This window comes from Hemicordylus capensis, chromosome 1 (assembly GCF_027244095.1).
Source record: "Hemicordylus capensis ecotype Gifberg chromosome 1, rHemCap1.1.pri, whole genome shotgun sequence".
Taxonomy (NCBI): domain Eukaryota; kingdom Metazoa; phylum Chordata; class Lepidosauria; order Squamata; family Cordylidae; genus Hemicordylus; species Hemicordylus capensis.
Window position 1 is genome coordinate 458187159 of NC_069657.1, and position 65518 is coordinate 458252676.

Genomic DNA, 65518 nt, shown 5'->3' on the forward strand with positions numbered 1-65518 from the left:
ACTCCTCATTTGAGAGACGTTTCCCCTTCTGGAATTCAAAGTGTCCATGCTAGACCTCCTTGGCGGTTCTCTCCGGGCATGTATGCCGGCTTTGCTCACATGATGGTCACTGTTCTCTAAGGGGCCATGACACTGACACCTCGCACCAGGTCCTGTCCTGGGCACGAGCAGGATTACGTCCAAGGTCGCCTTCTCTCTGGCTGATCAGGGAGGCAGAGCTCCCTTCTGCATCCAGTGCTTCAGCAGCAGCAAGAAGAGAAAGGGTCCTCCACGCTGCCTGGCCCTGAGCCAAAAGGCTTCAGGGAAGAGCTGCGCTTGAGGTGCCATCTGAAGGAAGCGGGAGCCCGGAGCAGTGGCCCCCGGGCCGGTCTGGGCTGCTCTGCCTTGTCTCCGTGGGCTGGTGGGCAAGTGGGCACACCTTTTAGCAGGGGGCAGTGGCTTGGGGACCTTCTCCAGCTCTAGAGAGCCAGCGTGGTGTAGTGGCTAGAGTGCTGGACTAGGACCGGGGAGACCCGAGTTCAAATCCTCATTTAGCTATAAAACTAGCTGGGTGACTCTGGGCCAGTCACTTCTCTCTTAGCCTAACCTACTTCACAAGGTTGTTGTGAAAGAGAAACTTAAGTATGTAGTACACCACTCTGGGCTCCTTGAAGGAAGAGCGGGATATAAATGTAATTGATGATGATGATGATGATGATGATGATGATGATGATGATGATGGAGGGGGAGGAGGCCAGAGGAGGCAGCAGTGCCACCTGCAGCAGGCCGAGTGAAGTGCTACCCAGGAAGAGGCCCTGATGAGCTGGAACCAAAGGGAGGCTGCACTGAGAAGGCCCTGCAGCAGCTTCCAGCTGGCTCTGTAGTTGAACTGGTCTAAAAATGCTGCCTGCCTGTGCTCAGCAAAAGCACTAGGGATGTTGTTGCATATTCAGCCAAGCAGCAGGGGGGAATCTGTTTCTCTGCAAATTGTTGTCCCCACCATGCCTGCCTGGCACATGGCACAACAATCAGCAAGGAAAACTGCAATTGTTTAAGGACATCAGACTCCACATGGCATTTCCAAAGCAAAATGGTATAAAAAGTTCAGAGGAGAGCAACCAGACAGGAGACTAGCCCTTCAAGCTCCTTGCTCACGCAATGTGGCAGGTCCTCATACCCTCGGAGGCAAAAGGAGCCTGTTCTTTTGCCCCATTTCTAAACGTTGATGTGTAGTTCATGAATCCCTGCTAGAAAATGGGGGTGGGGGGCTAACTCGGGGTGGCCGAGCCCCTTCCGCTTGCCATGCAGGAGGCTCCAGGCTTCATCCCTGGCAGCAACACCACTGCAAAGGGGCGGGGAAGGGCCTGGGGAGCTGCTGTTGCTGCTGCCAGTCAGAGAAGACAGCACTGAGCTAGATGGGCTAGGGCTCTGCAGGCAGCCTCGTGTCCTGTTTCCCTACACTTCAGCCTGAGGAGGAGGTCACCCCCCTGCTTCCATGGGGACCCCAAGCTCTCTTTCTCTCTGGCATCCCTAGCAGACGTTTCTTAGATCCCTCAGCATCCCCCTTCTTAGTAGACTTGGGACCCTCCTGAAAGGTGCCCGGAGGCGGCTTGTGGCGATAACTCAGAAGGCCAGCAGGCGGCCGCAGTGCAGTCAGCACCCCCTGCCCCCCAAGCGCACACAGCCTAGACCTCCAGGACGACAGACCCCCTCCCCCCTTCGTGGTTCTCAACGGGAGGAAAAGGGGGCGGGGGGGACAGAATTCAGTTCACAAAGAGAACGGCATCTGCACATGGGCGCACGCACACACGCCCTCCAAGTGAACAGGCTGCCTCCAAACAGGAGCAATTCTTTTCATTCCCTCCACAGGAGAGTTTTCCTGGTCTGCTCTGTTAATTACACGGAAGACCTGCATGGTGGAGTGTGTCCCAGGCTAAGTAGCAAGCGCCATTAATGCCATCTGGAGTGGTGCATCGGTGCCATTTTGATATTTCAGCTCCCAAATGTCTTTAGCGGTCCCGGGAGTTGTCATAAGTGGCCAGTCATCAGGAGCCTGGGGGTGGGGTCGGGGGATGAAGGAATTAGTCGGGGGGGGGGGCTGCTGCCTGCAAACTGCACGAGAGGTCCCCAGACAGCCATGGGGTTGCCACAGGAAGCCCAAATGGGTGCAGAATTCAGCATCCTGGCAGTCAGCACTTTTGAAACAAACGGGACTGGATCATGTCTATTTGGACCATCAAGTGGCTTGGAGGGGGGATGAGTCAATTCAGGGAGGCAGAGGCAGAGGCAGCAGCCGCCTCTCAATGGCCATTTGCCAGGATGGCTACTGGGAGGACCTGTGCTCTGAGGCCGTGGGGCTGCTCTTGTGGGCCCCTGGGCTTCCCTGCCAGAGGCACTTCTGTGGCATCTTCATCTTGCAGCCTCTGGTGGATCTGGGCATTCAGGTGCGCACTGAGGACCAGAGGGGCTGGCCACGGAGAGGAAGGCCCATTTGTGAACACAGACTGGAGGGCCCGGTGGCGGTGGGGAGGGGGCTGTGGGGCTTCTGGGGCAGAAACTGACAGGCTCTGGGTGGCTGAACCAGGAGGGAGGAAAGCAACAGCCTGTCTTAAGGGACCCAGGGGGGGCCATCCAAGGAGGTCTACTGCCTCTGCTTCCCAAGCAGCTGAGGTTGCTCCTCTCTCTTCCTGCCCCGCCTGAGAGCCACAGAGCTCTACCTGATGGATGGCCAGCCTTCAGGCAACACAGATCTTGGGTGGTGCGGGAGAGAGAGAGAGAGGCGCAACCTCAGCTGCTAGGAAAGGTGCCCCCCCCATTAGGTGGACAGGCCATGACTCAGCTCCCCACCACGGATGCCATCCCAGCTCCATAGGAAGCATCCCAGGAGGGCATTGAGGGAAACATGAATCAGTGGCCCTGGGGTGGGTGGGGCACAGCTCAGGCCTGGAAGGAGGCTCAGAGGGGGGCGGGCACCTGGCAGAGGCCGGTCCAGGAGCAGCGGGAAACTCCCAGAGTTTGCCAGCAAGGAGTCCCACGGAACGCATCCCCGGCGAAGGAAGCTGAAGGCCCCACAAGAGGAGCCGAGTGGGGCTGCCATGAATCAGGGTTTGCCGTGGAAACGGGTGACTCAGAGCCTCTCTTGCTGGACCGACTGCAGCGCTCTCTGGACTTCCTCTGGGAACAGGTGAGAAGCCCACCCACTGCTCCGTGGCCTGCTGCTGCCGCCTGGCCTTGGGAAAGCCGCCTCCGGGGACTCGGAACTTGGAGACTGAGCCTGCCCCCCTCCCCGTGGCCATGGTGCGGGTGGCATCGCGATGCGGCAGCTGCACAGACAGGCGACCCAGGGGAACACCCCTGTCAGGCCACACCCCTTCAGCCGCTCCCCCCGCCCCCCCCGCATTTGGGGGGCTGCTGTGAGAGGCCACGTGCGCAGCCAAGAGCCGAGCGTGTGTCTGCTGCTGCTGCTGCTGCCCAGCAGGAGAACGAGCAGCCCCGCAGCGCAGGCCGGCCGCTTCCGGAGAGCACAATGGCCCCCCGAGGGGGCGGCACAGTCTTCGGGAGGCCGGCTTTGTCCGGGCACAATGCAGGCGCCTCCTGCAGGCTGGACGCACGTCAGCTGCCCTCGGCCCTTCTCCCAAGAGGGCGTGACTCGGCCTCCGGGCCCCCTTGCAACGCGGCGCCTGCACCGGTGCGGCAGCATCCACCAGCCGGGCAGGGGCGGCCGGCCCCTGGGCTGTGGAAGGCGGAGAGGACCCCGCAGCAGCGGCGGCGGCAGGCCGAGGAGGGGCCGGCGGCTGCCCCGTGCGGCCCAAGCAGAGAGACAGCGGGCCAAGGCGCTTCCCAGGGCTCTTTATTCCCCCGCCCCGCACACAGCACAGCACAACTTGCGGGCAGGCAGGACCCGCCTCGCTCACAGTGACGTACGTTGCTCACCGGCAGCGCCGCGAGGAGGTGGGGCAGGAGCAGCAGCGGGGAGGGAAGGCACCCGGGCCTCTGCCAAGCACAGGGGGTGCAGCGGGCGGGGGGCGGACGAGGCGAACAGGCAACAAGGCCGCTGCAGGGCCCTCTCCGGGAGCAGCCGGAGCCGGGCAGAGAGGCTGCTGCTGCGGGGATGGCTCAGCGTCAGTTCCAGGCGTCCATCCGGGCTGTGGGGCAGAGGAGAGGCCCCTCAAGGCAGGCCTTTCTCCCCACCGGCGGCAGCAGCAGCTGCAGGAACTCAGAAGTCTTCGTCCCAGCCAGAGAACTCCTCCTCTGGCAGCTGCCCCGAAACAGAGAACCTCTTGAAGTTGGCATAGGGCTGGCCCTGGAGAAGGAGGAGGAGATCCGGCAAGCGGTGCCTCATCTTTGAGCTCCCTGCATCCTACGGGGCAGGTGCCTGTCTGTGCGAGGGGGAAACGCTGCCCAGAGAGGCCCCACCCACCGCCCTGCTGCCCCCATACCTGCTTGAGCAGCATGACAGTGGGGGCCTCAATCTGGCGCAGTGACAGCTTCTTCCAGGAGAGGGAGCCGAACCACCTGGGGGGCCAAAGCAAGCTGTGAACAGGGAGCAGCAGCCGGCCCCAACCACACAGTCCAAGTGGGCCAGACCGGCCCCAGCCCCTTCACCAGCCCTGCCCTGCTGCTGCTGCTGCTGCACCCACAGACAACCAGGAGCCAGCTGCCTTTCCGTTCTGTGTGGGGCTGCGGGTGGCCTGGGTGCCTAGCTGCTGCCAGGGCTTTGGGCCCACAAGCACGAGAGCAGCAGCAGTGGTGGCGGTGGTGTTGAAGAAGGCATCAAAAGAGCAGCCCCAAGGCACCCTGCACTTGTGGGGAGGACCAGTGCCAATGGCAAGGGGTCCCCACTAGCCTTAAAAAGGACTAGCCCATTCATTGGGGGGGGGAGGAGGCTTAGCCACGGCTATTGGCCAGGACGCCTGCACCTAGAGCAGCCTGTGAGCGGCAGGGCCTTCTCTGCAGCAGCCCCAGAGTGGCAAGAGCCCCTGCTGCAGGGGGGCCTGTGCTGCCTGGGCCCTGCTGGCCTTCCAAAAGCAGGCAGGCCCTCTGGGGGTCCAGCTGCCCTCTAGCCACTGCCTGCCGCCTCCCCTGCCCAACATGGTCTGGCTCCTTCTGCTGAGTCATGGTCTGGCTTCCTTGCTGCCTTCTCCTTTCTAGTTCCAGCTTGGGAAATGGCTGTGATATATTTATGAATGGCAGTGCATTAATGTTAATAGCATTACTCATTCCCATTTGTGCCCCACACTTCCATGGATGTGGGTTGCCCTACTTTATCCTCGAAACAACCTTGCGAGGTAGGGTGCTTGACCTCCCCAGCCCAAGTCCAGCCCGGTCACCATTCAGCCAAGCCACCTACAACTGGCAGCCTTTCCGCAGGCCTGTCATCCTGCCGGGAGGGCGCTGGCGGCTGGCGCCCCCCTCTGGCAGCAGCAGCAGCAGCAGCCTCCCTGCAGGGGCCGTACCTGTGCTTGCGGATGCCCCGGATCCCGCTGCTTGTGCTGCCCAGTCGCTGCCCTGGCCGGCGCCTGCCGTGGGGGGAGGAGAAGAGGGTGGGGTTTCTTCGCTGCAGGCAGGAGATTCTTGGAGCAGGGCAGGGCAGCCAGAGGCCCCCGCTTCTGGGGGTCCGGGCCGGGGGCAACGGGAGGCCGAGTCAGCCCATCCCACTGAGTTCAATGGGGCTTCCTCCCAGGTCAGCGGGTCTAGACTTGCAGCCGGGGAGCTGTGCCTCTCCCCACACTCCTCACCAAGCTTGCAAGCAGCACCAGGAGAGAGGCGGGGGCTGCTGCCCCCCCTTCCAAAGCCCCCGAAGGTCCCCTGCAGTAGCAGCTCCTCCTCATGGACAGGGCGGGGAGGGGGGCAGCAGCACCGCCTCTCTCTCTCTCTGCTGCCCTGCCTGAGAGCTGCGCTGCCTGCAGGCTGGCTATTCGTCAGGTAGAGCTTTGTGGCTAATGGTCAGCCTGCAGGCAGCACAGCTCTCGGGCGGGGCAGCAGAGAGAGGGGAGGCACCTGAGCGGCTTCCTTTGCTCCCCCCCCGCCTCCTTAGGAAAAGCCACTACTGATCTCCTATGGGAGGGGGCTGGCCCCCACCAGGGTCGTGGGGCAAGGCAGCACTGGGTGCCTGCCTCCCCTGAGGCCCCACAGCACCTGGGGGCCCCCTGCACCCCCCCGCAAGGCCAGGCCCATCCATGTAGGATGCAAAGGAGAGGACCCACTTGCAGAGTTTGGTCACCAGCGAGCAGGCTGCCTCGCTCAGAAAGACGGGGAAGGAGAAGATGCCATCCATGATCTTGCTGTAGATCTTCTGGGGCTCAGCACTGTGGAACGGGGGTCTGGAGAGGGGGCAGCAGCAGGGAACACAGAGGAGGAGGAGGAGGGGCGGAGTGTTGCCATGGGGCAGGCAGCGGCAGACACACCCACCCCTCCCAGACCACTCAGCCCTCCCCTGCTCTGCCTTCCTGGGGATACAGTCCCTGGGGGGGGCACCCAGCCCCCCTGTGCTGCTCTCCATCGGCCCCTCCCCTTGTGGCTGCCTGCACCCACCCCTCCCCTTCTCCAGGAGGAGGGGGAGGACCCAGAGGCGCCTTTCCGGGGGTGTGTGTGTGATGGGTTCTCCAGCCCCCTTGCTCTGGGGAAGGGCACACAGCAGTCTGGGGCAGGACCCCTCTGCCCATCCTCAGCCAGGAGCGGCTTGTCTTAATGAGCGGGGGGGGGCACCAAAGGAGATGCCGCTGCCTCTGCTTCCCGGTGGTCACTCCCCCCCCCCCCGCCCTGGTGTCCATGCGAGCCAAAGTGGGCTCCTCTGGCTCCAGCCCGGCCGGAGAGCCATGCTGCCTGCAGGCAGCCATCCACCAGGCAGAGCTGCAGTGAACCGTGCTGCCTGCAGCGCTACCTGACAAATGCTCAGCCTGCAAGCAGCACAGCTCTTGGACAGGCCTGGAGGGAGAGGAACCACCGGAGCTGCCTCCTCAGGTGCCCCCCCCAGCTCATTCGCACGAGGGGGGCTGCCCACCCCGTGGCCATTCGGGGGGGAGGGGTCTCACCGCCCAACGAGCATCTCAAAGATGAGCACCCCGAGGGTCCAGAAGTCCACCGAGTAGTCATGGCCTTCATGGCGCAGAATCTCAGGGGCCAGGTACTCGGGGGTCCCGCAGAAGGAGTAGGTCTTCTCCCCACGGCCCAGTGCCTTGGCAAACCCAAAGTCCACCTGCAAATAAAGAGGCCCCTGGAGTGGGGGGGAGTTCCTCTCCTGAGCCGCCCCCCCCCCCGCCCTCCACCCCACTGATGTGATGCCAGACATGGGGGCCCTGGCCGAGAGATGGGGTGGGGGGCATTCAGGCCACCTTGGAGGCTGTTGCATTGACCACCCCGAGGGGCAGGAAGTGGGACTCCCCTCCCTTCCCTCCTGCAAGGCTTTACAGGAACCAGCACTCGGGTCCCGGCCCTGTTTGGGGTGTGGTGGGGCATTTGAATCCTGAAGAGCCCCTCTGAGCATGTCCAGAGTGCTCCTCCCTGACAAAGGAGGACCCAGACCAGCCCAGTCTGAGGGTGGGGCCAGGGAGGGGCTCCAAGCCAGACCACGTGCTTCAAAGCCAGCCCGGGCCCCTCAGAAAGAGACCTCGGGAAGGAAGCCCCCCCCCACCCACCGGCTTCCCCTCCAGTACCAGCTTGACGTAGCCCTTGGTGTCCAGCATCAGGTTCTCGGGCTTCAGGTCCCGGTAGACGATGCCCTGCGCGTGCAGGTAGTCCAGGGCCTCGACCACGCAAGCCGAGCAGAAGACCGCCACCGGCTCCGAGAAGCAGCGCCTGGGGGCAAAACAGGGGCCGTGGGCAAGCCACACCCCCACCCCGGGCCCAAGACCCCCGCCCCGCCCCGCCCCCTGTGATGGAGAGAGACGCAGCCCGGAGGGGGACCTTCCTCCCCCGCTGCCCACAATCAAAACTGCCGCCAGCTCCAGGGTGAGTGGGGGGAGCCTTGAGGACCGGCAGGCGTAGAGGCTGCGGGGGAGAGCAGCTGGCCGTCTCCAGCCCCAGCACAGCAGCCCTCCAGGGGTTACTGGCAGCAGCCCTTTGGGGACGGGCAACCGTCTTCTTCCTCTGTGAAAGCTGCTTGGCAAACTTTTGTTTGAAAGTGGCAGTAGTGGAAGGCGGTGGGTTCTGCCCCCGGGGGCGTGGCATGTGACGCCGGGGGCGGGGTTTCTGTGGCCAGGAGGAGGAGGGGCCGATGCCCGGAGCTCTCCCCCAGGGGCCAGCCCCCCCCCCGCCCCTCCCAGCGGTCCGTACACCTCACGCAGCTTGGCCCACAGCTCGCCTCCTTGGCAGAACTCCAGGAGCAGATAGACGTAGCGGCTGTCCCGGAAGGTTCCAAAGAGCCTGGAGGGGGTGGAGGGGGTGGCATGGGCCAGGGCACCGGGAGGGGGACACAGCCCACCCAGCCACAGCTGCCCATGCACTTGGGTGCCCACGAAGTGCTGGCCCAGGGTGGCTCTCGGGGGAACAGGCGGGACCAGCCTCTGCAGCTGCTGCCAGCTGACCGGGACTCTCCTTTCCCAGGAAGGACGCGGACGGCCCTCCTCCTCCGTCTTCCTCAGCAGCATGGACGACGCCCCCCCCCCGCCCCAGATCTCCCCCCAGGACTCTGGCTAAGCCACCTCCCAGCCCCACCGCTGCCCAGGATGGCAGGAGCCTTTTGGGTGGCAGCAGCCCAGTGGGCGCTCCAGCCTGCAGGTGCTGCCTCCTCCCCCCCCTTCTCCCTTTGCCCCACCCCGCGGGAGGGAGGGAGGGGGGCGGGCCCACCTGACGATGAAGGGGGAGCGGCTTCGCTGCAGCACCTCCTTCTCCATCAGCACGTGCTCCTGCTGGCGCTTCTGCACCACGTGGTCTTTCCTCAGCCGCTTGAGGGCAAAGAGGTGGGCCTGGCCCTCCTCCGCATATCGGACCTGTTGGAGGTGGCACAGAGAGGCTCCCAGCCAGCCAGCCAGGGCCAGGAGGGCCTGCAAGCTCAGCCAGCCCCCACCCTATGTGGGGCACAGCTTTGGGAGGGCGGAAGGAGCAGGGGGATGTCACTCTGGGCAGGCAGTGGCAGAGCCCAGCGGGGAGAAGGACTCTCTGGCTGGCCAAGAGGGGAGACCCACGGACAGCCAAGGGCCTGGCTTCACCCGAGCACTGCTGCTTAACCCCCTGGGCAAAATGCCCCCACAGCTGGCACAGCCCAGAGGGCCCAGGGCCGAAGCTGGGAGGGAGGGGGCCTGTGTTCGCTGCTCTGCCTGGCGCTCCCCCCCCAAGAGAGGGAGATAATGCAGGAAATAGAAAGGGGCAGCGCTGGGGGGCGGGCTGGGTTCTTTGAGCCCCTCTGCTCAGTCATCGTGACACCCCCGTCCCCTGCCCAGGCCCACCTCCTGTTGCCCAAAGGGGCCGGCCAGACGGGGCCAGCAGCATTCCTGGCGGTGGCGGTGTTGGGGGGGGGACTTTGGCTTTGGCTGTGTTTTGGCCCCAGAGGCAGAGACAAGTGGGCGGGAGGGGGGCCAAGGGGAGGCGAGGAGCCGCAGCCCCACCACGGCCCCCTTGGGGCTCCCCTCCCCACTCCTTACCAGCTCCACAGTGCCGAAGCCACCGGTGCCCAGAACCACCGGCCGGCCCTGCTGCTCCCCGTCCTCGTAGCAAACCGGCAGGAGATCCTGCAGGCAGAGCGGGCCCAGAGGCCGGTCCAGGGAGGAGCCACTGCAGGGAGCAAGCGGGAGAGAGGAGGGTGAGCCGCCCCCCCCCCGGGCCAGCGGGATCTGGGGCTGGGCCTGCCTGCACCCACGCCTGGCCACCGGGTCAGGAGGAACTGCCAGCCCCCGCCCAGGCCCGCCCCCCAGAGCCAGAAGGGATGCCCACTGAGCCGGAGCCCTACCCCCTTCCCCCCCCAGCACAACTGCCCCACTGCCGGCCCCACCCCTTTGGCGAGCAGGGTCTCTCGAGGCTCAGGAGGGCAGCCCTCCAGGTTTCCAGGGGCCGGCCAGTGCTTCACTCCCCACCAGCGACCAGGCCAAGGGGTGCCTCCACCCCAGCCAGAAGAGCAGGCCCGGCCCCCACCACCCCACCCACCGTGCCGGGCCCACGGAAGCCGCCAGAGGGAAATGCCCACTGCTGCTCCTCTGCATCCCTGGACTCGTGCAGAGGCACACATGGCGCACGAGATGCCTCCGCCTCTGCATCCTTGTCAGCGGCGTCTCAGCCCACAAGCCGAGAACAATATCAGACACGAACCATTTGCATTAAGCCGCCTCAGAACAAACAAGAGGCCCTGAAGCAGGCAGCAGAGCAACTGCCGGGCTCGGGAAGTCTCCGCCCCCCCGCGCGCCCCCCCCAGCACTGCTTGGAGCTCCCTGGCCTTCTGGGAGGCCTCCCAGTCCGAGGGTCCCAAGGGAGAAGACCTTCACTGCAAGCCGCGGGGGGCAGGCTTCAGAAAGCAGAGGCCGTGCTGCAGGGGGGCTTGGGGGGCAAGCGGGCAGAGGGCAGGGCCTAACCCTAACCCTCCCCTCGGCCCTGCTCAGCACCGCTGCTCAGCCTGCAGCCTTTGCCACAGACAAGCTGCTGCCACCCACCGGGCACGACACGGAGCATCACCCACAGCGCCCTGGAGCTGAGCGGAAGGCAGGCCCCGATCCTCCAGCGGGAGGCGAGGGATTCCCAGAGCACCCAGAGCCAAGCATCGGCCACTAGCGGGGCTGACTCTGGTGGCCCAGCCAAGCGGGGGAGGCAGGCCTCAGCACCCCAGCCAGCACCCAAACATCCATCACCAGCCGGGCAGAGGGCAGGGCCTCTGGCTGCTGCTCCCACCCACTCCCTTCCTCTGCCGACAACGGGCTGCCAGGACCACAGCCAGGAAGCCCAATGGAGCCCCACCCCACCCCACTGCCCCCCCACAGGAACAAGGAGGATGCTCAGCACTGACCGTCTGGGCCCAGAGAGGGGAGGGGGCTCTTGCACGGCCACTTCCCTGCAGGGGGGGAAAGGAGGAAGAAGAAGGCGGCATCAACACAACCCCGCTTCCCGGCCCCTCCTCGGGCTCTCGGCTGGGCCAGGACCAAGCAGGACCCCCCCCCCCCCGCCGCCTCGCTCCCCCTGCTTGCCTTAGCCCAGTTTGCCCCTCACTAAGAAGTGCTGGACCAGCGGCATCTGGCGGGCCAAGCCGGATGCAGGACTAGACGGGCCTTCTTGGGCCTGACCCAGACTCTTTCCGCACCCCCCTCCCAGAGGGGCCGGGCAGGGAGGGTGCAGGCGCTGTCCTCTGGGGTGCTGTGCAGCCACTGTGCCCCCCAGGCCCGAGGCAAAGCACACGGAGGGCAGGAGTGCGAAATGCCCCCGAGTGTGTCACTCGTGGCCGGCCCTGGCGTGGTGCCTTTCAGCATCCACCGAAGGACCCAGAGCCAGCCGGCCCAGGATTCCACGAGAGCCCGGCAGGAGGAAAGGGGCCCGGGCACACCCTTGGCCTGGCAGGGGAAAGGAAGCCCCCCCAGCCCAGCCCCCCTTGCTGGCTCTTCAGCCCCACAGGAGTCAAGCAGAGGCACCTGCCAGCTAAGACCTGGGAAAGCGGTGCAGTGGGGGGGGGGCGGAGAGAGAAGTCCAGGGAGGCTGACCAGGGCAGCAGCCCCATTTCTGCTCAAGTTCAGGAGGGGGGAAATCCTGGCTCCTTCCCTCTCTAGAGGGAGCTCCGTGGCCAGAGCGGCAGGAGAGTGGGGCAAAGCAGGCTGACGCGCAGGTCCCGTCAGCAGCAGGGTCAGGGGTCAAGGGTGGGCCAAAGGTGGGAGAAGCACCTCCCACCCTGAGGGCTCACTGAAGTGGGGCAGGGGCCGGGCTCCGTCCATGCAGAACCCAAAGGCCAGGGGGGTGGTTCTGCCGGGCCTGTGGCCCAGCTTCGGGCGGGGGGAGGGAGGGAGGGGCAGGACTGGTGCTCGCCTGTTGGGCTGCTCCTGCCCCAATGATCGCAGTGCAAAGCCGCCCCCCCCACACACCCGCCTTCAGACACCCTTGCAACTACTTACGGCTCACGGGCACACATTGGGCTCAGCTCCTGGAAGTCTCTGCAGGGGGAGAGAAGCCGGGAGCTGGCCTGGACCCCAAGACCCCATCCCTCCGTCTCATCCCACCCCTCTGGGAGACGGAAGCCCCACCAGGCGGGCCAAAGCTGTAGCTGGCTTTGGGGTCCAGAGTTATCTGGGCCCTTTTGACCCCTCCGGATTCCTGCGCGGGGTGGGGGCCGCTCTCCCGGACCGGCAGGGCAGGGCCCCTTGTGCTGCTTCCCAGAGACCTGTTTGCGCAGAGAGCGGCTGCCCCCCCCCCCCGTGCACCTCCCCCCACCGCTGCCAGCGGAGGGAGCAAAGCCGCCTCTCCAGCCCTGGCTCCAGCAAACCACCCTGGCTCAAGCAGGGCCACCTTGGAGACCAGCAAGCATGCAGGGACCGGGCCCAGGAAGGAAGAGACAGAAGGGAAGACGCAGTAAATGGGGTGGGGATGCAATGGAAGCACAGCTGGAGGCTGAGGAGGCCCTTCCACAGAGAGCCCAGACGAGTGCGGGGGGGCCATTCCTGGCGCTCCCGCCACGCTCCTCCGCTTCACGCACGTGAGCTTTGCCAGGAGATGCCACCAGCTGGCCCTTGGGCCACTCCTGGCCTTTGGGCCCCCCAGGGCCCCATGCCTTCCCCTCTGTCTCCAGCTGAGTATACCCCTTCAGGCGGCCCAGGAAGTGGGCACAAGTCTTCTGCCGGTCTTTCAGGGCCCCCAAGACTCCCCCCCTCCCCGAGTGGTGCTGCCACCGACCGGGCAGTCCTCCTAACTGCCTATGCGGTAGCACCGGGCTTGGTGGGGGTCAAGCGACTGGTGGGGTGCTGGGCCCCCTGCGCTTGAGGGCCTTTGACTCTCTGGAGCGGCCACGTCTGCAAGAGTCCTGGCAGCCCCCCCAGGCAGCCCACAGCTCAGAGGACGGATCGTTCCCAGGCACTGCCCGAGGTCCTGGCTCAGCTGCTGCACACGTGGGGGGGGGGGGCACGGGTAGCCCCGCCACTCTCGGGCTCTGCCTTGCCCCTCTGCTTCGCCACCCGGAAGAGGGCACCCCCTTGCATGACTTACTCCTTGCTTACTGCGATGCAGGTGACCTCATCCTGCGCCCTGCAGCTGGCCGTCCGGCGGATGTTGCTGCCCATGCGGAGAGGCAGAAAGAGGGACCGAGAAGAGGAAGGAGGGAGGGTCATCTCGGGTGTGGCTCCCACGGCCGGGCCAGGCCTGCCCTCCCGGCCCCCGTTCGGCGGGCAGAAAGGGCCTTACCGGATGAGGGCCAGCTCGCCAAAGTGGTCCCCGGCCTTCAGCACACGGATGTGTTCTTCCTGCCCTGCCACGGTCCTGGTCACCTCCACCTGCGGAGGTTGCAGGAGTCAGAGCCCGGAACCAGCAGCAGCAGGAGGGGAGAGGCTGGGAGCCCCACCCCAGGTGGTGATCAACCCCACCCCCCAGCCAGGAGACCCCTAACCGGGCGCCGATTGTGATGTGGCCGGCTGGGTGCACTCCTGCCCTCTGCTGCAGCAAGTGGGGGGCACAGAGGCCCTCTGCAGTGCTCACGGGCACCCCGCCCCCCCCCACGGCAGAAGGGCAAGCGGCATGATCTTGGGGCTGCATTTGGAGGGCAGGGCACTTGTGCCCCAAGGCGCCTGTAAGAAGGGGGGAGGCTGGCGGCTGCTTTGCTCACACGCTAAAGGTCTCCCTGGTCAATTCCTGGCTGCATCGCCGGCAACAAAAGGGGGTCAGGTCAGGTGCAGGGAAGGGAGAGACAGGCCTTCTCTGTCTGGGGCCTTCGAGAGCTGCTGCCAGACAGAGCAGACCATTCTGGGCTAGAGACCAATCAGGGTCTGACTCAGCCTAAGGCAGCTTCATACGATCAGGGGAGGGAGGGAGGCTCTGGGGCAAAGAGGCCCCAATGGGTGGAGAATCTCTGAGCATGCCAGACCACTTCCTGCACCCAGATTGTGGGGGTGGGGAGGCAGGATGGTGGTGAGAAAAGAAGGGGAGCAGGGCCTAAGCCTTCCGGGCCACCAGAGGCCAGACATGTCCCATGGGCTGGGTGCCCTGGCCTGACCCATGGGAAGCACTCCACAATGAGGGAGAAAGCTCTGCCCGTTCTCAAAGGCACTCTCCTCTTCGTGTGTGGGCTGAGCAGTGGGGCAGGGAGCCAGCTGGGATTCACCTGTCCACTGAGGATGAAGAAAAAGGTCCTGCCCTCGTCGCCTTCTTGGATGATTTGCTCATTGTGGGTGAATGTGCGCTGCAGACAGACAGAAGGAGGCTCAAAGGCATGAATTAGTGAGTGGGGGTGGGGTTTTTTTCCGTATCCACGCCACCCGCCCTGGAAGGGAAACGCCACCTTCTTCCACAGAGGACCTTCGCCACACCCTCTGCACAGCCCCACCTCTCGAGACAGCTCAGTGCCAGAGCAGGGGGGGCAGAAGGGGGCTCTACTCAGGGTTACCTCCTCAGCGGAGTCCAGCAGTTGAGACAGGGCAGCATCCGACAGGCCTTGCAGAGGCTTCACCCTGAGGCAGAAACGGAGAAAGGGAGAGGAGCCCCAGAGCCCTCCGCCACAGAAGTACTGGGCCCACTCCTGATGATGGATGCACAACACACTCCTCCTCATGTGCTCAGTCGGGGTACTCCCTGCAGTGCTCCCCCTGACTGCCAGCTCCAGGGCTCCAGGCCCCGCTGGGCCCCATGGGCCTCTGCCTAGCAGCTCTTCCTCCCCTTGTCAGTCCCACCCCATTCTCTGTTTCCTTCCCAAAAGCACAAAGGGGGGAGGCATGGAGGGAGGCAAGCAGGCAGGGTCGCATTTGGCCACAGAGCCCTCCCCAAATGGCGTCCCCCAAGCTGGAGGCTCAGGAGGGGACACCAGAAGCCCTCCTGAGAGAGAAGCGGTGTCCGGACTCTCCTGAGAAGGAAGAGTCCTCTATCTCCCCCCGCCCCGCTTGACTCACCCTCGCAGGCCGGCCAGCACCTCTGCGCGCTGCTGCTTGGCATTCTCGGTGATGATGGTGCGATAGGTCTGCCGGCCAATGGCCCACAGCTGCACAGGGGTGAGCGCTGGGGAAATGGGGGGGGGGCTGGAGTTAACTGGACTGGGCCCCAGGAGCTCCTCCTTGCCATGCAGCTCTGCACCCTTCAGCAGTGAGCCGCGACCAAGTGGGAGACACTTTGGGGCTGGGATCAGGCGTGTCCCAGCCTGCTGGGGGTCGCCAACGGAGGAGGCAGCTCAGGAGGCTCCTCGCTCTTCTGCCCCAAGACCAGCCAGGCTGCCTGCAGCCAGGCTGGCCAGTCATCAGGTCGAGCTCTGAGCTCCCACTCCGACTGAGAGCCAGGCTGCTTGCAGGCTGCGGGTCCACACAGCTCCCCCCCCCATGCATGGCCAGCCCTGGGGCAGCGGGGCTCCCTGGGCAGGGCGGGAGAGAGAGGAGCCACCCTCCCACCCATCCTCGACTGCCTCCTTGGGCAGCCTCCTGGTTCCTCAGCTGCAAAGAAGGGGCTGCCGGGGAGGGGGGGGAGCCTGGCAGCCTCTCGAGCTCCAGGATGCTGGGAGGAGGCAGCTTCCAAGACGCGCCTCTCCGCAAGCACAACTGTCACATTTCAGGGACACCAATGTGTACGAGGGTGTCTCCGACAGCAACAGCAATCTTCCGCATCCAACGTGGGCAGCTCTTGTGCCATTAACTTGATGAAACAGCCCCGTGCCTCTTGATTGACGCGCTCGCCATTTCAGAAGCTGCTAATGTGAGAGGATTTCAGAGCACACTAAATGGAGCGCCAAAGTTTCACGGCAGCACTAAAGCAAGGATGGAACAGCACCTTTGGGGGGTGGGGTGGGGAGTAAGAAGCGCCCCAGCATCAGGCGCGCATTCGGAGCACAGCAGCCACTGGCTGGATGCATTGGGAGGAAACAGAGGAGGCAGAAAGCACACCAGTCAGAGGATGCCACTGTACCATCGCCATAGCAACAGAAGCAGGGATGCCCCAACCCCAACAACCCGACTGACTTGCAAAGGAAGGACCGCCCCGCCCCCCCGCCCCAGTGCTGGGATTCGGGGAAAGGAGTACTGGGTTGCCTGCCTGCCTCCCCAGGGCACCTGAAGGTCTCCCACCCTCCCGGCCGGAGTCCAGCAAGAGAGAGAAACCGTGTCTTGGTGTCCCGTGTGGGCAGCGGGCTCCGAGCCGCTGGCACGCAGGACGCTGCTTCTGGCCAGCTCACCCGGCAGGCACTGCCTTAGAGGCCCCCTGGCCGGAGCAGGGCCTTGCTTTCCCTCGTTGGGCTCTTCGCCTCATTGTTTCAGGCAAGGAGGCATATTCCCGAGCCATTAAATGAGTTATGAGTAGCTACCATCACACGATTGCTCATCATTCCAGAGGGGCAGCGCTGCTCTCTCCTGCAGCACAACAGCTAAGAGGTTGGAAGCATGTGGGGTGGGGTGGGGGGGTGGGCAGGGCAGAAAACTCTCAAGGCGCCCAGCACGAGCACTCGGGGCTGAACTTCTGGCAATGCCATCTTTTAAAAACCCTCATTTCCTTAAGCACACACAACCCTTGAAGGCGAGTCCAGCTGCCACTCGCTGCCCTGGCTCCCCAGTCCCAGTTATGGACTCCCCGGAGGAGGAGGGACTGGAGCGAGGAGAGACTGGCGTGGCGCCTACGGAGGAGGAGCAGGAGCAGGAGCAGGAGCAGGAGCAGGAATGGGCCAGTTGCCCGGAGCGGAGCTGCCAGCCTGCAGGGGGCGCACAAGAGCAGGGGGCGGCTTGCCCAGAGAGCAGCCTGCCTATGAAGGGCTGGGGAGGTGGGCGGGGCGAATGCCAGGCGGGCCCGGGGCGGGGACGACTGACGCGCCCTCCCTCCTCCTTACCGGCGACGGTCGCGGTGCGCTGGCAGTTGTACAGCACCGCCAGCTCCCCGAAGACGTCCCCCGGCAGCAGCGTGCGGAGTTGGCGCCCTTTCTGCGTCACGCTGAGCTCCCCGCCTGCAAGACGACCGGGGGGGGGGTGGAGGGAGAAGAAGCACCAGGAGAGGGGGGGCTGAGAAACGCAGCGTCGCGCGCGCGGCCAGGCCGTCTGGCGACCCTCCCTGGCCGCCGACGTGGAGTGGGGAGAGCAACAGCCAGGGGACCCCCCCCCCCCGCCGCGCCCGGCTGCCCAGAGAGGGCTCTCCGGTCGGGCAAAGGGAGGTCCGGCTTCGCTCTGCCTAAGCGACAGGCGCTGCTGCTGCTGCTGCTCCCGCCACCGGAGCGTGGGCCCTTTGCTTTCTTCTCGGGCGGCGGCGGCGGCGGCCTGACCTCTGGGGCAGGCAGCCGGGGTGAGGGGCCAGCAGCAGCAGCAGCAACTCTGGAGCTTGGAGCGGAGAGACCCGGCAGGCCCGCGCGGCCGGGGCCCCGTCGGGGCTGACCAGTGGGAGAGCCTCGCCCGCGCGCCTGGTGGCTTCGGCAGGGCACTGGGCAGCAAGCCAGGCCCGCCGCCCCCGGGCCCTGAGCCTGGAGCCGCCGCTCTCTCGGGGCTGCCGCGCACTGACTGGGCCGGAAAGGAGGCGGTGGCGAAGATTGGCCTCCCCGCGCGGGCGGCTAATTCTTCTCGGAGGTTGAGGCGGGCACCGCTGTGGGGGCCGGGCGAGGCCAGGCAGGGAAGAGCTCGCTTGCCCCGGAGCACCACTGGGCCCATTCCTGGCCCCAGCAGCCTGGGGAGGGCTAGGGCCTTCCTCGCCCAGTGCTGCTGCAGGCCTCTCCTCCTCCCGGCCCTGGCCCAGCCAGCCCTCTCGGAAAGCCGTCGCTCAGAGTCAGTATTGCCACATCGTGTGGCCATGAATTCCGCAGGCGAGTGGAGTGTCCTCCTGAGGAAGAGCCAGGCAGCTGCGCGGCGGCTCTTAAAAGCTCCCGGCACAGCTGAGGTGTAGGAGACGCCGCCTGCCCTCCTCCGAGACCTCCTCCGTCCTCCTGGGCAGGGGCTTCCCTGGCCGCCCACCTGCTCCCGAGCCGTACGCTGCTCCCGGCGCAGGTGGATGCTGGGAGGAGCTGCCTCTAGGGCGGCCGGAGAGCAGTCCAGTCCGAGTCACAGGGCAGGGAGGGACGCAGGGCTGTCGGCCGGAGCAAGTCAGCCAGTGCGGGCCCCCTTCCAGTTAATTCTAATGGGGTTCAGAAGAGCGGGCGGGGGTCGCTCTCCTTGCCATGCCCTCAGGACAGTCCTAGCGCCTCCCAAGTAGGAAGGAAAGGGACTCTGTACATGCCCAGTGGCCTCCTCGCCTACTATCCTATGCCACACATGGCCCTCCCTGAAACAAGCCCCTCCCCCACCTTGAGAGCAGCCAGAGACCCTGCTTGAGGAAGGTGACAGCTAGTGGGCTGAGCGGGCCCCACCTCCCAGAGCTGAGGATGGTCCTAAGGAGCCAAAAGGAGACGTCGTGGGTGGCTCCTCTCTGCCCCGCCCTGCCCCTGAGCCGCACTGTCTGCAGGCTGGCCATGCGTCAGGTAGAGCTGTGCGGTAACCCAGCAGCTCTGCCTGATGCACACGACCAGCCTGTAGGCAGCCCGACTCTCCTTAAGGCTGGGTGGGATAAGAGAAGCCACTTACTCCGCTGCTGCCGCCGCCGGGAAACAGAGGCAGCTGCGCCTCCTTCGTAGCCCACCCCCCTTGTTAGGATGAGGGGCAATCCAGGGAGGGGCGGGGAGACTGCTGGGCGGGGCTTCCGGCTGACACCCTGCCCCGGTCTCTGCTGCCGCCATCCTCTTCAGCCGGGCTGCCCACGGCCTTCGCCCACCCGGCCCTCTCACCAGCCACGATGTACATGGTGTGCCCCTCGTCCCCCTCGGCCACGACGACGTCGCCCGGCTGGCGCTGCTCCGGGGTGAAGCTCTCCACGAGAGGCTGGCTCTGCCCATCGCCCAGGCACCGCAGGAACTTGTTGCGCTTCACCGCCTCCAGGATGAAGTTGGTGTCTCTGGGGGAGGCAGGGAAGGGGCCGGGGGTGTCCCAGCAGCCCCCGACCGTCCTTAGGGCCCGCGCCTTGAACCCCCACTGACGTGAACTGGACGGGCCTGGCACTGGCTGATTCGCCCCAGGCCCTGCGCCCCGCCAGGCTCTCCCAGGACAGCCCTGCCAGCCACTAACAGGTCGCGGCCTCACTGCAGCCCTGGCGAGCCGAGCGCTACAGCCGCAGACGCCGCCACCGGATGATTACCTGGCGGACTTGGGGACACAGGGCGCCTGCCAGTCTCCATCGGTCATCAGGGGCTCAGGGACAATGGCCTGCCCCCGACTGCCCCTCCTGGCTCCCTCCACAGGGGAGTGGTCCGGAGTCCCATCTACAGTGCGAGAGAGAGAGGGGGGGATGGGCTGGAGAGGCTTCGACGGGCACCCGCAGCATCCCACCCGCCCCGCGCCTGATTCCCCGCTCAGCCCAGCGGCAGCACAGCTCTCTGGGATTTCAGGCAGAGAAAGCCTGAAACCCTGGAGATGCTGCCAGCCAGGGACTGAACCTGGGCTCCGCTGCTGCCACTCCGCTGGAGCTCCACTAACAGGAACAGGAGGAATATTTATATGCCGCTTTTCAACCCAAGTTCCCAAAGCGGTTTACATAGATACAAATAAATAAGAGGGCTCACGATCTAAAAAAGAAACAAGACAGACACCAGCAACAGCCACTGGAGGGACGCTGTGCTGGGGCTGGCTAAAGCCAGCTACTCGCCCCCTGCTCAATCAAGAGGATCGCCACTTCAAAGGGTGCCTCTTTGCTCAGTTAGCCGCCTATCCCCGCCCAGCAGGTCCTCCGAGAAGGGCCGATGGCCGCTGCTGTCCGAAGGGCAACCTCAGTCTGGCCGCGTCCTGCCCGCAACAAGACTCCCAGGCAGGGCGAAAGTGGTCTTGTCACGGAGACTGGAGATACGGGCCCTGCCCACCCTCTCTCTCCCCTACCCCACCGGAGTTCTGCCCAGGGCGGCTCCGGGAGGAAACCTGTTGAACTGCTGCTGAGCACCAGGCGCTTGTCCTGGGTGGTGGTTCTGAAACAGAGCGGGCGGCGGGGAGAGGTGTGCGAGGGCCGGAGGAGCAGGCCACTTTGCAGCAGGGAGAGCCCCAAAGTCTCTGCCCAGACTAGCAACTGACAAGCTGGATAATTAGCCAGCTGACGTCTGGGCAGGGACAAGGAGACGAGGCTGGCCTGTCAGCGGGCAAGACGGACGGGAGCCACAGGACACAACAGCCCGCCGGGAAGGCGTCCTGCGCAAGCCCCCGTCCGAGGAAGTACCCACATCTCCCGTCCCCTGTGTATGTGTGTGGGGGGGGGCTAGCGCCGGAGAACTTCGTAGTGGATTGTGTGCTTCCTCCACCCCTCGCCATGTGGATGAAAGCGGGAGCCCCGCGCCGGATCCGCTGCAGCGAGCGTGAGAGAGGCGCGGCGGCGCCCGGGGGCCCGGTGCCCCTTCTGGCCGCCGCCTCGCCCGGGGCGCTCCGCTCCTCCCCGTCCCTCCTTCCCCAGCAGCCGGGCAGTGCGAGAGGCTCCGGCCGAGGCAGCCCCTTCCTGGAGCAGGAGGACCCCCGCTGCTGCGCCAGCCAGGAGGGGGCTCTTCCTCACCTGGCGGCGGGGGCAGCGCCACGCTCTCCAGAAACTCCTTCTCCTCCTGCAGGCGCAGCTCGCGCAGCCGAAGGTCCATGGCCGCCTCCGAGGCGCCGCAACTCGCGAGTCAGCAGCGGGCAGCGGCGGCGGGGAGTTCTCCTCGAAGAGGCTGCACGCGGGGATGGGGGCGGGGAGAGAGAGACCATCACGGGGCGCGTCCTCCTCCTCCTCCTCCTTCTCCGTCCCCAGCCCGCGCAAGGAGCGAAGCCAGCCGGGTGGCCGGTCGACGCCAGGCACAGCAGGCCCCGGAGAGCCCGCCGGGCATGCTGGGGCCAGGCAGGAGGAGGGCGAGCGAGCGGCCCCCCGCCGGCCACAGCCTGGGGTGGCCGAGGGAGCCGCCGGCGGTGGAGCGCAGCAGCCCCCGCCCCCAGACGCCGCCCGTCCCAGAGCAGCTGATTCTGAGGAGGGCTCCCCGCACCCCACCCCACCCCACCCCCGCCTCACCTGGAGCGCGCTCGGAAGTGCCGCCCAGTGGAGGGAGCGCCGGTGCCACCACTCCGCTCTGGCTGCTGCCGATCCAGCTGCCGAGGGAGGGGCCGCTGCCGCCACCAGTGCGTGAGTCACCCCGGCTCCTGGGGGAGGGTGGGCAGGTGGGCGTGCCAGCATCCCCGCAGAAGCTCGGGCACGACGGCGGCTGGGCGCTCCCCGATGCCCTCGTTGCTCCCGCACCAACCAGGATGCCAACCTGTTGCTAGGCAACCAGCCGCTTCCAGCCTCTCCGTCACTCACCGGCTTTCCCAGAGCAGGCATCAGCGGAGGGGGGCGGGGCAGGCGTGCCTTTCTCCGGGGATAAAGGGGGGGGGCTCTGGGGGCGCCTTCCCGAGCAGGCATCATGCATGCCCAGCTCTGGAGACAGACCCAGCCCTGCGGGAGGGAGCGGGGAGGGGGCGGGGGGCGGAGGTGAGGCTGAAGAAGCCGAAGGCACTAAGCCAGGCCCGGGTCCTGCGACTCCGATCGCCCTAGAAACGGGCGAGTGCGCCGCGTGGAGTGGAGGAGGAACCGGCGGCGGAGAGGCCACGGCGGGCAGGCGCTCCGGCGGAGAAAGGAGGGCAGCCGCTGCCCCCCACCTTGCATACATCTGCATATGTGGCAGACGGCGCGTCCTCTGGCAGCAGCTGCAACCCACAGCCAGGGAGGGGGCCCACATCATCACATGACGCCACACGCGGGTGCCCCCCCCACCTCTCCCAGAGCGAGGAGCTATTCTGAGCCAGCCACTCCCAACCCCCAGGGCTCGGGGGCAAATGAACGCAAAGCATGTTGCGAGGGCGAAAAACCAGCGGGTCTCTGAGCGTGTACAGAGGGCTTCCTTCACCACTGAGCAACCACAGCAGCTACTAGGAATTGGCTGGGTGGGGTGGGGGACAAGAGGGTCCCGGCCCCTCCCACAAGAACCCGAGCATGGCCTGTTGGGGCGGGCCGAGCGGGGCCTCCGTCTGGCCAGGTGCCTGCCCTGCAATAGGAATAGGGCTGTCCTTCGGGCGTGGCAAGCAGGGCGACCGCCCCAGGCCCCCCCCCCTTTTTAACCCCCATGAGAATTAACTGGGAGGGGGCCTGCACCGGCCAGGGCTCTCTGCCTGGCTCCTCTGCCGGGACAGTGGCCCGCCTGGGGGTCCTCCTCCCCGCTCCTCAGCAGCACCCTCTACAAGTGCCGCTTCGGCCAAAGCCTCCTCGCGCCAAGTGCTTGCGAGGCTGCGGCTACCGCCTCTTCTCGGCCCTGCCCCTTGGAAGGCCCGCGTGGGCAGCCGTCGGCCTGTTGGGCTCGCACCAGGAAGAGCCAGTTCGAATCCCCACCCCGCGCACTTGGGGGCCATTTGGGCCAGTCCCTGCTCCCCGCCCCCCACCTGCCTCTCAAGGTGGTTGTGGGCAGGCCAGGTGTCTCACGGACGCTGTCCTGGGCTCCTTGGAGGAAGGGGGGGGTTCGAGTGGGGTCGGCTCAACTGCGCTCTCTTCGACGGCTGGGAAGGTCTGCCCACCACCCCGTCGTCACTCCCACCGAGGGTGGGGGCCGTGGCGTGGGCATCATCTGCAGCCTGAAGGTGCAGCGAGCCTGGCCGGGGACCTCGAGAAAGGGCGGGGGAGCCCACGAGAAAAGGCCCCTGCAGCAGCAGCTGCTGCTGCCCGGAACTTGGCGGCGGAGAAGGAGCAGGGGCGCTGCCGCCGCCCTGAAGCAGCAGGCCTGAGGCGGTGGCCGAAAGGCACTCGGCAGCAGAAGCTCGAAGGAAGGTCCTGGTGTGTTGGCGCTCTGTCCCAGGCTCTAGAGAAACGTCGCAGGCTGCCGGCCTGCTTTCCAGCGAGAGGGAACGCGCGCGGACGGACCCTCGCTCCTCGGAGAGGGACAGCTGCCAAGACGCACGTGGAGGGAGAGCGGGGCGGAGACTGCGCGCCCCCTGGCGGGAGTTTTGGATCCCCGTCAGCAGGCAGCCCCTCTGGCAAACGCGAGGCTTTTCCTAGTCCCGACTCCCGAGGAGGACGAGGAGGAAGCCAGGCCAGGCCGGAGGGTGGCTTCTTCTCTCCCTGCCCGGTGAGCTGCTGCACACCAGCCTGGATCCGGCACTGCCCCCCACCACGCCCCTCCGTCTGCATGCCTGCCCTTTCCCTAAGCAGCTGCCTGCCCGCCCGCCCGCCCGCCCGCCGCGTGGCCAAACCTCCTTCCGCTGCCCCTCGTGGGCTTCCATCTCCGCTCAGGGCGCCTGGAGTGTCCCCTGCCCCGGCCGGCCAGCCAGCCGCACCCTGCCCAGCCGCAGTTACACATTAATCTGGGCGCTGCTGGCGCTGCTGCTGCTGCTGCTGCTTCCGAGGCCTCTTACTGGAGCTGGGGCACCTGGAGGCTTCTCCCGGCCTGCTGCCCCCGCTCCAGTAAGAGGCCTCGGAGTTGCCTGCTGCTCCTTCCCCCGCGGGCAGCAAGGAGGGGAGCTGGCAGTTTGGGAGCAGCCCCCCACCCCACCCCCCAAGCGCCACAGCCTGCAAGAGCTCGCAGGCCCCTTCTCCCTCCACAGGTGCAAGTCATGGGACCTGCCAGGTGCTGCCGCCATGCAGGGACACCTTCGCCTCCTGTTCCAAAGTCCTGGGATGGCAGAGATCAAGTGAAGAAGAACCAGTTTCTTCTGGACCCAAGGGGGGGGCAGAGGTGCATTGAGGCAAATTTGGAGCCTAAACCTAAGAACCTTTGGAGGTCCCCCGCCCCCTTTCCAGTCCTGCTGTCACCACCACAAGATAAGCTGCAATGGAAACATAGGAAACATAGGAAACTGCCATTTACTGAGTCGGACCATTAGTCTATCTAGCTCAGTATTGTCTTCACAGACTGGCAGTAGCTTCTCCAGGGTTGCAGGCAGGAATCTCTCTCAGCCCAGGGGAGGGAATTTGAAACCTTCTGCTCTTCTCAGAGCGGCTCCATCCCCTGAGGGGAATATCTTGCAGTGCTCACACATCAAGTCTCCCATTCATATGCAACCTGGGCAGACCCCGCTTAGCTATGGGGACAAGTCATGCTTGCTACCACAAGACCAGCTCTCTTCTCCTGACCAGCTCTCCTCTCCTATGCTCAGGGAAAGCGGAAAACCATTTTTTAAAGAAGGCATTCTGAAGAAGATACTTAGGACATAAGAACAGCCCTGCTGAATCAGGCCCAGGGAGGCCCATCTAGTCCAGCATCCTGTTTCCCTCAGTGGCCCACCAGATGCTGCTGGAAGCCTGCAGGCAGGAGTTGAGGGCATGCCCTCTGTCTTGCAGTTTTGATTGATTTGATTAAGTGCTGTCAAGTTGGTCGACTCCTAGTGACCACATAGATAGATTCTCTCCAGGATGATCTGTCTTCCACTTGGCCTTTAAGGTCTCTCAGTGGTGCCTTCATTGCTGTCATCATTGAGTCCATCCACATTGCTGCTGATCGTCCTCCTCTTCTCTTTCCTTCAACTTCTCCCAGCGTTATGGACTTCTCCAGGGAGCTGGATCTCCACATAAAGTGTTCCAAGTATGATAGTTTGAGCCTCATCATTTGTGCCTTAAGTTAACATTCTGGATTGATTTGTTCTATGATCCATTTGTTTGTTTTCATGGCTGCCCATGGTATCCTCAAAAGTCTTTTCCAGCACCAAAGTTCAAAAGCGTCAATAGTTTTTCTATCTTGCTTCTGCAAAGTCCAGCTTTCATATCCATAGAATGTCACAGGGAAAACCATTGTCCGACCAATTCTAATCTTTGTAGGTATAGACACGTCTCGGCATCTAAATATCCTTTCCAAGGCTTTCATTGCAACCCTACCAAGTGCTAGTCTCCTGCTGTTGCTCCCCTGCAACTGAGAGGCATCCTGCCTCTGAGCCTGGAGGTGGCTTGTAGCCCCCCAACTAGTAGCCGTCAATAGACCTCTCCTCCATGAAGTTATCCAAACCCCTCTTAAAGCCATCCAGGTTGTTGTCACCACATCTTGTGGCAGATAATTCCACAAGTTGATTATGCGCTGTGTGCAAAAGTACTTCCATTGGTTGGTCCTAAATTCACGTACAGCAGAGTTATCCCAGGTGGTGAGGAGTATAATTTCTGCTCCTTCTGCCTCAGATCAGCTCCTGGAGATATTCTGCTGTGACGCCTTTAGTGAGTTCTTTGTTGATAAAATATCCTGTATTCGGGCCGACTTGGACGCCACTATTTCTGCAGGGTCTGTAAGGGAGGTATCCAGCAATCCCTCTTGCAGTGTTAGGTTGGATCAGTTTCAATCTGTGACTCCTGATGATGTGGACAAGCTGCTTGGAGCGGTACGGCCTACCACTTGTTCTCTGGATCCGTGCCCAACCTGGCTGCTTCAATCTAGTGGAGAGATTGTTGGAGATGGCCTAGTTAATATCATAAATGCATCGCTGAGGGAGGGTAGGGTGCCTCCATGTTTGAAGGAGGCAATAGTTAGACCTCTCCTTCTTAAGAAGCCTTCCCTGGATCCCTCAGCGATGGATAGTTATAGGCCAATCTCCAATCTCCCCTGGCTGGGCAAGGTAATTGAGAGGGTGGTGGCTAACCAGCTCCAGGCAGTTTTGGAGGAAACTGATTATCTAGACCCATTTCAAACTGGCTTTAGAACAGGCTATGGGGTTGAGACAGCCTTGGTCGGCCTGATGAATGACCTTTACCGGGGAATCGACAGAGGGAGTGTGACTCTGTTGGTCCTCTTGGATCTCTCAGCAGCGTTCGATACCATCGACCATGGTATCCTTCTGGGTCGCCTGGGGGATTTGGGAATAGGAGGCACTGCTCTGCAGTGGTTCCGCTCCTATCTCTCGGGTAGATTTCAGACAGTGGAGCTTGGTGACAGTCTCTCCTCAAAGCAGGAGCTGTTATATGGAGTCCCTCAGGGCTCCATTCTGTCACCAATGCTTTTCAATATCTACATGAAACTGCTGGGTGAGGTCATCAGGAGATTTGGTGTTGGGTGTTATCAGTATGCTGATGACACCAAAATCTACTTCTCCCTTTCTTCTTCAGGAAATGGCACTCATTCTCTAAATGCCTGCCTATAGGCAGTAATGGTCTGGATGAGGGATAACAAATTGAAGCTGAATCCAAGCAAGACAGAGGTGCTCATTGTGGGGGGGGCTCAGAATCTGAGGGGTGAGAGAGATCTTCCTGTGCTGGATGGGGTTACACTCCCCCAGAAGGAGCAGGTGCGCAGCTTGGGAGTACTCCTGGACCCAGGTCTCACCCTGGTTTCTCAGGTGGAGGCCATGGCCGGGAGTGCTTTCTATCAGCTTCGGCTGATTCGACAGCTGTGCCCATTCCTTGAGGAGGATGACCTCACAACAGTGGTGCACCAGCTGGTAACCTCCTGGCTTGACTATTGCAATGCGCTCTGTGTGGGGCTGCCTTTGTACATGGTTCAGAAACTTCAATTAGTTCAGAATGTGGCAGCCAGATTGGTCTCTGGGGTAACCCAGAGAGACCATATTATGCCTGTTCTGAAACAATTGCACTGGCTGCCGATATGTTTCCGGGAGAAATACAAAGTGCTGGTTATTACCTTTGAAGCCCTGAACGGCTTAGGCCCGAGTTACCTTAGAGAGCGCCTTCTTCTGCAGGATCCCCAATGCACGTTAAGGTCATCTGAGGAGATTCGTCTCCAGTTACCACCAGCTCGTCTGGTGGTGACACAGAGGCAGGCCTTCTCTGTAGCTGCTCTGGGGCTGTGGAATGCGCTCCCCGCAGAAATCTGCAATTTGAATTCTCTATTAGACTTCAGGAGAACCCTTAAAACGTATTTGTTTGGCCTGGCTTTCCAGGGTTTTAAAATCGGTTTTAATATTCTAACCCAATTTGGGGGCTTTTAATCACTGTGATTTTTTAATTGTTGTTTTAAAATGTTTTTAAATTGTTAATTGTTGTTATATTGTTTTTAATTTGTTTTAGCTCTTTATTGTTTTAGTGGTTTATTTTAATTGTAAACCACCCTGAGCCATTTTGGAAGGGTGGTATATAAATCAATCAATCAATCAATCAAACAAACAAACAAATTTCCTGGCAATCAATTTCATGGGATGACCCCTAGTTCTAATGTTATGTGAGAGGGAGAAGAAGTGGCGTGAGCGGCTCCCGAGAAGGAGTCTGCTCTGCTGCCCCCGGGGTGATGGATGCCCTTTGTTTCCCCCCTGCAGTGGTTTGAGTCCAGCTGTATCCAGAGGCTGCTCTGACTGTGGGCGAATGTTCTCTCTATCCACTTTCTCCACTCCATGCATCATTATATACACCTTGCTCATGTCTCCCCTTTGTCGCCTCTTTTCCAAAGGAAAGATTCCCAGGTGTTGTAGAAGGAAGGTGCTCTAGGCTGCTGATCAACTTGGTTGCCCTCTTCTGCACCTTTTCCAGTTCTCTATCCTTCTTAGGATATAATGACCAGAACTGAACACAGTACTCCATAACTGATAGGTTTTCTCAAAAGTCTTTGATGAAGAACTTGTCAAAAGCTTTTTGCAAGTCCAGGTATACTATGTTAAGCGGGTCACCTTTATCCACACACCTGTTGACACTCTTAAAGCACTCCAAAAGGTTAGTGAGGCAAGATTTACCTTTGCAGAAGCCATGTTGGTTCTCCCCCAGGAGGGCGTGTTCTTCTATGTGCTTAACAATTTTATCATTGAGAATGCTTTCCACCAATTTGCCTGAAACAGACATTAAGCTGACCAGCCTGTAATTTCCCAGATCACCCCTGGATCCCTTTTTGAAAACTGGTGTTACATTTGCTACTTTCCAGTCCTCCAGTACAGAGCCTGATTGTAGGGATAAGTTACATATTTTTGGAAAGAGGTCAGCAATTTCACATTTGAGTTAGGAATGTAGGAAGCTGCCATATAATGAGTCAGACCATTGGTTTATCTAGCTCAGTATTGCCTTCACAGACTGGCAGCGGCTTCTCCAAGGTTGCAGGCAGGAATCTCTCTCAGCCCTATCTTGGAGATGCTGCCAGAGAGGGAACTTGGAACTTTCTGCTCTTCCCAGAGTGGCTCCATCATCCCCTAAGGAGAAGATCTTACAGTACTCACACATCAAGTCTCCCATTCAAATGCAACCAGGGTGGACCTTGCTTAGCTAAGGAGACAAGCAGGGGCGGAACCACCATTGGGCTAACAGGTTCTAAGAACCCGGGCCACTGACCAATCAGGGGCCGCATCTTGTGGCCCCAACACACACACACACCCCGCGTCTGACGTCAGACGCGGGGAGGCTAGTTTAGCTCCCGAGCGGGGGCCGCGCGGCCCCTTCGGGAGCTAAACAAAGGCTGGCGCTGCATTCACAGTGCCAGCCAGAAGCGGCTCTTCCCTGCCTTTTGCAGGGAAGAGCCGCTCCTGGTTGTGCAAAGTAGTCGCGTGTCCCCTTCAGGAGTTAAAAGGCTGGCGCTGCTTTCACAGCGCGCAACCAGGAGAGGCTCTTCCCTGCAAAAGTCAGGGAAGGGCCTTTCCTGGGCTGCGCTGCAAAAGCAGTGCCAGCCTTCCTTTAACTGCCAAAGGGGCCACACGGCCCCTTCGGCAGTTAAAGGGCAACTCTCCTGTCCTGGGCCGAACAGAGCCTCAAGACTCTGTTCAGCCAGACCACACCCCCATGTCTGACGTCAGATGCAGGGGCGTGGCTAGCCCCAGCGTCTGATGTCAGATGCGGGGGCAGGGTCAGCAGGGCCGCCGCCAGTCCTACTCCGCCATTGGGGACAAGTCATGCTTGCTACCACAAGACCAGCTCTCCTCTTGAGTTCTTTAAGGACTCTTGGATTGATGCCATCTGCCCCTGGCAATTTGCTAGCTTTTTATTTTTTTGGACAGTTTAGAACATCATCTCTTGTCACTTCTATCTGACTCAGTTCTTTAGCCTCTGTCCCCAGAAAGCCTGGTTCAGGAACAGGTATATGCTCAGTATCCTCTGCCATGAAGACAGATGCAAAGAACTCATTTAGCTTCTTTGCAAGCTCCATACCCCGCCCCTGCCCAAGTCCTGCTATGCTGCCTCATCATGGTGGTGGTGGGTGTTCCTGGGAGGGGTGAGTGAAGTACGCCAGGAGGTATACTCCCAGTAGGGTCACCCAAAGCACAAAGGTCATCCCAGCTACCCAGCTAAAACAAGCAGGCACCTATATTGGACAGCAGCAATATAGGAAGGTGTGGTGGATGATCATTTCAGTGACAACGACAAAGACATACTGCAAGGGAGAAGGCAATGGTAAACCACTCCTGTATTTTCCCAAGAAAACCACATGAATAGACAAAATTGAATGATTGTCGATGTAGTTCTGGATGATGGGCCCCTCAAGTTGGATGGTACTCAACATGCTACTGAGGATCTCTCATAGTACCAATGGTGTTTATGATGTGGCTACACTAAAGCCTTTTGGATGTCTAGCAGCTGATGTTGCCATGTGGGAAAAGAAAATCCGAAGCTGCAAAGACAGAATTACAATGGGGATGGGGACAACCCTTTAATGTGGACAATGCTTTAACATGGCAGTTCTTCAAGTCTATGCCCCAACGACTGATGTAGACGTTGATGAATTTTATGCTCAAGTCCAGTCTGAAATTGACAGAACATGCAAGCGAGATGTGATGCTGGTGGTTGGAGACTGGAATGCCAAAGTTGGAAAAGGTAAGGAGGAAAACACAGTCGGCCTATATGGCCTAGGAAACAGAATGAAGCAGGAGAACGACATTAGTTTCTGCCAAGCCAATGATCTCTTCATCACTAATCCATTCTTCATACAACCAAAGCGGCACCTTTACACATGGACATCACCAGATGGAGTACATAGAAATCACATTGAATACATTACTGGTGCAAGGAGGTGGAAGAGCTCAGTTATAACAGCAAAGGTGGCCAGGGGCCAATTGTGGAACAGATCACAAACTGCTCATGTGCAAGTTCCAAGTCAAGCTAAAGTGGAAAAACAAAGCTATCCAGCAGTTTCCACGATATGATCTTGAGACTGTACCCACCATTGTCAAGGAGAACATCAGGAACTCCTTTGAAGTTCTGAACCTCATTGATAGGGAACATAGGAACATAGGAAACTGCCATATACTGAGTCAGACCATTGGTCTATCTAGCTCAGTATTGTCTTCACAGACTGACAGCAGCTTCTCCAAGGTTGCAGGCAGGAATCTCTCTCAGCCCTATCTTGGAGAAGCCAGGGAGGGGACTTGGAACCTTCTGCTCTTCCCAGAGCGGCTTCATCCCCTGAGGGGAATATCTTGCAGTGCTCACACATCAAGTCTCCCATTCAGATGCAACCAGGGCAGACCCTGCTTAGCTATGGGGACAAGTCATGCTTGCTATCACAAGACTAGCTCTCTTTGAGAGAACTAGAGGAACTGTGAAATGAGTGTGAAAAGAGACTGCCAAAGACCAAGAAACAGAAGAAAGCAAAATGGATGTCAGAACAGACGGTGAAAATTGCCAAGAAGAGGAGAGAAGCCAAAGTAAAAAAAAAAGATAAAGATCTCAGGAAAGAACTTAATAGGGGACTTAATCGAAAGCTGTTGGTAGAGACGAGCAGTACTACAATTCCATCTGTGAAGTCCTTGAGGATGGAAATAGACACGGAAAAACAAGGAAAGTTTTCCAAAAGATCTCTGAACTCAGAAGGAGGTTCCAACCTCAAATTGGTATGTTAAGGGATGCCAAAGGACGGATAGTAACTGATTCAGAGAAGATCAAACAGAGATCAAACAGGAGTATACTGAAAATCTGTACAGCAGGGACGTCAATGTCCAAGATACTCTAGAAGATATTCCCGACTTGCAAGAACCTTTAGTACGGGATGATGAAGTTAGATCAGCACTCCAGTCATTACCAAGTCGGAAGGCTACAGCAATTGATGGAACAGCTACAGAAATATGGCAGGCAACAGAAGAAGAATCAGACAAGGCTCTAACCAAACTATGCCAGCTAATTTGGAGAATGACACAGTGGCCAACAGATCTGGAGAGGTCAGTCTACAGTACATACACATACCAAAGAAAGGAGACTTAAGAAATCATTGCACAATGTCCTTAATTTCACATGCTAGCAAAATAATGCTCAGGATCATCCAATGTAGATTAGAGCCCTACGTGGAGAGGGAAATGCTGGATGTTCAAACTGGTTTAAGAAAAGGCCAAGGAACAAGAGACATCATTGCTGATGCATGCTGGATAATTGAGAAAGCCAAAGAATACCAAAAAGAAGTCAATATGTGCTTTATTGTCTACAGAAAAGCCTTTGATTGCTTTGACCATGTCAAGTTGTGGAATATCCTTAGGAAAACGGGAATCCCATTGTTCTCATGAGAAACTTATACACAGGACAGGAAGCCACAGTCCAGACAGAACATGGTGAAACAGACTGGTTCCAGACTGGCAAAGGAGTAAAACAAGTTATTTATTGTTCTGTGTAAACTGCTTTGAGAACTTGTATTGAAAAGCAGTAGATAAGTAGCGGTTGTCGTCATCGTCGCTTGTGTTCTCCAGCGAGATTTGGCCTCTTGGGGATCTGCTCTGCTGTTTGGCACACACAAGCCCCCGGGCCGGCCTTGGTGTCCTGGGAGAGCCTTCAGGAGGCGTCTGCTCCAGGTCCCTTTCCAGGGGCGTAGCAAGGTTGGAGTAGGCCCAGAGACAAGATTTTAAAATGGGCCCACCTCACAAAGTCCAGGGCCTCCGCACACCCCAGGCCCCCAAGGATTTAAGTCTGATATTCCAAAATAAGTATGCTGCCTGCAAATACATTTCACTGAATACACACACACACATCACAATATATAGTGATATACATTGAGTACTATACATTTGTATTACTTTTAATGCCTAGAACACACTAGAAAGATGAATTATTAAAATGGGCCCCTCGCTGCAGATTAGCAAAGGAGACTTTCAACCATGCAGTGTGAACCTATGTTTGTTTTCCCAGAATTCTGAACAAATTCAGTCAAGTTTGATTGCAGGAGGTTTTTCACAGGAGGCTTTTAAAGCCCTTTAAGACACATCTCCTCTGGAATGGAGGTGCTGCATTCACATGTTGGCCAGATTTACCCTCAAGTCCCTGCAAGTTATTGGGGAGCAGTTCACACACAAGAAAAATAAAATAAAAGCACCACACATGCTTCACAGTTCTCACTCAGACCTTCTGGGTTGCAAAACAACTTGAACATAAGTGCATTTATAAATGAATGAATGAATAAATAAAATTAATAAAATACTGTTCCAGAAGTTTTTGCAATTTTCTGCCATGAAACAAGCCACTTATAGGACTTTTTAGATAGTTTTTTTTAAGTCAGCAAATTTTCCAAGCTGTTTCAAAATAAATATTCAGAGGCTTCTCGGTCCCTCCCCCCGCCCCCATATCCAAGCCCTATGGCAAGCAGATCCCTATATGGGGGCGGGGGGGGGGGCGGGAAAGGTAACCACAAAAAGGAGTTCACACTCTACCTGGCAAATGCTGGTCTGGGTTGAGCAGGGCAGCAAGGGGTCTTCTGCTGCCGAGAACACTCTGGCTGCCTCCTCCTTCCTGGCTGGCTTGGGCCCTACTCGAGTTCAGGCTTCACTGCGGCCTACACGGAGGAGGCCTCCCTGGAAGCCCCATTGCCCACCCGCCGACCAGCTGAGAGGCGGGAGAAAAGGAGCTCTTGGCCGCTGGGCTGCTGCTTCGATTGCGGGCCAGCAGAACAAGCAGGAGAGACGGCGAAGAGGGCAAGTGGCTGAGAGGCTATGGGGCTGGGCAGGGGGCAATGGGGAGTCACATGAGGTGCCTCTGGGGGGCCCCTCCAGGCAGTGGGGCCCCCAGACAACTGTCTCCCCTTGCCCGATCCTTGTTACGCGCCTGTCCCTTTCCTCTCTCTTCTGGGTGGAATCAGTTGCCCAAGACACTCACTCCTATCCAAGCTGCCTTCCTGGGCAGAGGAGCGAGCAGGACTGGGGAGCCTCTCATGCGGCTGGGAACAAGCTGGTGGTTCGGTGAAGGTTTCCGGGGGCAGGCTTGCTCCCCCACAGCCAGGAAAACAACCAAAGGGATCATAAAACAAATCAATCCAGAATTTTAACTCAAGGCACAAATTATGAGGCTCAAACTATCATACTTGGAACACTTTATGTGAAGACCCAGCTCCCTGGAGAAGTCCATAACGCTGGGAGAAGTTGAAGGAAAGAGAAGAAGAGGACGACCAGCAGCAAGGTGGATGGACTCAATGATGACAGCAATGAAGGCACCACTGAGAGACCTTAAAGGCCAAGTGGAAGACAGATCATCCTGGAGAGAATCTATCTATGTGGTCACTAAGAGACAACACCAACTTGACGGCACTTAATCCATCCATCAATCAACCAATCAATCAATCAAGCTCCACATCCTCCTTAATAATCCCTTTCACTCCCTAATTATCTAACGGTACAACTGCCTCCCTGGCAGGTTTCCTGCTTCTGATGTATGTAAAGAAGTTTTTGTTATTCCCCTTGATGCTTTTAGTTAAATGTTCCTCAAACTCTCTTTTCGTCTCCCTTATTGTCTCTTTGCATTTCTTTTGCCAGAGTTTGTGTTCTTTTTTGTTCTCTTCATTTGGACAGGCCTTCCAATTTGGAAGGAAGTCTTCTTCCCCTTTATAGCTTCCTTTACTTTACCTGTTAGCCATGCTGGCATCTTCCTGGTCTTGGTGGTACCTTTCCTCCTTTTTGATATACGTTATAACTGGGCTTCTACTATTGTGGCTTTGAGTAAACTCCGTGCATTCTGGAGTTAAATGACTCTCCTGATTTCCCTTTTCAGCTTTCTTTTCACCGTACTCCTCATTTGGGAGAAGTTTCCTCTTCTGAAATTCAAAGTGTCTGTGTTAGGCTTCCTTGGTTATTCTCTCCCCGCATGTATGCTGAATTTGATGGCACTGTGGTCACTGTTCCCTAAAGGATTCATGACACTGACATCCCGCACCAGGTCCTGGGTGCCACTCAGGATTAAGTCCAAGGTCACCTTCTCTCTGGTCGGTTCCAAGACCAACTGTTCTAGGGCACAGTCATTTAGCGTATCTAGAAATTTAACTTCTTTGTCATTACCCAACTGTGGAGGACTCCGGTCCTCCTAGGTTTTCTACCAAGGCGCCCCTCCCTGTCTTTTCTATAGCATTTATATCCAGGGATAACAGCATCCCACTGGTTCTCACTGTTCCACCACGACCAGGCACTTCGCACTGACCTACACATACCACGTTTTGCATGGACAGTCCTGCCACTTAAACTAGCTGTCTCCGCAGTGGGCCCGGGCTGGGCCTGGGGCTCCCCCAAAATGTCCTGCTGCGGGCTGGGGTAGCATAACTGCTGGCCCATGCCGGACAGCCAGACACACAACTCTGAGGGCGGCTGCGGCCTCCTTGCAGCCCACTCATGGACTGCCCGTCCATCAATCCCCTGTCAGGCGTGGCTGGGGGTGGGGAGGCCTGAAGGCCAAACAGGCCAGCCTGTGGCCAGCCCATGACCACCTGCCTCTGCTGCACCGGTGGCTAAGGCACTGGGCCCGGGCTGGGCAGGGGAGCTGCTTCCCTGCAAGCACGTGATGCCATGTGCTCACAACTCTCACGAGTCGCACTGCACAGGCGCGCAGAGACAGCTTGTGTGTGCCAGCCTGGGCCCAGCCCCTTAGCCACAGCCACCCTCAGAGTTCTGCGCTCGGGCGCCTGGCATGGGCCAGTGGTGTGGCCACCCCTGTCCCTTGCAGGAAAGTTCCACCACCCTACCACCTCCGGCATGGAGAACCGGACTTCTGCCCAGAAGTCCAATCCAAAGGGCACATGTGGGGAGTGGGGAGGTCTTGAATCCAAAGCAAGGTCTTATCCCACATGCAGGGGGCAGGGAACAGCAAGCCAGCCCCTCCCTCGAGGGTCAGGAAGCCAGCACTTGGAGAAGAGGACCCTGGCGGCCTGAGAGAGGTGGGATTTCCCGGGCCTCCTGCAGCCAGAACAGCAGGACTCCATTCTGGGTGGTTCTGCTGCCTGCTGCCCACAACCGCGGCCCCAACAGTGCCACCTCCACGGTTGCACTTAGAAGGGGTGTTTGTGCTGGTGCTAACCAATGGCAGCAAAAACATCACCATCACCTCTGAACCAGTCTTTCACAAACTCTTTTCCCCTTTGGGGGATTTTCCCTGATAAAGACATTGCGGGCAAAGGTGCAGACAGGTAATTTTGAACTCTGACTGGACCTAATGAGCTTAAGCGGGGGGGGGGGCTGAAAAATAAGCATCCTCTACACACACACACATTTCACCACCACAGTTCTGGGCCCGAGTGCATTTGGTGGGGGGTGGGGGGGACTACACAACCTCAAAGGAACCATACATCTGCTTGATCACTCATCAAAAACCCACAGGATGGCAGGCCAAGCCATTTTAGAAATATACAAGTTGTTCTAGTAAGAACTAATCAACCTACTTTCCTTTCACTGTCTCTACAACTGGACCAAATTTGGTTGAAATCAAGGTTCATAAGTTAGATCTCTTGCACCTCAAATGTTTGTGCATCCACCATCTTGGATCAAGGTGGATAACATCATTACAAACTATACCATTGAGGTGTCCCTGTGTGTCACTCATTACAACTGTATCAAATTTGGTTCAAATGGGTTAGACAGCACTCGAATTAGTGCACTTGCGCCTCAAAAGTTCACACGTCCACCATCTTGGATCAAGGTGGATGACATCATCACAAACTACACCACTGGGGCATCTCTATGTGTCCATACAGCTGTAGAAAATTTGGTTCAAATCAGTTAGACTGTCCACAAGTTAGCCCACTTGCAGCTCAAATGTTTACGTGTCTGCCATCTTGAATTGGTTTGGATGACATTGTCACAATCTATGCTGCTGGGGTGTCCCTACAGCTATAGCAAATTTGGTTCAAATCATTTTAAGTGGTTCACAAGTTAGCCCACTTGCGCCTCCAAAGTTTATGTGTCCGCCATCTTGAATCAGGGTGGATGACATCATCATAAACTATGCCATTGAGGTATCCCTGTTTGTCACCCACTGCAACTGTACCCAATTTTGTTCAAATGGTTTATACAGTCCACAAATTACCCCACTTGTGCCTCAGATGTCCACACGGCCACCATCTTGAATTAGAGTGGATGACATCATCATACACCATGCCACTTGGGCATCCCTATGTGTCCCTACAGCTGTAGGAAATTTGGTTCAAATTGGTTAAGCGGTTTACTTGCCCACTTGCGCCTCAAAAGTTTACATGTCCACCATCTTGGATTGGGGAGGATGACATAATCACAAACTTTGCTGGTGTCCCTGTGTGTCCCTACAACTGTACCCAATTTGGATCATATTGGTCCAGGCATGCAAAGTTGATAGTGGGGGGACACACAGACAGACAGACAGACACACACACAGAGAGAATGCCAGGTGATCTCATCAGCCTACTGGAAAGTAGGCTAAGAAGGGACCCTCTTTTCCCTTGAGGACATCATGGGGCCCTCTAGGAGAGTGGGGATACGAAGCTGGGCCCCAAGGTCCATGCCTAATGGTGCCCCATTTGTGAGGAGAGCTGGTACCAAATCCCAGCTAGGATAAGAGAGGAAAGAATGGCAAAGCTGGCTGAGAAGCCAACCCTCAAGGTGCTCCTTCTTTATACTAGGATGTCTATTTGGTTTGTCCATAAACCTAAGCATGGGGGCGGGGGCTTCGGTGGGCCGGTGGTGCTGATGCCTTGGCCTTGTCTGCCCAGGTGGCTGCCAGCCTGCCCCACACATCCGCAGTGCTCAGGGCATAGCAAGGTTGGAGCGGGGCCTCCATGGACAAAACGTGAAGATGGGCACCTGCCCCACCCCTCTTCAAAGAGGCAGAGGGAGAGAGAATACAAATATGGCGAAAATGTATAGGCCGCTTTTCAACAAAAGCTTCTAAAGTGGTTTACATAGACATAAAATAAATAAGACCAGTTTAACCGGCGCAGAGCATCTCTGCCCTTTTTGCTCTCCTGGCCTCGTCACAGCCTCTGCTTTCTCTCCCCCTCCCTTTTCTCTCTCTCTCTCTCTCTCTCTGCTTCTCTCTCTTTTTCGAGCCTTTCTTTCTTTCCCATCACCCCACCCACCCTCTGGCTCCCCCCCCCACCCCCATGCAACACACATCAAGAGACACTCCCAAATCCCTGAGCAGCTCCGTCACATGGAGGGGAGTCATTCAAGGCTACCGAGGAGGAGGAGGAGGCGGCTCAGCGGATCTGGCCGCCCAGCCCCACCCAGCTGCCACTCTTCCTTCGGGCCAAGCTGATGGGCGCCGGTTTGGCGACGAGGGCCAGCAGCACGCCAGCCCAGAGGACCATGGTGGTGGTGGTGGTGGTGGTGGTGGGCCTCCCCTGGATCCTCTCCCCACCAGCCAGGGTGGGCCTCCAGCCCTCCAGAGAGCCTGCGGGGAGTCTGGGGGTGAGAGGGGTCCTGCACCGGCGATCATCGCTCTGGGGGCACCGAGGACTTGATTCCCGTCCAGGGACCATCCTGCCCCCCCCCCCAAATTCATGGCGGATCTTGCCAGCGCCACCTCGCTGGCTCCTCTCTGTGTGTGCAGAGGCAGGGCCCCTCCCTGCCCTGGCCTGCAAGCGGTGGCAGCGTTCAGAGCGGAAGCAGAAGCCTCGCCACCGCAGCCAACTGCTGGCCTCCATCGCCTCACCCAACCCTTCTCTGCCTGCAGGCCGAAGCGGGAAGGGGTGCTACCTCCGCGGGCAGGCTGCAGTAGCGGGAGGGGTGGCACTGGCTGGGGCAGGAGGAGGCAGATTGTGGGGTGGGCAGGCAGGCGGGTGGGCAGTGAGGCAAGTGAGGGGCAGCTGGAGAGAGGCTTCCCCCACTGTGCCTTGCTCTGCCCTGCCAGGACATCTCGCAAGATGTGCCACATACCACAAGATGTACAACGCATGCAGGGGCATATCTAGGGTAGGGCAGGCAGGGCACATGCCCCGGGCGCCACTTGAAGGGGGGGCGCCATTTTTAAAAATTAAAAAATTAAAAAACAATGGCCACCAAAAACAAAATGGCCACTGTGCATGCTCAAATGGCCTCTGTGAGGCCCTAGGCCATGCCAGGCCTCACAGAGGCCATTTGAGCATGCAAGGCAGCCATTTTGTTTTCAGCGGCCATATATATATATATATATATATATATATATATATATATATATATATGACCATAAATGGTCCCTGCAAAGCCCTAGAGGCCAGTGAGGGGAGGGGGGACCTTTGCAGACCAACCCCACAGCCTTTAGGAAGCCCCCCAAAGGGGCTACAGGTATATTTTTAAAGTTAATATAATATAAGTCACTGTACACATATTCAGTTTGGCACTATGTACAGAGAATCAGGGCTTGTGAATAATGAGCTGAAGCTTATGGGCTAGGATTGTATTCATTTGCTCTAACTTTGCTTCTTGTTAATAGTGAGTTAAATGTGATGTCTTAATAATATGGCTATTAATGGTGAGTTTGTCTTTGAATCAGTGTGAAATCCTTAGTATTAACACCCACTGGGAGTTTCTTGCTCTCTTTCTCTCATTTTAACTGTCTTTCTGAAATACTAGAATATATTCCAAGCAGTGAGTGACACAGTTTCCTCTGCATATCCTTTAATTATTATCAGAGTATCTGGGAAAAGTCAAATTCTCCATTTATTTTTAAAACTTATGTAATAGTGATGCTACAATGCATAGTAGAGAATTAGACATTAGTTTTCCAAGTACAACTCTACATAGTATTTGGATATTTCATGAGCCCCAGCATACTGAAATTTGTAGTTTTCCAGCATTTTTTGGTCTGGCTATGTCCACAGCTAAATAGTTTTTGAAATATTAAAAGATTAACAAGCGTGACTTGTATTTTTGAATTGATATTATGGTAAAGTTATGTGAAAAATGGGTGTCAGATGTTTGGACAGGGGGCACAATTTCAGTGCTTGCCCTAGGCGCTATTTTCCCTAGATACACCTCTGAACACATGTCCTCAGGCAGGCAGGCAGGCAGGCAGATCGATCGATCGATCTCTGTCCCCAAAGGGCTCACAATCTTAAAAAGCAACATAAGACAGACACCCACTGGAGGGATGCTGTTCTGGGGCTGGATATGTAGGGGAAGACGGCCAGTTCAGTCCCCCAATAGCAGAGCAAAACCAGTTTGGTGAGAAAGCAGCCAAGCAAGAGGTCTTGAGACAGTCCTTTGGTATTGAAGAACTACAAGGATTTATTGAAAGAAAAGGTTACAAACCAATGTGAAAGAGCTTGCAGCTTAATTTCAGCTGTAGCTCATGGCTGAAGAGAGAGACCAAAACAAACAGCCATCTCTGGAGAGACCAAATGGAGACTAACCCTGGAAGAACAAAGAAGGGACGAGTCCAGCACTTTTATCCATGACCCTAACCCACCCCACCAGTGGTCACGATGAGATGTTGCAGCTGAGAGCTGATGCTGCCAGGGTCCTAGCTCCAACAGGATAGGGCCAGTTGCTCTAAGCGAAAGTGAATCACCAGTTTTAAAAGGTGCCTCTGCTAATCTTTGCCTGGCTAACTGGGCTAGAGGCACCTTTTAAACATGGTGATTCTCTTTATTTATCAGGGGGAGAGTAACTGGCCCTCTCCACCCCCAGCACAGCATCCATCCAGTGGCTGTTGCTGGGGTCTCCCTTCTGTTTCTTTTTAGATTGTGAGCCCTTTGGGGCAGGGAACCATCTTCTTTGGTTGTTATTTCTCTGTGTAAACCGCTTTGGGAACTTTGATTGAAGAGCGGTCTATCAGTGGCTTGCCTAGCAAAAGGGACCCCCAGTCCCTCAGTCTAGAAAGAAACAGAAGGGAGGCACCAGCAGCAGCTGTGACTGGAGGGGTGCTGTGCTGGGGTTGGAGAGGGCCAGTAATTGCTCTCCCCCACTAGATATGAGACCCCCCACCTCCCCGCTGAAAGGACGCCTCTTGCCCAGGCTGCAGGGAGAACATTTGGGTGCCTGAAGCAGGAGATCCAGTTCACACAACGCCCCCCCCCCAGCCCCACTCAAAAGCAGGATGGCCTTAACCACGTCATCATGTGCTTGCTCTGTGCTGTGTGCACATGCAAGGGAGCATCCAGGTGGGGCAGGGTCTTTAAACCTACCCCTTGCCAGGGCCCTCTCCGTTTAATCCAGATCCCACCTGCATGCTCTTTGCCCAGTAGGCGGTGTGGGGGCGGGGAGGCTGCCACGATTCATCACAGCTTCTTGGCTGGTTCTCCAGCAGCGCAAGCCAAACGGAAACAAAGAGGACCTGCCTCAGCACTGCAGACCAACCATCACACCCCGTTCCAGGGCCATCTTGTGGTGACTGAGATGGTCAACCAGGCAGAGAGGGAAGCCTGGGGCAGTCTACCAATTCGGGGAATGAATAAAATAAAGTGCAGTTAAAAATGACCCGGGGAGGGTGCAAAAACAGCCAGTCAGCACTCAATTATGTTCCGGTCCAGTCCAGTCCAGACACATTGGGGAGAAGCCAAGACGACCAGCAGCCCCTGGGAGGAAACTGGCTGAGTGGACCTGCTGTGAGCAGGAGGACCTGGCGGTTCCTGGCTTGAGCACCAGAGGCGGCGGTGGCGGCAGCAGCAGTGGAAAGGGTCAGGGTCAGGGTCAGGGTCAGGCTTGGGGTGGCCCCTCCTCAGCAGATGGCAGGGCTGCTGCCTGCTCCCCTGCAATGGACGGAGCCCCTGGACACAGGGTGGCAACAGCCAGGCAGGCTCTCTGGCCCCCAGCTGGAGAGCGGCTGGGTCTCCCAGGCGGCCATGGTGGCTGCTGCTGGAGTTCTGGGCCAGCCTGCAGAGAGGGGGCTACGAGGTGTTCCGAGAGAGGTGTGTTGGACACTGCTGACTGGTGCACGCCACCCCTGTGATGCAGGCCTCTCCCTTCGAGGGTGTTGGTGGCCAGGAAAAGCAGCCTCTGATGGACAAGAGCCACCCAAGGCAGCGGGAGAAGAAGAGGGACACGCCAGGGCAGGACGGGGAGAAAGGGAAGAGGCTGGCTCCTGCGCAAGGGGAGGGCAGTCGGGGGCCGCACAGGATCGCTGGCCTACGGACGTGTCTCAGGTGGGTGTGAGCAGAGAGGGGCACAGCCAGGGCCCACAGCTCCATGGCCGAGGCAGCAGCAGCAACCCACCCTACCCCACCCCACCCCTCTGGGGCCTTGGCTCGCAACCTCCAAGCGCAGGTGCTGCCGCGAAGCCAAAGAAAGAACAGCCCACTGTCCACACGTGCTGCTGATCGAACCTTCCAGGCGAGGCGAGTCTCTTGAAGACAGCTCTGGCCTCCTGGGCCAGCCCTTCGGACGCTTGGTCAGGGGGCCCTCTGAGAGCAGCGGCCAGGGACCTTGACACACTCGGAGACCTTGTTCTACTACGTCCCCACTGAGCCAACCCTGGGGCTGCCGCTGGGGCAGAAATCTGGGGAGGGTGGGAGGACCGGACCCCGCCTCCTCTGCTCATCCACACTGGCTGCCCATTGGCCGCTCTCTCTCCCACCTTGCCCAAGAGCCGCACTACCTGCAGGCCAGCCACCCACCAGGTAGAGAGCCGTGCAATTAACCATGCAGCTCTACCTGACAGATGGCCAGCCTGCAGGCAACTCAGCTCTCAGGCATGGTGGGGGCGAGAGCGGCAACCTGAGCTGCTGCTGCTGGGAAGCAGACGCAGCCACACCTCCTGATTTGCGCCTCCTTAGCTGCTCCTGCCCATGGTCCAGCCCAAGGTGCCCTTTGTTGCCTTGAAAGCCCTCGATGGGCTGGTCCAGTTCAGCCTGCCTTGGAGTCAACAGTGGAGCTCTGATTCAGTCTGAGAACTCAGAGCAGGGCTTTGGGGGTGATGGCAATGACCCTGCAGAACTCCCTGCCCAGAGATTAATTAGATTCATCAATGCAATCAATCAAGTGAAGTTTTCTTATATTTTCAAAGATTGATCCTATTTGGTTGGTGGTGGTTCAGAGGTTTAGCCAAAAAAAAGTGGGGGGGGGAATTGTGATAAAAGCACAAATGGTACACAAAATATACACTATAGAGCTCAAATCAAGACAGGAATATTCTCAAAATTCAAAATGGTAGCGGAGTTCAGGTTCCGTGTGTCTGGTCTGCATTTGCCTTATACTTGTGTAAGGAATACTGTCCAGGCAGTGCTATATGTGTGTGTGTGTGCGCGCGCGTGTGTGTGTGTGCAATCATTAATTAAGCCATCTGGAATTGTTTTCCTTGAAATGGAGTGTGTAGCACTATTAGAATAGCTACTGGCCTAGCACAGAGAAGAGCATCTGTGCGCTTTGGGGGGCCGGCTGTTCCCTCCTGCCCCACTCTCTCTTGCCCTCCCTTCCCCTCCCTTCTGCCCCACTCTCTCTGCTCCATACTCTTGTCCTCCCTCCCCCTCCTTCCTGCCCCACTCTCTTGCCCACCCTCCCTCTCCCCTCTCTCTTGTCCTCCCTCCCCCTTCCTCTTGCCCCACTCTCTTGCCCGCCCTCCCTCTCCCCTCTCTCTTGTCCTCCCTCCCCCTTCCTCTTGCCCCACTCTCTTGCCCTCCCATCAGCCCCACACTCTCTTGCCCCTGCCCTCCCCCTCCCTTCTGCCCCACTCTCTCTTGCCCTCCCTCCCCCTTCCTCCTGCCCCACACTCTGTTGTCCTCCTTCCCCCCCACACACACACCTGCACTGTGCATCTTACCTCAGTGGGTGGCGAACAGGGAACCTCCTCCCGGGCGGCGAAGTCCCACCACCCGTTTCCCTCCCACCCCGGCCTCCAATGGGCTTCCTGCCATCCTGTTTCCCACTCAGCCCTCTCGCTGGCGCCTACTCTGGCCGTCCTGCCGCCGGCGCTGCCTCCCACTCCCACTCCCTGCGGCCAGGCCAGGCTGAGCCGCCATCGCCACCTTGTCCTTGGCCAGGCCGTCCCGCCGCCTCCCGACGGCCAGCCGAGCCCACCTCCTCAGGCCGTTTTGCAGCCCGCCGTCGATGCCGCCCGCTGCCATTTTTCTTGCCCGCAACTCTCGCCCTTTGGCGGCGGAACTCTCACAACGTGTCGCAAGAATCCACCGCCAAATCCAGGACATGCATGCTGGCTAAGAGAATTAAGTATATAGATATAGATAGTAGAATGGAATATAAAGGGATATTCGGAATTTTCCTGTAACTATCTTTAAAACAGTAAGGTTTTTAGTATAGAATCCTCTTTCAGAAATTGTAACCCATAGAATAAGCTTCCAAGTGGTTTTTCTTTCCTTTTTTAAATTGGCTCCACAGAATCTGAGATGGCCAGCACTGATACAGTTGACATGTCTGTTTTAGCACAACCACTGATTGACTACCCTGGTCGGTCTCCTTTTGTTCCAGTCTAAGGAGTGGTTGGACACAATAAAGGCACCTGCCGAAGGTCATCAGCCCCCCAGCGCCAGCAAGAATGCCTTGTGACCTCCTGCCTATCTCACTGTTGCTCACCAGTCAGGGAAGGATCAAATCCTGGAGGCGAAGCAGCACCGCTGACCTAGTTGTGTGAAGCTGAAAGACTATCCAAAAGTGGAGTGATGGACACACACCAGGCCCCACAGCCTGCGACCAGCCATGGGATGTGCCATCGCCAAAGAACACAGGAAGCTGCCATATACCGAGTCAGACCATTGGTCTATCTAGCTCGGTATTGCCTTACATAAGAACATAAGAACAGCCCTGCTGGATCAGGCCCAAGGAGGCCCATCTAGTCCAGCATCCTGTTTCGCACAGTGGCCCACCAGATGCCGCTGGAAGCCACAGGCAGGAGTTGAGGGCATGCCCTCTCTCCTGCTGTTACTCCCCCGCAACTGGTACCCAAAGGCACCCTGCCCTTGAGGATGGAGGTGGCCCACAGTCCTCCGACTAGTAGTCGTCAATAGACCTCTCCTCCATGAAGTTATCCAAACCCCTCTTAAAGCCATCCCGGTTGTTGGCTGTCACCACATCTTGTGGCAGAGAATTCCACAAGTGGATTATGCGTTGTGTGAAAAAGTACATCCATTTGCTGGTCCTAGATTTCCTGGCAATTCATTTCATGGGATGACCCCTGGTTCTAGGGTTATGGGAGAGGGAGAAGAATTTATCTCTCTCCACTTTCTCCACAGCATGCATGATTTTATAGACCTCTATCATGTCTCCCCGCAGTCGTCTTTTTTCTAAACTAAAAAGCCCCAGGTGTTGTAGTCTTGCCTCATAAGAAAGGTGCTCCAGGCCCCTGATCATCTTGGTTGCCCTCTTCTGCACCTTTCCCAGTTCTACAATGTCCTTTTTGAGATGTGGTGATCAGAACTGTACGCAGTACTCCAGGTGTACTGCGTACAATTCTGATTGATTGCCAGGAATGACTGAATGGAAAATGGGCTGAAACTAACCACAAGAAAGTCCATGGGGACAAATGCAAAATTGTCTCCATGCATCATCATCATCATCATCATCATCATCATCATCATCATCAATGCACAGGTATAGGACAGGAGATAAGTGGCTTAGCAGTAACAGGTGCAAAGGGCCTTGAAACTGTGACCAACCACAAGCTGAAGATGCGGCCATGGGGCTTCAAAAAAGAACAGGTTGAAGTTTAGCCGGGAGAAAAGAGGCCTGAAGAAGAGGGGCACCAAGAATCATGGCAGCCCTCTTCAGATCCCTCAAGGTGGCGGCACACAGAAGAGGCGGGCGGGACCTTAGCAGCAAAGAAGAAGACTAGCCCGCTCTCGTGGGCTGAAGCGGCTGGAGGAGGAGGGCAGATCCTGGCTGGCCATGGGGAGAAACTTCTCCATGCCCAAGAGGGCAGTCAGTGCCACAAGGGAACTGGCGTCGCTGGAGGGCTCCCTTTCCCTCCCTCCCGATCCGCAAGCAGAAGCTGCTGGGCAGCCACCGGGTGGGGAGGGAGGCAGGGAGGGAGGGGCTCTGGATTGCCCGCAGGCCCCCTCCGACCCGAGGAGGATCCCTCCAGAGATGCAGAAAGCAGGTGGGGCTGGGAGGACAACTCGCGCTGCAGGCCCTTCTTCACGGCTCGGCGCGCAAGGAAGGGGGGAGGGGGAGGAGGGGCCCCTCCGAGGAACGGGGCTTTCGGCGGCTGCCTGGCCCACATCCTGGCCGGGAGGAGGCGGCGGAGCCGCAGCAGGAGCAGGACTTCCCCGCGCGCGCCCCTCCCTTGGACGGAATGAACTCTGCTGCTTGCTGCTGCTGCTGCTGCCCCCGCGCCCCCGCCCCCCCGTACGCGCAGGCCCTCCGTCTAGGAGGAGTGAGACAGGCGCGGGACGACCTCCAGGAAGGCACCGGGACGATGCGCGGCGGGCATCTGATGAAGAGGCTGGGCAGTTCGCCGTCCGCAGGAGCCGAGGTGGAGCAGCGCCGCTTCGCTCCTCATCCGCTGCGCTTCCTCCTCCGGATCCAGCAGCACCCACGGAGGGGAGCCGTCGGGCGGGGCACACGCGAAGACCCTCCCTCCGGCCGCCCCCAAGAGGAAAGCGGCCGGCCGCTGAAGCAGAGGCTGCGAGAGAAGGGGGCTCCCTGGAGACGCAGCAGCAGCAAGTACAAGAGGATGGGCGGGGACTGGGGGAGCAGCCTCCGCTGAGGAGGGGGGCCCGGAGCTCTCGGCGGCGGCGGCAGCAGCGGCAGCAGCAACAACAGCGCGCACCGCTCTTCCGCGTCGCCACTGCGCACCAGCCTCCTCCTGGCAAGCTCGGCCCTCTCCCCAAGGCTGCCCCCTGGCGGTCACCGGGCGGCAGTGCAGGTGAGGAGGAGGCCTCGCTCCGCCGCGTGGAAACCGGTCTGCTGCTGCTGCTGCTGCAACCACCCTATCCGGCCGCCTCACTCGCCGCCGCTCCGCTGCTGCCGGAGACGACCAACGTGCTTCGGGGAACCAGCCACGGCGGGCCCACCGCCCTCCCTCCCTCCCTCCCTCCCTGCTGCAAGCGAGACGCTTCTTCGCCACCACTGGAGCTCTGACTGCCTGTTCGGGGTTTCAGGAGTCCGGGGAGGGGGCGGCGGCGGAGCCCTTCCTTCGCGAGGAGGAGGAGGAGGAGGAGGAGGTGGCTGCTCGCGGGGCTGCGCTGAGGAGGAAGACCCTTCTCCCTGAAGCTGCCAGACGGAGCCCTGCGCGGGGCACGGAGGACTGAGCTCGGGCCGGGACAAGAGCGTCTGGTTCAGCAGGCAGCTGAGCCTCCTCGCGAGCCAGGGTCGGGTGTCAGCGGAGGGAGCCCTTTGCTCTGGCACCGTCCGCCACCTCCAGGCTCCCGGCTCGCCCGCCCGCCCGCCCGGCGCAGGAAAGAAGCCAGCAGCCGAGGGGCGGAGCCAAGGAAATTTCGCGGCTTGTGTCCTGCCCTGATTTGCATGCTGCCAAGAAGCATCCAATAGGGAGCAGCCCCGCCGTGCGCCTGGCCAATGGGCTCGGCTGCAGAAGGGGCCGCGAGCTCAGAGCCCGGGACGCGGAACGGTGCGGGGCTGAGGTCGGGAGGCAGCGGGAACACCGGAAGGAAGCCGCCTCCTACCCAGTCAGACCTCTGGTCCATCGAGCTCAGTATTGTCTGCACAGACTGGCAGCGGCTTCTCCAAGGCTAGTCAGGCGCGGGCAGGCAGCTGCGTGCTCCCGCCGTCCATGGCGGAGAAGCCCATCCTGTGCATCGGCCTGGTGTGCCTGGACATCATCAGTGTGGTGGATCGGTACCCGGCGGAGGACACGGACACCAGGTGGGTGCTGCTGCTGCTGCTGCTGCTGCTGGGCACGGGGCCCGATGCTTGAGAAGCGACTGCGAAGGCAGCGTCTCTGCAGTTCCCGCGAGCAGCAGCCGGGATGCCACAGAGGGCACAGAGCTGCGTCTGCTTCCGGGAAGCGGCGCCTCTTTCTCCCGCCTGGCCCGAGAGCCATGCTGCCTGCAGGCTGGCCCTTCGTCAGGGAGAGCTGTGTGCGGGGAGGAACGGCCAGCCTGCAGGGAGACGCCGCTCGGTGCGAACCCTAACCCTAACCTCGTTGCCAGGGCCGCTGCTGCCTGCCTGCCTGCCTGCTCCGGGTGGGGAGAGGCTTGCCCGTGCAAGAAGGGCGCTCGCTGCGGGGAGGGGAGCGGGGCCAGGCTGCTGGAGCCCCTCGCCCGCTGCCCGGTCTGCTTGCCTGAGGCCGCCCGCTGGGTGTCTTCCCAGGTGCCTGTCGCAGCGCTGGCAGCGAGGGGGAAATGCTTCCAATACCTGCACCGTCCTGGCCCTGCTGGGAGCGCCCTGTGCCTTCATGGGCTCGCTGGCTCCTGGTAACGCTGCAGAGTAAGTGCCAGAAGGGGGGGGGTTGCATCTCCCCTGCCTGCCTGGCTGCCTTCCCTGGGGCAGAAGAAAGGGGAGATTGCCAGCAGGATTCCCCAGAGCAGCAGTCGCCCCCTGGGGAGGGTGCCCCCCCCGTGCCCCCCCTGCCGGGCTGACCCAGCTCACCTCCCCATCCTCCTGCCAGGCTGCTTTCGCCAGACATCTTGGCCTGAAGGCCTTGTCCACTGAGGAGGGTCTCCTGTGCCTGGTTGGGGGTAGTGAGTGGGGTGCCTGAGCAAGTCCCCATTCAGCCCTCTCTGGTGTCCTATCAGGCTGGCCTTGTGGCCGCAAGCATGAATGCTCCCCTTTGCTAAGCAGGGCCTGTCCTGATTTGCATTTGAATGGGAGACTACAGGTGTGGGCACAGTAAGACATTCCCCTCAGGGGCTGGAACCGCTCTGGGAAGGGCAGAAGATTCCAAGTCCCCTCCCTGGCAGCAGCGTCTCCAAGATAGGGCTGAGAGAGACTCCTGCCTGCCACCTCGGAGAAGCCGCTGCCAGTCTGGGTAGACAATGCTGAGCTAGATGGACCGAGGGTCTGACTTCCTTTGTTCCCTTCTGCTGTCCAGGCCTGTCTTCTGGCACCCCAAGGCATGCCCTGGCAAGGAGAGTTCCTCCAGGGCATGATTTGGGGTGCAGCCAACGCCCGGCTGGCTCCCAGCATCCCCCCAGAGTCCTCCTAGGTCTGGACTGGGCCTTCCCTCTGCGGAGGGCGCCCTGCTCCTTGGAGCGGAAGCCGGTGGGCCAAAGGCTGTGCCGGCTGTCGGGTCAGCTGTCCAGCACGCCCTGCTGGCATGCCACAGTCCAGACAAACACCGGCTGGGGTCAGGCACCGTTCTCACCCCTGCTGCCTCTCCGGCTGGCTGCTGCCACTGCCTGCTTGGGGGGCGTCAGGGGAGAAGGGCCCTGGTGGGGAGTTGCAAGCCCTGGGACTCACGCCGCACCCCGCACTGGCCAGGGCCAGTGCGGCCTCTCTCAGTTTCCCAGCCTTGTTCTGATCTGGCTCGCGTGAAGCAAGCCCGCTCAGTCAAGCGCTGGCATCCATTTTCAATGACGGGGAAATGCAGCATGAATCGGAACGGCTTGAGCCGGGGTCTGCTTAGAACCCTGGAACTCAGCCCTGGGGTGGGGTGGGGGGATGACAACGCTGCTGAGCATGTGCAGAGTGCCTTTAGTGGCCACTGAAGAGGAGCCAGAGATCAGAATTCCGGAGCACAGCAGAGGGGGCACATCCACACAGGCCGAGCCCCAAGTCGCCTGGTGCTTCTTAGAAACTAAGCAGAAGGACCGGGGAGGCAGGTTTTGTGTCACGCCAGTCCAAAGGAATCCCCCCAATTCAGGGCATCTGCTGGGCAGGAAACCGGGGGCTCAGCCTCAGTTTGGGGAGGGGAAGCCCAAGGGCCGCGGCCTTCAGCCCTCTGGCTGCCGGAGCACTGCTGGGGGCTTCTGCTTAATGCCGCAGCAGGACAGAGAGAGCCCCCCCCCCGTGGCCAGGGGGCGGGGCTGGAGCCGCGAAGGCAGGGCTCGCCTCTCGGGGCTCCTCCGAAGCCCCCTTGCCGTGGACCTCTCTCTGCCTGCTGGGCCGTGATCCCGCGAGAGAAGCTCCTCCCCGCCTGCCCCCAGACGCTAACCTTCTCTGCACACCCAGCTTTGTCCGCCAGGATTTCCGGCGCTATGAGGTGGATCTGGCCCACGTGGCCCTGCACCCCGCCTGCACCCTGCCCGTCTCGGTGGTGATCAGCAACTCGGCGGCGGGCACCCGCACCATCCTGCACGCGGCGAGGTGCGTAGGCAGAGCCTCCCCGCGGTGAGCTAACCTCCTCTCTCTTTCCCCTCCCGGGCCCTAAGCTTCATCCTGTCCGATCTCCGGCGCTGCGCCGTGGATGCCGCCCACGTGGTCTGGCAGAGCCCGGGGGAGACGCCATGTGCTTGCTGCCTCATCAACCGGAGCAACGGCTCCCGGACAGTCACCCTCTCCGACACGTAAGGCCCGGCCCGCTGCTGCCTCCAACTCCCCCGGCCAGTGGGTGGCGCCAGAGACACTCCACAGCCGGTCACCAGCCTGCTGCTGATGCTGCCGTGGATCCAGTGGGGGGGGGGCCCTGCTCCAGCAACCCCCTTGTCTGCCAGCTGCTCCCTCGGGACGAGGCGGGGGCCACGCTCCTGCGAGCAGACCCTCCTCATCAAGCGAGGAGGGGGCAAGAGTGTGTGGACTGTGTCAGAGCCAGACTTGGCCCATGGGGTGGGGGGCAGCCTCTGCAGAGGAGGACTCGGCTAGGGGTCCTTCACTTTCAGACCGTCAGCTGAACGGGCCAGGTACAACCCAGGAAGCGTGGAGCCGCGTGTCCTGCCGAAATCCTGCCTTCCATGCTCCTTTTGCAGTCCGGCCCGGTCGGTCATCGGGAGCCAAGCAGCTGGCAACCCCACTGCTGCAGAACTGCTGCTTGCAGGGGGCTGTGAGGGTGGCGGGTAGTGCCAGGGAGGGTGGCCCAGCTCCTGCACCAGGGAGGGGGGGAGTCTAGGCAGGGGCCGCTTTGCCCCCCCCCGCCCCCCAGGAGAAGCTGCAGTGCCTGGATTGGCCTCTTCTGTGCAGCTGGCCAAGGCCCTCCTGCCTTGGGGCATGTCGGGGGACTCCCGGGGCCTCTGCTGGCTGGCTCTGTGGCTCCTTCCCTTTGGATCAGCAGCATTAATGATTAATCTGCGAGCCCTCCTGAGGTCGAAGGTGCCTCCTGGCTCGTAGCTGGCCTGGCTGCTGGCCAGAAGAAGGTCCCCCACTTTCTCTCTCTCATGCGCCTTTCCCGGCTGCACAAGCAGCAGGAATTCACCCGGAGGAGGTGCTGACGCTGCCAGCCTGCTTGCTGTGGGGCCCTTCAGGCCCAGAGGGGGGCCACCCCACATGCTCGCGGGCAGGGGGCTGAGAGAGAGGGGCGGTGCTCCGCCTGCCCTCCTGGGCTGCCCCAACTGCCAGGCTCCCTCTTTGCTTTGGGAATCAAACAGGGCTTGTCCACAGAGGAAACGCAGACCGGCTCCCCTCTCCCTCCCCGCTTCGGGACCCCGGTCTTGAAGGTGCGTTCAGACAGGGTGAGCACCTCAGGCAGGGAGGCTGGATCCGGGCCTTGGAGCACACAGACTGTGGCTTGCCACTTCAGGCTGATGGGCCCCGGGGTTTGGGCCAGGAGGGGAGCGCAAAGCAAAGGCTTGCTGGAGCAGGTGGAGTTCCACTGGGTGTCGCCCCCCCCCGCCGTGAGAGTTCTTCAGGGGCCCCACCCACTGGGGGGAGGAGGACCTAACCCTAACCCTAACCCAATCACAACCACAATCAGTTGATTCACCGGCTGATTCACCGGCTAATTCAGCAGCGGGCGGCCAATCATCATTGCCAATGCTCATCACGGATCATCCTGCCGGGAGGCCTCAGCGGAGGCAGCATCCTGGTCCTTGTCTCTCTGCCTTCTTGTGACCCACCCGCACGCATGCGCGCGCACGCACCCACCCAAATGGCTTGCAGAAAGCGAGTGGGGGGGCGGGCGGGAGAGACTGACAGCCCAGAGCAGGCCCTGAGGATCTGGACGTCGGAGGTGAGAAGAGGCTGGGGGGCCGGCCTGGGCCCAGTGGGGCTGCACTTGTGGGGAGGGGGGAAGGGGCTTGGAGCAGGGCTGCCCCTGCCTCTCCCCAGAGGGCTTGGCGGAATCCTCCCGTTCCCTGCCCCAAGGGAGGTCTCTCCACCTAGAGACGTGCATGTGGGACGGTACAAAGAGCAACAGCAGCCACCCCTTCACCAGCTTGGGGCCAGAAGCCCAGGGGGAGGCCTCCATGCCCAAGGACTCCAGCCGGCTCACCCGGGGGCGGGGGGGGCAGGTCCTTGGACTTCTCTATGAATGGGGCGCCTCCTCCGGAGGGCTCCAGGCTCAGAGGAAGGGGCCTCCGGATCCCAATTGCAGGGGAGCAGCAGCAGGAGAGAGATAGATGGGGGGGGGCATGGGGGGCCCGCCTTCCTCTCTTCCTGTGGGAAACAGGGCACTGACTAGAGGCCTCCTTGGGCCTGATCCAGCAGCCAGGCTCTTCCTGGTTAATGATTCCCGGCCCCAGAGCCACTCGGCCTGCTGGAATGTGGCTCTGGTGTTCCTCCATCTGTGGCCTTTGCTCTGGGGCAGCTCCTGGGGGGGCGATTAATTATTGAAAGTGGCCCCCTCTTGGGAGGGAGGTCAGTGGGTGTCACGTATTAACCCTTTGCATAATCAGGAACACAAAGGATGGCCCCAAAGGCTGCTTTCGGGGCCAGAGACCCATGGAGGAAACAGAAGGGCCAAGAGGAGCCTCTCCTGCTGTTACCACCCCCCCCCCACGGCAACTGGGACTCAGAGGCATCCTGCCTTGGAGGATGGAGGTGGCCTGTAGCCCTCCGACTGGTAGCCGATGATAGATCTCTCTCTCTCCTCCATGAAGTGATCCAAACCCCGCTTCAAGCCATCCAGGTTGTTGGCTGTCACCACATCTGGTGGCAGAGAGTTCCACAAGTGGATTATGCATTGTGGGGAAAAGTCCTTCCGTTTGCTGGTCCTAGATTTCCTGGCAATACATTTCATGGGATGATCCTTCGTTCTAGTGTTATGGGAGAGGGAGAACCCGCAGTCGTCTTTTTTCTAAACTAAAAAGCCCCAGATGCTGCAGCCTTGCCTCGTAAGGAAGGTGCTCCAGGCCCCTGGTCATCTTGGTTGCCCTCTTCTGCACCTTTTCCAGTTCTACCGTGTCCTTTTTTAGAGGCAGGATGCTTCTGAGTGCCAGTTGCAGGGGAGCAACAGCAGGAGGGCGGGCATGTCCCTTTCAGCTCCTGCCTGTGGCTTCCAGCTGCCTCTGGTGGGCCACTGTGTGAAACAGGATGCTGGACTAGATGGGCCTCCTTGGGCCTGATCCAGCAGGGCTGTTCTTCTGTTCTTGGGTCTCTCTCCTTGGGAGGCAGACTCTGCTAGCCCCCCAGCATGGAGTCCTCGTCCTTTGCTATCTTAAGATGCTCAGCCCTGGCTGAGGGGTGGGGGCACCCAAGGAGGCAGCAGCTGGGGGGGATCCTCTCCCCCCCCGCCCAGGAGAGCTGCACCCAGGGAGGGGTGGGCCAGGGCTAGCCGGCCCGACCTCCCTACATTTTGTTGTCCTGCTCAGCTTTGAACCGCGGAGCCCTACCTGGCCAATGGCCAGTGGGGAAGAGCCACCGGAGCTGAGGCCGCTGCACCCCCCCCGGCACCCCCCGGCTTGTTAGGAGCAGCGGGCTGTTCTTGCCAGTGGTGGCAGAGACCCTCCTGTCCCGCCTGGACTGGCTGCCGTGTGCCCCCTGCAGCCAGAGAGAGCGAGCCCTCCTCCCCCTCTGCTGGGAAACAGGCCCCCCCACATGGGAAAGTGGCTCTCACATCCCCCCCCCGCCCCCGCGGTCTTCTCTTCTCCAGGGGAAACAACCCCAGGAGCTCCTTCAGCCCTTCCTCAGAAGGCTCCTTGTTTGCAGACTCCTCCCCAGCTTGTGGTTGCTCTCCTCTGAAACCGGCTCCTCCAGCACAATTACAGAATCATTGGGACAGAGGAAGCTGCCGTCGACTGAGTCAGATCCTTGGCCCACCTCACTCAGGATTGTCTACCCAGACTGGCAGTGGCTTCTCCAAGGTGGCAGGCAGGCAGGAGTCTCTCTCAGCCCTCTCTTGGGGATTCCACCAGGGAGGGGACTTGGAAGCTTCTGCCCTTCCCAGAGTGGCTCCATCCCCCAAAGGGAATACCTTACGGTGCTCACACATGTGGCCTCCCATTCAAATGCAAACTAGGGTGGACCCTGCTTAGCAAAGGGGACAATTCATGCTTGCTACCACAAGACCACCAGGCAGAAGGTCTGAAGTTCCCTCCCTGGCAGCATCTCCAAGGGGGGGCTGAGAGAGACTCCTGCCTGCAACCTTGGAGGAGCTGCTGCCAGTCTGGGAAGACAATATTGAGCTAGATGGACCAGTGGTCTGACTCGGTAGAAGGCCGCTTCCTCTGTCCCTAAGTGTTCCTTGCCCTGGGCCAGTTAATTTTTAACAGGTTTGCCTTGTGCCTCTGTGCTGTGTATTCCCGAGCTGGCAAGAACTTGAGGAGGATTTGCTTGGGTGGGGAAAGGGCTCATGGAGGCCTGGTGCCCCTTCCATCTCATAGACCTTTGACCCCCCCCCTGCATCTTCTTTCCCCCCCCCCCACCCCCCACAGCAACCTTCCAGACGTGACCTTGGCTGATTTTGAGCAGGTCGACCTGTCCCAGTACAAGTGGATCCACTGGGAGGTGAGTGGGGGGTGCGGCCCCCTGAGGACAGGGGCTCGGCCCACCCAGACGGTGGCCAGCGGCCGGCACTGGACCTGCCAAGCTCCTCCAGCTGGCTCTCCAAGCCTGGGCCCCCCTCCCTGCCCAGAGCGGGCCGCCTTCCCTCTGTGAAGGGTCCCTGTGCCTCTGCTGTGAACTCACGGGGTGGGGTGGGGGACAGGGGGATGGCCGTGCACCTTCCAGCCCCACACTTCCAGGTTGTGGGGCTGCACCCTGGCTCAGGAGGAGGAGGAGGAGGAGGAGGTGCTACTGCAGGCAGCGCTTGTGCTCGTTAACAGCCGGGGCCCAGACTTCAAGGGCAGCCCCACGCCATCATCGAATCCAGAAGCCATCGGAGCAGCAGAGGTGGCCGCCGCGGGCAGGTCTCCGACTCCCAGTGGTGGTGGTGGTGGTGGTGGTGGGTGGGCACTGCTTCCGGGCCAGCGCGGGCTGAGGGAGGGCATGGGATGCCGGCAGGGCCAGCTAGGCCCCCACCCGCCCCGCTCAGAGCCGGCCTCTGTCCCAGGGCAGGAACGCCTCCGAGCAGGTGAAGATGCTGCAGCGGGTGGAGAGGCACAACCGAGAGTGCCCTGCCGCTGAGCGGGTGGCCACGTCCGTGGAGGTGGAGAAGCCGCGGCCAGACCTCTACCCGCTCTTGGGCTACGGCGATGTGGTAGGCGGGCCTGGGTGGGTGGGGGCGGGGCCTAGGAGGGGGCCGGCTCTGGTCCCTGGACGGAGAAGCCGAAATGAAGGGCTGCCCCCCAGCTGGCCCCACTCAGAACCGGGGCTGTGCTCAGGGTCCCCCCCCCCCAACTTGGTGGCAGGGCTCCTTCTTGGCCTGCGGAAGGTCCCAGGTTCAGGGATGCCGGAAGCCCTGAGGAGCTGCTGCCAGTCTGGGCTGGGTGGACGCTGTAGCAGGCAGCCTCCTGCGTTCCTATCATGGGCAGAGGCGCTCTCATCCCTGGAGTTCAGGGCCAACGTCCAAGGCCTCCTCTTTAGTCTGTCCCAGGTGGTGTGGTCACCTGGTGGAGCATGAAGTGGTTTAATCTGCAGGGGAGGGGGGCCTCCAAAGGCATTGAGGTCCAGGCCCCCAAGTGGCCTCAGTGTACCCCTGATCAGGGGGGCAGGTTCTGGAGCAGCAGCAGCAGCAAGTTCCTGACTGGGGCCGGGGACATCGATATGCCGCTTTCCAGCCAAGTCCTCCGAGCTGTTCGTGCAGGGAGAGTCCATGCGGCTTGAAACCCAGGAAGCCTTTGGGGGCGGCCCTCGGCTGCTGACTGCTCCTAGTTTGGTCCTGTGGTCGGCAAGGCCCCTCCACGCCCAGGGGCCACGTGCCGGGGAAGGGGGTGGGGGGATGTTCCCGTGATGCCCCCCCCCCGCTGGCGGCAGGCCTGCTGGTGATTCCTCCCCCCCCCTCCTCCTCCAGGTCTTTGTCAGCAAGGACGTGGCCAAGGATTTTGGCTTCTGCTCGGCCCCAGAGGCGGTCAGGGGGCTCCACAGGCATGTGAAGCCCGGGTAGGTGAGGGCCAGGCGGGGTTTCCTCAAGGGGGGGGTCCCCTCAGCTGGCACCTGCTGGCTCCTTTGGAGCTCTGCAGAGGGGGGAGGGGGGCTGGAAGGTGGGGCCCGTGTGGGGCCCCTGCTGTGGCCCCCTCCAGCAGCCGGCTGAAGAAGCCCCCGACTCCCGCGAGCTGCTCTGCAGGAGGAGGAGGAGGGGCCCGTGGTCGGCCCCGTGCGGCCTCTCCCTCCCCCCAGCCGGCCTGGAGCTCTCTTGGCGTCTATGCTCCGGGGCTTTGCTGGCCTCGGGGCCTTCCTGGGTGGGGTGGGGGATGCCCCTCTGGGCTTGGCTGCCCCTCGTTTCGGGACACCCACTTGATTCCTGGGGGAGTCCTGCTGCTGCTGCTGCTGCTCCTCGCTGGCCGGCCTCCTGTCTTGAGGGCCAACAGGCCACCCCGTTTCGGCAGCCTTCTCTGCAGGGTGGGGAGGAGAGCAGCAGGGGCACTTTCTGGCTCCCCCCCCCCACACACACTGGGGCCAAGGGCAGCCACGGGGCCCTTCCTCCCGATCCGTGGGATCGAGGCCCCGGCTTCAGCTCCTCTCCTCCCAGGGGAGGGTCCTGTATCCCCCCCCCCAGCTCCACGGACATGACACCCCCCTCCCCGCTGCTCCCTCCCCAGCGCCACCCTGATCTGTGCTTGGGCCGAGGAGGGGGCCGACGCGGTGGGGCCAGACGGGCTGCTGGTGCACTCGGACGCCTTCTCTCCAGAGGCCGTGGTGGACACCCTGGGGGCTGGGGATACCTTCAATGCGGCTGTGATCCTTGCCCTCAGCAGGGGTGAGTCCGGGGGGGGGCCTTCCCAGAGGGCTGCCTCGGCCACGCGCAGTCGTGCTGTTGCCCAACAGGCTGGCCGTCCTGGCAGGGAGAAGATGGCCACACACAGACACACACCAGCCTCTGTGCCTGACGACCCCCTCTCTGTGGCAGGGAGACCCCTTCGCGAGGCCCTGGTCTATGGGTGCCAGGTGGCCGGCCGAAAGTGTGGGGTGCCAGGCTACGACGGGATCGTGGGCACGGGATGCTAGAAGCCTCGTCTGGGACCTTCACTGAGCCAGGGACCCAAACCTCTCGCCGCTCTGCTGAGCTCACCAGGATGCTGGTCTGCCTCTCGGGAACACCCTGGTCCTCGGCCCTGTTGCATGGTTGGGGGCCCCTGGGGTGAGATCGGGGGGGGGGGGACGTAGCCGTTGCCACCACTTTGTGGGGAAGATCAATAAAGTACTTTGACCTGCTGGCTGAGGCCACCTCTGTGTGCACAACCTCCATGAGGAAGAGGGGAGCTGGTCTGGTGGTCGCCAGCAGGACTTGTCCCCCTAGCTAAGCAGGGTCCACCCTGGTTCCATTTGAATGGGAGACCACATGTGAGCCCTGTAAGAGATTCCCCCTCAGGGGATAATGGGGCCGCTCTGGGAAGAGCAGAAGGTTCCAAGAGAGGGCTGAGAGAGATTCCTGCCTGCAGCCTGGGAGAAGCCGCTGCCAGTCTGTGAAGACAATACCCTGCTGGATAGACCAAGGGTCTGACTCTGTATACGGCAGCTTCCTCTGTTCCTAGGAAGGCTGCCTGGCTGGAGAGGGGACTCCTTGCCACAGCCATGGGAGCAGCAAGGCTGAAGGCTGCCAAGTGCTCCCCCACCCCCCACCCCCGGCAGTAGCACCTGGCTCCAAGGAGGCCCAGCTGCCTCTGCTTCCTCTCTCTCCTGCCACACAGCTCTACCTGATGAATGGCCAGCCTGCAGGCAGCTTGGCTCTCGGGTGAGGCAGCACAGAGAGGAGCTGCCTCCTTTGGTGCCCCCTCCCCCCCCCGGCTCATTAGGATGAGCCCCTTCTGCCCAGAGGGGGCATGTGGGGAGCAGAATGGGGTGGCTCTGGCATGCTGCCCGTCCTCGACTCTGTGGGCAGCGCCAGGCAGGAAACAGGAGCCCAGGCCGTGCCCTCGGTGAAGACCCCTTGGGGGCATTTGCTCCCCTCTTATGGGGCAGAAGCATATTCAGCTGCAAGACACTTTATTGGCAGTGAGAGCAGAGCCAAGACTAGGGGGGGCTCCCGTGCAGGCAGCCACCTGGCAGGAGCTGGGCCCTAGCGGTGTGGGCCCAGCCAGGTGGAGGGGGGGCTGCAGGCCTGGAGGAGGCCCTCCCCAGCTTGGCTTCCACCCCCTGCAGAGAGGCTGTCCGGGATGCTGGCCTCTGGGAGGCAGGACTTGCGGTCTAGGGCACGCCAGGGAAGCCAGCCAGGTCTTGGGGGGATTTCCTTTGGGAAAGGGGGCCCTTTGTGGCCGGCCAGCTGAAGAAGGGGAGGCGGGGGTGGCCCTGGGCTGCTGCTTTGTGCAGCCTGGGAGGAGGGGGAGGGCACCGACTGGGGGGGCCCTGGCACAGCAGGGGCAGCCGCTGGCCTTGCAGCAGGCCTGGCTGGGGGGCTTCTGTGCTCTCCTGGCTCTCCACCTCCCTGTCTGCCCCCCCCGCCCCGTGAGATGACCCATGGACAGCCTCCCCCCTTCTCCGCAGGCCCCTCACTGGGCCTGCTTCTCCCTCCAGGAGCTGCGGCTCTCTCTGCCCCTCATTCCTGGCCAGGCCGCTGCTCCTGCTTTTGTGCAGGAGGCTGCAGGGAGGGGCCCCCCGCCATGCCCGGCTCCTGCACAGTCCTGGGGGCCCCTGCTGTGTCCTGTGGAGCCAGGGGGGCTGGGGGCCCATCACCAGCCCGGCCGGCCTCTGGCTCCGGGGAGGGCCCGTCTTCTTCTCCACCGCCGGGGGCAGCAGCCGGAGGTCCGGGGAGCTGGCCCAGAGCGGGGGCCAGAAAGAGCTCCAGGGGCTCCAGCAGCCCATCCCGGTTCCAGTCCTGTGTCTCCAGGAGGTGGTCCACCATCAGCACCACCTGCGGAGGAAAGGGGGGGGGAGCATCTTTGTGCCAGCGACTAACAAAGTCCCCCCCACACACACACACACACCCGCCCAGCGTGTGAAACGGAAGAGTTTGCTGGCTGGCTTGCAAAGGCTCTCCCCTGCTTGCCTACATTCTTTGCAAGAGGTGCCCCCCCCCCGGCATAGCGGACAATTGCCCAAGGGCCACCCCGTGCCACCGAAGAGTGGCTAACCCTGGGGAGCCGGGGGGGGGGGGTTGCCCAAGGAGGTGCATGAGCCTCTGCGGGCTCCGCTCCCTCCCTCCCTCCCCTTCATCAGGGAGAGCTGGGTGGTTAACTGGGCAGCTCTACCCGTGGAATGGCCAGCCTGCAGGCAGCCTGGCTCTTGGCCCGGGTGAGGGAGAGAGGTGCTGCTCAGGCCTTGCCGGCCCAGGCGGCATCAGGCTTGCCATTAACCCCAACCCTGCCCGACGCCCCCCCCGCCCCCTAATGGCGAGCCCCTCCCTCGCAACAGCCCCGCCTGGCCACAGAGGGCCTACCCAGTCCGGCCCGGGGGGCGGCCCGCCCGCCTGCTGGGACAGCGCCTCACTCAGCAGCTGCAGAAGCTCCAGCCCGTCCAGGCGGCCGCTCCGGTCCTCGTCGTGAAGAGCAAAGAGCCCTGCAAGGGGGGGGCGGGGGGAGAGAGGGTGTGAGGCGGGCAGCTGCCCAGCGGGGGGGGGGGGCGCCGCTGCCCTTGGGCTGGTGGTGGGTCCCTCGCCCCCTGCCCTCGGCAGCCGCCGCCGCCGCGCCCTTTCGAGCCTGCCCCGCTGTGCTTCTGCGAGCCTGGGGGAGAAGCGCAGGAGCCCCGCAGGGGGGCGGCGCGCAGCGGCCGAAGGCGCAGCAGGAGGGCGCGCCAGCAGGGAGGCCTCCTCCCGGCCCTCCCCTCCGGCGCTCGGGGAGCAGGAAGCGGCACCCCGAGGGGGGGGCGGCGGAAGCCCCGTGCAGAGCGCCGTCGGGCATAAGGTCTCTCCGCACATCGGGGCGGGGGGGGCATCTTCTTAGCCGTCCCTGCCTGGCTGCGCCCCCGTCCCAGCTGGCCTGACGGGAGGGAGAGGCGGGGGTGGGGGGTGGGGGGGTAGGCACAGGAGCAGCAGAAGGCTGGGCGTGCCCCACACGGCCCTCCAGGGCGGCGCCTGTGCATGGATGGCGGAGCAGAGAGAGGTTCGCTGGGCCGGGGGATCCGGCTGATGGGGGGAGGCCAGGATGGGACCCCAGGGACCCCCCCCCACCGGGGGATTCTGGACTTTGCTGGGCAAGGAACAGAGCATATGCCCCCCCCCCGCGCCGCTGACACGAGGCCCTGGAAGCAGAGATGGAGGCGCATTGGCAACCTGGCCTGTGCCCAGAGCCAGCTGAATGTGGGGGGGAAGGTTTTTTTCCTTGTATTCTGCCCCAGACGTACATCTTGCTGGGGAGGGGAGGGGCTTGTGCAACTTGCGCGTTTTGCCCCTTTGCAAAGGGCACACAGAATGATCTCCGGGCGCTGGTCTGTTTCCGGAAGGGCTCCATGGAGGACCATGCAAGGGAGGGAGCAGCCAGAGGGCACCCAGACTGACCCCCCTTTCCGTAGGGAAAGGGCCCCCCTGCATTTAGCAGGGAGGGGTGCCCACCAGCACCCACAGCCATTAGGCAGCAGCCAGCCCCAGTGGCGGAGGGAGGCCAGCAGCGCCCTGGGTTCCGCCCGCCCGCCACAGCCCCCACCGCACATTAGACGCAGGGGGCAGAGTGAACCCGCCCTCACAATGGTGACTCCGCCCCAGCCAGCCTGTCCTTTGTGTGGGGTGGCTGCAGAATTGGGGCTTTTGCTGGGGGGGGGGCGGGGGCTACCACTGGCTGCAGAGTGAGCTGGAGGAGAGCATCAGGCCAGGCGCACCGCCCTTCACCTGGGCTGCCACCAGGCCTGGCATGACCCAAGCCACGGTGAAAGCGGTGAGATGTTTTGCTGTCTAGCTATTTTGTGCAGTTTCAGAGAAAGAGCGCCACGACTTTGCTTGGAAAAAAGGGGGGACCAGTCCTGGGCAAAGCAGAAGGCCTTCCCGGATCTGCAGAGAATCCCGCCCGGAGGAAGGCGCCTGCTTTCCCGCCAGCCTGGCGCTCTGACCCCAAGACTTCCAGGCTACCGTCCAGGGCCTCTGCACCCCCTGGGGGCCCCCAAGCCTTCCTTAGCCTGTCCTGGGGGGCACTGGGCTGCCACTGTGCCAGGCGGCCCAGCCTGACCTCTGCTTTAGAGACAGAGCGGGGGGGGGGAGAAATATGGGGGGTGGGCATATGTGAAGTTGCGTGTTGAAATTATCCTGCTCGTGCATATCTGCTTACATTGCCTGTCGTACATTCTTCCCTTCTTGTTAGTGTCAAGTGCTGTTAGTGTCCTCAGGAACCCATGTGTTCAAAAATACTGTGCGTGTGCGTGTGTGTGCAGGGGGTGATGCTTAACTTGCGGGGGGGGGCTTTTGGTCCAGGCTCCCCAATGACCCAGGTGCACCACTGCCCTCCCCCGTCTTCTCTCACCCAGGCCAAACAGACCCAGTCCCCTCAACCTTTCCTCAGAGGGCTTGCTTTCCAGACCCCTGGCCATCTTGGTAGCCCTCCTTTCCAGAACCCTAACCCTAACCCTAACCCTAACCCATTCCAGCTCACCCGCATTCTTCTGAAAGTGCAGCACGCAGAACGGGACAGAGTGCTGCAGAGGTCTGACTGAGGGCAGAATGAACTGGGATTCTTGCTTCTTGTGACTTGAAAACTATAGTTAATGCAGCCCAGAATCACATTTGCCTTTCTTGCAGCTGCATCACACTGATGGCTCATGTTCAGCTTGTGATCAAAAGCGACCCCAAGATCCTTTTCACATGACACATTTATCCATCTAAACTTTTGGTTAGATTTGTAAATGGTGAATTTTTAAAAACTGTTTTAATTGTGGTTTTAATCTTGTATGTTAGATTTGTTGTAAACTATGCAGAGATGTGAGTTTGGAACAATATACAAATATACAAAACCAATCAAACAAACAAATGAGTCACTGTCCAGTCAAGTCTCCCCCCTTCCGCTCGCGGGGCCCTCCATGCAGGGGGCTCCGGGGGCTCTTACCCGGCTCTCTGGCCATGGCACCGGCATCCCTGCCCAGCTGCCCAACGTTCTTCAGGTAGTCTTGGAGTGCCCTGAAATGGACCAAGGCACAAGTCAGCCTTGCCAGGGCTGGGCCAAGCCTGGGCACAGGCAGAGACCGGCACAGATTCAAAAGGACAGGAACAGCCTCCATTTCTAGGCCAGGCTGTGTGGGGGTGGGCAGACTGATTAATTTTGCAAAGGGGGGCGGGAAAAAAAAAGACTTCGATAATGGGCCCTCTGCCATCAGGCATATGTGGGCCACCCATAATTACCAGTGGTGAAGAAAGCACACTCTGCACATGGTCAGAGGCCAGTTTGTCTTAGTAAGTGCTGGGACAGATTGGGGCCTGAGGCGTGGCTAAAATTAAACACCCCAAGTGGGTGCCCAGCTGTCGTTGGGGACACCCTGACTGAGGAGGAGAGGGGCCAGAGTGGGCCACCTGGCAGGGAGGGCAGCACTTGGGCTTCAACCCTATGGGGAGTGGTGGGGGTGCCAGAGGAGGGCAGCAGGTCTCCCTCTTGCTCTCCCGGGAGGGGTCTGCAGTGCACCTCACCCCACACACCTCTGCCCCAGGCAAAAGGGCCAAACTCCGCTGGGCCTGGCAAGCTGGAGGAGGCAGCCCTGGGGCGAGCAGAGGGAGGTCGCTCACGGCAAAGCCTCTCGCCGCCCTGGGTGCAGAGGGGGGCTCCCGAAGAGGGGCTGCCCCTTTGAGTCCCTGGGGACCTCTGGCCTAGAGAGAGCAGTCGGGAAAGGCAGGGTGCTGCAGGAGAGGGCCACCAAGCCCAGCTCTCGGCACCCTGCTGGGGGGCCACGTAGCCTCCTGCCCCCCTGCCTGCCCGGAGAGGCAGCCCCACCCTGCCTCGCCCCCTCCCACTCCTCCGGGTACCTCTTGGGGCCATCCTGTGGTGGTGCTGCCCAGCTGGCTGGCACAAGGAGCAGCAGCAGCAGTGTGGCCGGAAGCGCCTCCTTCGTCCTGGCACCATTCAGGGGATGCCCTGCAGGGTGGGGGGGGCAGAGGAGGGGGCACAAGCAGGCACCCACATCAGGAGGTGGTGGTGGTGCCGCCTGGCTCGGGGCAGCAGAGCCCCCTTGTGGCTGCTCTGGGGAACTGCAGCGGCAGGCGGCCCTAGACTTGCGCGACCCTTTAAGAGGAGGGCAGGCGGGGGAAACCCCGAGCAGCGGTGGGGCCACGCGGGCGAGCCGCCTTGCGTCGGGAGCACTCGCTTTCCACGAGTAGTACCACCCAGGCAGGCAGGAGATCTCGCCCCAGCGGGCGGGGCACTGACTGGGCAGAGAGAGGCAGCCCCCATCGCCCACCCCCCGGGCAGCAGGGCGGGCAGTTCCGAGCGCCAGGAGGCGCAGCTCTTTCCAAGGCGCGCGCGCGCGCCTGCCAGAGGTGTTGGCTGAGGTGAGAGCCGAGTTGCTTGCCCGCAGGCCGGCCATTTGTCAGGTCGAGCTGCGCGGGTTCCTGCCAGGAAGCCGAGGAGGCCGCTGTGCCCCTCCTGTGAGGGTGCCCCCTTGGCTCTAGGGCTTAGGGCACTCGGACCCTGGTCTACAGTGCAGGAGGGGCAGAACCACTGGCGGCTGGGGGGGATGTAAGCAACCAGCCTCGCCCACCGAGGACCCTTAAGTCCCGCCCCGCCCCCGCCTCTGCACCGAGATCTGCTCAAGAGAGGGGTTTAAAAATGGCGCCTCTCACCCGCAGCCTGGCGTGGCACAGTCCGCTCTCCCCGCTCATTCATTTCTGTCCCGCGCGCTGCCACGCTGCCGTCGCCCTCGGATGGGTCTTGCGCAGGAGGAGGAGGAGGAGGAAGAGGCCGGGGACACCTGCGAGGCGGAGCAGATCCCCCGGGGGCAAGATTTCTCCCCACCCCACTCCAGTGGTCCGCGAACACGCGGGGAAAGGCAGGGGACTCCTTCCCAGGCACTGGGCTGCGGGGCGGCCTGGTGTGCTTCCTTCGGCGCTGCTGCCGGATGGTGTCCGGCCCGCCCGCCCGCCGGCCGCAATCCTCGGTCGGGGCCACGTGGCGGAGGGAGGCAGGCGCCGCTGCTAGTCGCCTCGGGACCCGCCCTGCGCCCAAGCCGCCCCTGGCCCGATGCCCAGGCCCCCGCCCCCCGCGCCGTGGCGAGTCAAGGCCAGCGGCTACCCCGGAGGGAAGGGCGAGCGATCGCTTTGGCTGCTGGGGGCGGCAGCTTTCGGGAGTCACAGAGCGCCTGGGCTCGCTGTCCTCCTGCTGGGTGCTGCGCAGGATTGCGCACTACCGAGTATCTTCTTGCAGAGGAGAGCTGTGCCGTCCTCAGGGAGCCCTCATCATCCACTGCCCTCAGATATGTGGGTCAAATGCAGTCGTCGACTTGAAGCAGCAGGTTAGCTGGGGAGCCCCCCTCGCAAAGGTCAGAGAAGCGGTCCCTGTTAGGTGCCTTTATTGGCGGGCGGCGAGGGCACCAGCCGCTGCTGCTGCTTTGCAAGACCTCAGCGGTGGTGGTGCAGCAGCGGCAGCAGTTCAGGTCGAGCCCGCGCCCCTCTTTCCTACCTCTCCGGCTTGTTGTGCAGACCAAATGGCAATGCCATTATGGCACAGGGCCAAATGTGGCAACGGGGCAGAGACTCTAGATGCAGGAGTGGAGAGCTCCCTCCCTGCCGGTGAATGTGAGGGAGGGGCTTTGCGCAAGCTCAGAGAGGAAGGCACCCTCTCCTGTCCTCCCCACAGCGGCCCCCAGCCCCAGGGCGAGCAGAGCGTGCGCCCGTCCCCTTTCCCCAGGGGCGCCGCCGCCTCCCTTTCCTTCCACGGGGCCGCCGCCGCCGCCTTCGCCTTGCTGGCTCTGCCGCCCCGGCTCCAGCAAGAGCGCAGGAGTGAGCGCGAGAAGCAGCGCCTTGCGTTCCGTGGACCAAGGAGGAAGAAAGCCCTTCGCTGCTGCTGCTGCTGCTGCTGCTGCGGGAGTCTCCCTCGGGAGGGACAGAGTGACTCGAACTCCCGAGCTCGTGTGGGCGCCCAACCCCGCCGGGCCGCCTCCCTCCCTGGCTGGACGGCACGTGTGAAGCGGGGCGGGGAAAGGGGCGGGGAGGGAACACCCGGAAGGGACTGCCCGCCACCAAGATGGCGGCGGGAGGGCGGGCAGCGCAGGCGTCCTCCGGGCTCGCCTTACTTGCTGCAGCATCGCGGCGCGGCCGGGCCAGTGGCAGCTGGTTCCCCGGACGGAAGGGCGGAAGATGCTGGGGCTCTCGCTGTTGCTGGGCTTCAGCTCCGCTTTGCTGGCCTACTACTGGGCGCGCGTCCCCAAGGTGAGCGCTGGCGCTGCTGCTGCTGCTGCTGCTGCCGCTGCTGCGGGGGGAGGAAGCCTCCTGGGCGGGCGCGGGGCTTCCAAATCTCGCCCAGCCGACGAGGAGACGCCGAGGAAGCAGGTCGCCCGCCCCCTGCGGGGCTGGGTGGGAAAGGACGTCTACTGCCCCCTTTCCCGAAGCGCCTCCGGCTGCTTCCCAGCAGGACCCCGGAAACCGGGACGTGAGCCCTGGACTTGGCCTTTGGTGTCCAGCTCTCCGCCTTCGGCATGGGTGGTCTCTGAGGTTGTGCAGAGTGCCTGTCTTCCGCCAAGCAGGGGCTCCGGAGGGCAGGCTTCCTTCCAGGCAGGACCGAGACCCACGGCGGCCCTTCTCTTTTCAGAGACCCGTGCCGCGCTCGTGGCGCCCTGGGCGAGTGTCCGGAGCAACTTGCCACAGGCTGGCAGGCTTGCTGGGCGCGGGGCTGCTGCTTCTCCCCCCCCCAAGGCGAATCCCCGCCCGCCGTGGCCAACAGATGCTTGGGCTGTGAGGGGGTGTCTAGGCGGCGGCGGCGGCAGCAGCAGCAATTAGAGGCCGAAACTGCTCGCCGCCTCCGCTGGCCGCTCCTGTTGGTTTCTCTTGGGTCACTCCCTTTGGGCGGCGAAGGCGGCTCCGGCTGAGCGATGGCGCCCTCGGTCCGGCTGCTGCTTGCCTTGGCAGCGCAGCAGGCGCCCTTTCCCAGCCGGAGGCCTCCCTGGACTCTGCAGCTCCTTCTGAAGCAGGGGTGCCCGTGGCGGGGGTGGGGGCAGCCATTCTCTGACTAGCTTTTGGCCTGGAGCCGGGCTCGGCCGCAGGCTGAGATGGTCGCCTTGCGACGGGAGGGAGCCCATCAAAGGCACCACCCGGCTTGCCACGCCCGCCAAGGCAAAGGTGCAGCTTAGCTGTGGGCAGGCCGGGTAGGGGATGGGCCATG

General features: G+C 60.9%; 4 protein-coding genes across 20 annotated transcripts in view; 2 read left to right on the plus strand and 2 right to left on the minus strand.

The window, feature by feature from the left end:
- Window positions 1-3812: 3812 nt before the first annotated feature.
- On the minus strand, window positions 3813-21376 carry LOC128325226 (cGMP-dependent protein kinase 1-like). Of its 5 annotated transcripts, none has more exons than XM_053250800.1 (21): window positions 21079-21363; window positions 20593-20743; window positions 19201-19324; window positions 18794-18960; window positions 16883-16996; window positions 14973-15078; window positions 14474-14537; window positions 14192-14269; window positions 13279-13367; window positions 13084-13149; window positions 12000-12038; window positions 10910-10954; window positions 9561-9690; window positions 8767-8909; window positions 8254-8343; window positions 7635-7776; window positions 7014-7195; window positions 6186-6302; window positions 5436-5498; window positions 4419-4494; window positions 3813-4282 (listed from the first exon to the last, which is right to left on the minus strand). In XM_053250800.1, the coding sequence occupies exons 2-21, from the start codon at window positions 20669-20671 to the stop codon at window positions 4196-4198; spliced, it is 2001 nt and encodes a 666-aa protein (XP_053106775.1). In that variant the 5' UTR covers window positions 20672-20743; window positions 21079-21363; the 3' UTR covers window positions 3813-4195. The 5 variants fall into 5 exon arrangements, with proteins under 5 accessions (XP_053106775.1, XP_053106783.1, XP_053106797.1 ...); XM_053250808.1 differs by having other exon boundaries at window positions 7014-7177; window positions 21079-21355; XM_053250822.1 differs by lacking the exon at window positions 6186-6302 and having other exon boundaries at window positions 21079-21373.
- Window positions 21377-46405: 25029 nt separating this feature from the next.
- Window positions 46406-57384, plus strand: KHK (ketohexokinase). Of its 11 annotated transcripts, none has more exons than XM_053250925.1 (8): window positions 46525-46820; window positions 47268-47384; window positions 49068-49226; window positions 53639-53711; window positions 54256-54402; window positions 55156-55244; window positions 55904-56061; window positions 56212-56436. In XM_053250925.1, exons 1-8 carry the CDS (start codon window positions 46729-46731, stop codon window positions 56307-56309), a joined length of 933 nt encoding a protein of 310 aa, XP_053106900.1. In that variant the 5' UTR covers window positions 46525-46728; the 3' UTR covers window positions 56310-56436. The 11 variants fall into 11 exon arrangements, with proteins under 11 accessions (XP_053106908.1, XP_053106900.1, XP_053106921.1 ...); XM_053250946.1 differs by lacking the exon at window positions 49068-49226 and adding an exon at window positions 49268-49402 and having other exon boundaries at window positions 46527-46820; XM_053250935.1 differs by having other exon boundaries at window positions 46531-46820; window positions 49068-49202.
- CGREF1 (cell growth regulator with EF-hand domain 1) lies at window positions 57332-63109 on the minus strand. Its single transcript, XM_053250987.1, has 5 exons — window positions 62986-63109; window positions 62173-62281; window positions 61265-61335; window positions 58678-58796; window positions 57332-58152 (listed from the first exon to the last, which is right to left on the minus strand). Exons 1-5 carry the CDS (start codon window positions 63026-63028, stop codon window positions 57838-57840), a joined length of 657 nt encoding a protein of 218 aa, XP_053106962.1. The 5' UTR covers window positions 63029-63109; the 3' UTR covers window positions 57332-57837.
- A 151-nt stretch (window positions 63110-63260) lies between these two features.
- Window positions 63261-65518, plus strand: part of ABHD1 (abhydrolase domain containing 1) — a 6804-nt gene continuing 4546 nt past the window's right edge. For 2 of the 3 annotated variants that reach the window (XM_053250856.1, XM_053250863.1), the window contains exon 1: window positions 63261-63653. In XM_053250856.1, coding sequence (XP_053106831.1) covers window positions 63261-63653 — 393 coding nt within the window. Of the gene's footprint in view, window positions 63654-64365; window positions 64570-65518 lie in introns of those variants that run through there. The other variant, XM_053250872.1, reaches the window with a different exon arrangement.

What these genes read in the sequence shown, in the direction of transcription:
- LOC128325226 (XM_053250800.1), bottom strand. Translation starts at nt 20,671, where the DNA reads ATGGACCTTCGGCTGCGCGAGCTGCGCCTGCAGGAGGAGAAGGAGTTT. An exon ending in TGCATCGCAGTAAGCAAGGA is followed by an intron (nt 12,039 to 13,083) that starts GTAAGTCATGCA and finishes CTCCCCCTGCAG; the next exon opens with AGACTTCCAGGAGCTGAGCC. An exon ending in CTGTCATGCTGCTCAAGCAG is followed by an intron (nt 4,283 to 4,418) that starts GTATGGGGGCAG and finishes CTCCTTCTCCAG; the next exon opens with GGCCAGCCCTATGCCAACTT.
- KHK (XM_053250906.1), top strand. Translation starts at nt 46,729, where the DNA reads ATGGCGGAGAAGCCCATCCTGTGCATCGGCCTGGTGTGCCTGGACATC. An exon ending in TCTTGGGCTACGGCGATGTG is followed by an intron (nt 54,403 to 55,903) that starts GTAGGCGGGCCT and finishes CTCCCTCCCCAG; the next exon opens with CGCCACCCTGATCTGTGCTT. An exon ending in GATCCTTGCCCTCAGCAGGG is followed by an intron (nt 56,062 to 56,211) that starts GTGAGTCCGGGG and finishes TCTCTGTGGCAG; the next exon opens with GGAGACCCCTTCGCGAGGCC.
- CGREF1 (XM_053250987.1), bottom strand. Translation starts at nt 63,028, where the DNA reads ATGAATGAGCGGGGAGAGCGGACTGTGCCACGCCAGGCTGCGG. An exon ending in CCACAGGATGGCCCCAAGAG is followed by an intron (nt 61,336 to 62,172) that starts GTACCCGGAGGA and finishes GGTCCATTTCAG; the next exon opens with GGCACTCCAAGACTACCTGA. An exon ending in TGCCATGGCCAGAGAGCCGG is followed by an intron (nt 58,797 to 61,264) that starts GTAAGAGCCCCC and finishes CCCCCCTTGCAG; the next exon opens with GGCTCTTTGCTCTTCACGAC.